Source organism: Suncus etruscus, chromosome X (assembly GCF_024139225.1).
Source record: "Suncus etruscus isolate mSunEtr1 chromosome X, mSunEtr1.pri.cur, whole genome shotgun sequence".
Taxonomy (NCBI): domain Eukaryota; kingdom Metazoa; phylum Chordata; class Mammalia; order Eulipotyphla; family Soricidae; genus Suncus; species Suncus etruscus.
In genome coordinates this window covers 71,576,345-71,644,116 of record NC_064868.1, presented here as the reverse complement: position 1 = coordinate 71,644,116, position 67,772 = coordinate 71,576,345, and the positions used below count along the sequence as shown (strand labels likewise).

Below are 67,772 nucleotides of genomic sequence, written 5' to 3'. Positions count from 1 at the left end.
GTATCCCCAAATCAAATTCTAATTAGTCTTTTGACTTCAAACTAGCCTTGAGATTCCCCAGAGGGCTCCTGAAAAATCTCAAAAGGCTTCTTTCTGTTGTAAAAGAGATATTATGCTACTTTGGTTTATTTTGTATGCAAAATTACTTGTAAAACACTGTAAAATAAGAGATAATTTGGACCTGGAGGAATAGTACAACGGTTAAAAGACTAATCTTGTATGCAGGCAACCCTGGGGTAATACCTAGTAACACATGTGATCCCCTGAGAACAAAGCCGGTGTAAACCCTGAGAACTTCTGGATATAGCCCGGACTCTTTCCCAAAGATGTGATATAATCTTCCTCAGGTATACATATTTATATTGCATGTATTATAGAATAGTTTAAAGTTTATAAAAATTGGTCGATAAAGAGATTGAAGAGATAGTACAGAGGGTAAAGCACTTGCAATATGGTTCCCAGAACCTCATAAGGAGTGATTTCTGAGCCCAGATTCAGGAGTACAAGATCAGAACATATCAAGGTGTGTCCCCATACAAAAAATTATTGAAATTTTATATTAATTTTCTATATTCAACAAAATACATTTCCTTTTTATTAATTTATTTTATGTTTTGGCCTACACCTAGTGCTTTTCAGAAGCTACTTCAAATTTGAATTTATTTTTGTTTAATTTTTTGTAAAATTGGGAATGAAGTTATCATATTAGGTACTTAAATATTATATTAGGTACTTAAATGCAAGCCAAGAAACCAATTCTCACAAATCTAAATAGAAAGGTTAGACTTGAGATAGGGATTCAGATAGAAAAGGCAGATAAGCTTAAAGATAAGTTCAAGGGGCCGGGCGGTGGCGCTGGAGGTAAGGTGCCTGCCTTGCCTGCGCTAACCTTGGACGGACCGCGGTTCGATCCCCCGGCATCCCATATGGTCCCCCAAGAAGCCAGGAGCAACTTCTGAGCGCATAGCCAGGAGTAACCCCTGAGCGTCACAGGGTGTGGCCCAAAAAACCAAAAAAAAAAAAAAAAAAGATAAGTTCAAGATTAAAGTTTCTTCAGTTAGGAATACATATTTCTCTCCTTTCTCTCTTTATATATATGTATATTTATACAGAGATGTTTAAGGCTTACTCCTTTCTTTGTGCTCAGGAATCACTCGTGAAAATTTTCAGAATACTGTACTTGGTCCCAAGAATTCAACCAGGTTTGGCTGTGTGCAAGGCAATCACGTTAAGCCCTTACTGTAAGCTTAAACTCTCCAAATTATACTTTTAGCCAATCTTATTTTGTGTTGTTGTTTTTGTTGTTGTTGTTGTTGTTGTTGTTGGTCCACACTCATCATTTCTTAAAGGCTACTCCTGGCTCATCACTCAGGAATTACTCCTGCTGGGTTTGGAGGACCACCTGAGATGCAGGATATTGAAACTTGGTTGGTTGTGTGCAAGGCAAATCCCCTACCTACTGTACTATCTCTCTGGTCCCACACCTTATTTTCTAAAATTATTTAATCTTATTCTGGTCAACTGACTACAAGGCAAACAAGCATCTTACTATCATTCTATCTCCTATTCATATTTTTTACACATACAGAGTTTCCTTTTTATTATGTTTTTGTATAGCTATACCTGCTTGTTTACACACTCACTATTTGGGCATACTTGCATGGTTTCCTGTTTCCTGGAGCAGTTACAAATAAAACTAAAATTTTGAAAGAATATTTATAGTTGAGAGTGCTAGGGACTGAATCCAGTGCCTCACACATGTAAGGCAGGCATACCACTGAGCTTACAGTTTTCAAGATAGTAAATTTTTAATTTACATTTACTGTTAAACTTCCTAGAAGTAGAATTACTGGGTCATATTCTAAGTATATTCTGATAAGATTTTTCCAATGGGGCCATTACATTTTTTATTATGACCAACTATGAGCATTTTATCTTTGCAAAAACTTATTTTCAGGAAGGCCACACCCAGTTATGTCTGAAACTAGTTCCTGCTTAGTGCTTTCTAAACAACTTTTGGCAATGTTCAGGAAACCATGAAGTGCTGGAAATTGAAGCTGAGGCTTTTACATGCAAAGCTTGTGCTGAGCCCATTGAGCAGATAACCTGACCCCGCAAAACCTTTTTATTAAGTATTTTTTTCCACTTTAACTACTCTAGAAAGTGGTACCTCATAATATTAGTTTTCTTTTCTCTGATAGTCAATACTTTTAAACATCTTTTCATGTGACTATTTGGCATGTTCGTTTCTCTGGTGAGATGTCTATTCAAATCTTTTGCTAATTTTAAAATTGTGTTGTCTTGTTATAATGCATTATGAGTTCTTTTCTGAAGACAGGTACTTTACCTAATACCTTACTTAAGGTTAAATGTTATTAATATTTTGATTTTGGACCACACTTGCTATGCTTATGGGTTACACTTGACAGGGATCCTTACTAGCAGCGCTATGAGAACAATATGCAGTGCAGGAGAATATTGTACAAGGCAAGTGACTTACCTCCTATACTATTTCTGGTTCTAGATGAATGTCTTTTAAACAGTGTCTTTGAAGAGCATCTTAAAAATAATTTGAGATTATTTATCCCAATTCACCTTTTTTGAAGTTTGGGGCCACACGTAGTCATGCTCAAGAGTTACTCCTTGTTCTGCATTCAGAAATACCTCCTGCAGGATTGGTGAAATATATGGGATGCTGAGGATCAGTCTTGGGTTGGCCATATGCAAGGCAAGCACTCTAGGTCCTGTTCTACCTCTACGGTCCTCCAGTATATCATTTTTTTTATTTTTTCTTCTTTTTTTCAGTGTATCATTTTATGGTAAGACTTTTATAAACTCAAATCAAATGTTTGCCTAAACCAAGAATATTATTTCTTTCCTATCTTCTACCACTATATCTTATTGTTTACATTTGTTTGTTTATTGGCATTTATTTTCCCATTTTTAATAGGAGAAATATCTGTAACCTATTAACAGTAGTAGAAAAATTAAATTATCTAAAAATTAACAGGAAACAATATTTTACTGTGCAACCATAAGTGCTCTTTACCTTATTTTTAAATTAAAAACTAATTTAAGCTTTATATATATATATTGGTTTTTCAGGCCACACCCATTTGATGCTCAGGGGTTACTCCTGGCTAAGCACTCAGAAATTGCCCCTGGCTTGGGGGGACCATATGGGACGCCGGGGAATCAAACTGTGGTCCTTCCTTGGCTAGCGCTTGCAAGGCAGACACCTTACCTCTAGCGCCACCTCGCGGGCCCCTAAGCTTTATATTTTGATCTAGGAACACTTGAATTTCTGCTTGGTATAAAGTGTGAAATAAGGGTACTTTTTAGTTTATAGATATGATATGTATACAGAAAATTTGTAGAACTCCCAAATTCCTTTAAATAGTATTTTAGATATCCCTAGGAGATGAATAGGTTGATGTGGTATAAATTTTACCTATCATTTTACATTCTGACAACAGGAGTTTTGGTGTCTTCAGTGCCTTAATAATTTCACTGAGTATTTAAATTTTTATTATATACTGTTTTCTGGGTTTATATTTACTATAATAAACATCTATGTTCTTTAGGAAAAAGTAGAAATGAGTAAGCAAAGCAAAGAAAAATCACTCAAGACACGAGTTAAGAGTTTGGTAGAGAACCTTAGGGGAAGACAAAGGGTTAGACATATCATATTACAGAGGAATGAAAGGATAGTTCCTAATCATCCGGTGATTTTTGTACTTCTAGAATTTTCTCTGTGAACAAATACATTGTACACAATATTTCAACAAAAATAGGCTGATGCCATAGTGCAATTCTCAAAGCTTAATATTCTTTATTGTTATTTAACAATGTACAATAATATCTCTTCCATGCACCTGGGTGAATATGCCCTACCGATTGAGGACTCCAGTTTGGCCAAAACGTTGCTGGTAACAAGAGTGACACCTAAAGCAAAGTATTGGGATAAGTTTAAAGCACAGGGCCTGGCAAATGACTGTCAGGAAAAGCAGGGTCTGCAATATTCTCATCAGAGAAAACAGAATTCAAGGCCAAAGGCATTAAAGATAAGGAATATCATGTAACCCTCTTTGTCCCCTACCTCCACCTCTCACTCCTCTAATACCTCTTTGGCCTCTAGGGGCAAGGTGGTCATGCACATCTCGCTGTGTCCAATGAAAACCACTCACTTTCTGCTTTTTCCTTAGCTCTTCTTGGGGCCTTGACAAATCTCCACATTCTTTCATCTCTTCCCCCAAATGCTTTTCCTCTAAGTTCTCCTGACAGTCTCTAGAGGAATCCTCTGCTCCCTTGTCTGATTTTCTTTTAGCTTTCCGGGGCACATGATCTTCTGCCGAGCGCTTCTCAGCAGCCCATGGCTCACTCCCTGGCTTTCCCTGCAAGTCTGGCTCATCCTCACTCAGTGGGTTTCCCTCATCCTTGGAATTGCCCTGTATTTCCTGCTTGCCCTCTTCTGATTGTCCCTCCTGGTCTGCCCGTTCCTCAACCTGGCGCTTTCTGTGCTCTGGATTCCTCTTGATGTGTGGCATTTCATTGTCCTCTGACTTTTCCTCATCTCCTGGCTTTGCCCCACTTTTCAACTTTCCTTCATTTTCATTGTAGAAATTTTCCATGTTGAGATGTCTCCTTGTTTTCCTGTCCTGGAGGATGGGATGGGGAAAGAGAATTATATGAAATAAGAAAGACTGAAAGCTGGGAGAAGGGTGATGGAACACAATTTAACACAGTACTTCTATCTCTCCTCTTGTCAGTGTTCCCCTGACCAGGCCCTGGGCTCCAAGTGTGCCTTTTGCCCACCACTAACCCCATGGTTCCTCTCACACAGGTGAGCCAACCATTTCCCTGAAATTTTCTGCAACGTTCTGTAGCATTCTTCATTGCGGCCAACTGTGTCTGTTTATGTAGCTGGAGGATAAGCTGTGGGGCCCTCAAATTCTGCACAAGCCTTGTTTCCTTCCCCCTCATCCTCCTGCTTTCCTTCCAACACATCCCTTTTCACTGACCTGCAAGGATTCTGGGCAGTTCTTCCTCTTTCTCTAGTCTTCTAGAGCTCTGGAAAATGCTGCACAGACCTATAGGAGACAGAGGCAGGGAACTTCACATGGTGGCCTGGGGTATTTTTCCAGAGACCAGATCCTCCTCACTCTTTGCCGCCCCCCCCACCCCAGTTCTAGTCGCCATTGCTTCTCAGATCTCTGGTGCCAGACTAGGATGCTTTCCAAACTGTTCAGTCCCTGCATCCTCCTTTTTCCTCCCTGGCAGGCACCCCACTCCCCACCCCTTCTGTGGAGGTTAAATTTCCTCCTGGCAAAGCCTGAAAGAAAGAGCTTCTTTCAGGAATCTATCTACATTTCCTTGTCGCACTGCCACCATGGGGTGCTTTTCCCCATCACTTCAAGCTGGAAAACGGAGGGGGTGCAAAAGGGGGATTGAAGAGGCGGCAGGACTGTGACGGAGACCGCTGTCCCCATCAGCCTGCACCCAACCCCGGACCCCCTCTCACCAATGTCCTGATTCCCCCTACACCATCCCCCAAGCTCCTGCGTTCCCAAATCATCTAGCTCCAGCCCCGCAGGGGGCCGCTGTCAGCACATCCTTTGCACTGACCTGAGCTGGGCAGGGTAGAACTGCGCCTCCTTGGGCTCAACTCACCAATGCCCTTTCGACCCTGGACCACCGTTCAGGCAGCTCTGAGAGCCAGGTAGGTCCACGCCAACTCCACCAGGGACCAGACCCCAGGGCAGGCGCTGGGGCTGCTACCTACGTAGGCTCCTGGCCAGCCACGTGACCGTGGCGTCACCATAGCTTGGCCAGTGTACCGCCTCCCTCCCCGCTCCCTGAGGGTCTGGGCAACTGAGGACTGGAGGCAACCGGCGGTGGCACAACAGGGAACACCCAGGAGGGGGCAGACAGCTTCCTGATCACTGGGGCAGGTGCTTTTAGTATATCCTAGCCCCTCACTGTATCCTACTGAGATGCGCTTGAGCTCCTGGTGTGACAGTGATCTCAAGGCAGTACCTGCATTGGCCCAGAAAGCCCAGCACTGAGCCCCATGCCCTTCAGAAAGATAAGCTTTGGTTCATTCCAGAGCATTTGCGATGGTGCCTGCTGGGATACTGAGTTGCCTCCTTGAACAGTGGTACTCCTAGGATATTTCTCCTCTTGTTACATAAGGCCTCTCTTGCTGGGTAACTCTTCATTTTCCTTCATGTACAGATGATTGATTCCAAAATCTACATCTCTAAGTTGTTTCTTCTGAACTTCAGGCCTAGTTTTTTCCCTTTATATTCACCAGCAATAATGGAGAATAAATTGTGATATACTATTTTCTTAACTAATGTATAGACGAAAAAGAAGTAGTATCTCAATTGGCATTTTATTTTAAAATTTGTTTTAGTGAGCAATTTAAATATCTTTGTGAATTGCTCTTCCCACATTTTCTTTTGTGTTATTAGTTTTTCTCTTTTCATTTTCCAATGATTTAATTTTTTTTATTTGAACCATTGTGATTTACAAAGCTATTTAGAGTTGGGTTTTAGGTAGGACCAATCCTACCACCAGTGTCAACCTTCCTCCATAAATGTTCCTAGAGTACATCTCATGCCACCAATCCCTGCCCCATCCCGTTGGTATAACAACCTTATTTTTATTTTTGTTGTTAAAGTTTGAGTCTCATGATTTCATTGTTTTTCACTCTGGATTAGATATTTCGTTCTGTCCTTTCTTAACACTATCAATGATTTTTGTACCCATTGTCTCTTCGTTCCCGGTCCTTTCATATTTGTTTTTCTCCTCCTCTACTCATTTTTTTCCTTTTCCTTACTATACTCTGGAACCTAGAGTGTTCTTGATAATCAGCATTTAAACCATTGCATTTTTTCATGCAGTTATTATAAATACTACATATAAGTGATATAAACCTGTATTTATCTTTCTACATCTGGCTTACTTCCTTTAATATAATATCTTTTAGTTCCATCTGTGTTGCAGAAAATTGCATTATTGCATCATTCTTTACTGCTATATAGTGTTACATTGTATATATGTACCACAGCTTCATTACTCATTCATCTATTGGAATCTATGATCATTCTAACTCTTACCTATTGTACAGAGTGTTGCAATGAATAGCAATGTGCATTCATTCTTTTGGATAAGTGTTTTTCCTGTCCTGGGGTAGATAAATTTGGGAATAGGACATAAACAAACACTTTTCAGAGGAAGACAGGTGGATCAATTGTAGGCACATGAAAAAATTCTTAGCATCACTTATCATAAGGAAAATTCAAATCAAGAAAACAATGATCTATCTCACTCCAGTGAGAATGGCATAGATAACAAAATAGTAGGAACAATTTATGTTGGTGAGGATGTAGTTAAAAAGGAACTGTTATCCACATCTGGGGAGAACGTTGTCTGGTTCAACCCCTGTGGAAAACAGTATGAAAAGTCTTCAGTAAATTCAGAATTGAGCTGCCATATGCCCCAAAAATCTTGGTCCTGTTTTATATTCTAAATTTTGTAGTCCCAGGATTGGATCTATGACATTATAAACATTCAAGAGATGCACTTTATTACTGAGTCACATCCCTGACTCCTTCAAATTGAGGAGGGAGTCAGAGAGAATGTACAGGATGTAAAGCACTTGCTTTGCCTGCAGCCAACACTGGTACAAATTCCTAGTATTGCATGTGGTTTCCTGACTACTACTAGAAATGACTCCTGAGCACAGAGACTGAGTATGCTCTGAGAAACCACTGGGTATGACCCAAACCACCACCATCCAATAAAATAAAATGAAATAAAATATAATAAAATAATAACTCAAAAACAAAAACAAAAAACACCACAGAACAGAATTTAAAAATTAGGCCACACTTAGCAGTGTTCAGGGTCTACTTCTGGCTCAGTTTTCAGGAGACCATGCAGTGCTGCATATCAAACATAGATGTCCAATATGTATATTCTGTAATTAGGTGCTTGTGCTATCTGTGTGGTCCCAATTATTATTTGCATATTACCTGTAGTGACCTAAGATATAGTTCAGTGGTAGGGTCCATGCTTCAAATACATAAGGCCCTGTTAGAATTTCTCACAACCTCCAAATGCAAATATGCATTGCTGTATTAGACATTTGTTAATATATTGCAGATATTTTAGTTGCTTTGCTACTTTATCAAAAAATGTATCATAAAGTTTTAAATGGTAGACGATTTTTATCAAGTATTAATACTTTTATTTTCTCTCTTTTTTTTCAGTGCTGACTTTAATCTAAGGCTATCCAATGTGCATAGCTACTGAGTCATATCCCTGGATCTGGATCTCCAATTCAGGCTTTTGTTTTGCTTTGTTTTGTTTCTGTTTTTGGACACACCCAGTGGTGCTCAGGGGTTACTCCTGGCTCTGCACTCAGAAATCAATCCTGGCAGGCTCAGGGGACCTTATGGGATGCCAGGAATCGAACCCAGGTTCGTCCTGGTTCGGCTGCATGCAAAGCAAACACCCTTCCGCTGTGCTATCACTCCAGTCCCCAATTCAAGCTTTCTTACATTTACTCTAGATGTGTGTGTCTGGTTTGTGTGTGTGTGTGTGTGTGTGTGTGTGTGTGTGTGTGTGTGTGTGTGTGCGCGCGCGCGTTTTTGTTTTCAGGGCCACACCCACCTTTGCTCAGGGCTTATTCCTGGCTCTGTGCCAAGGAATCAATCCTGGTGGGACTTGGGAGCCTTATGTTGTGCCAGGTAATTAAGCCTGGATCCACTTTGAGCATAGAAAATTCTTTAACCCCTGTGCTATCTCTATGATCATGAATCTAGATTTTTTTGAACTTAAAAAAATAAACCTCATGAATTACAAATTTAACAAAATAATTCATGTTTAGTTTCAGGAATACAATATTCCAACATGATTTCCTTCATAGTGTTCACTTTCATTCATGAATTTCTCGTTTCTCTCCTGACCCCTAGCCTGTCTCTGCGGGGCACTTTTCCCTCCTTTCAGACCTCTGTCCTCTTCCATAGTAACTTCTTTCTTGCATCATTGTTGTAGTCTTCCCTTTCTTGTCCTATCTCTACTCTTTCTCCTCCACTCCCGAAGTAAGCTTCCTACTGAAGATCTTTGTTTCTATAGCCTTTGGGCAGTTATTATTTCCTGACAGTTTCTTTATTTCGCTCATACAAGAAAGATTATGTTTTTGTCCCTTTCCCTCTACCTACACTCAGCATGACACTCTCCAAATCTTCCTACATAGCGGCAAATTGCTTGACTTATCTTTTTTTTTTTTTACAGCCAAGTAGTATTCTATTGTGTATATGTACTACAGCTTTTTTATCCAGTCATCTGTTCTTGAGAACTTCGGTAGTTTCCAGATTTGGACTATTGTACTTCAATGAACATAGAAGTGCAGATGTTTTTTCTGCATTGTGTTTTGGGCTCTTGAGATTTATTCAAAGGAGTGGAATTACCGGGCTGTATGGAAGCTAAATTCCTAGTTTTTGAGGAATACCCATATTGTTTTCAAAAGAGACTAGACTACATTTTCAACAGCAAAAATGAATGATTGTTCTTTTTTGTCCTCATTAACACTAACACTGTTTACCAGTCATATGCATATTTATATATATTTCCAGAAGTCTGTCTATTTATTCTAGATTCTATAGCTCAACAGAGTTCAGTTGTTCATAGAAAGCTCTCATAAAGTCTTGGATTTCTTGGGGTTCAGTTATCATTACTCCCCTTTCATTTCTGATCTGACTGAGCATTTTCTCCTTTTTTCCCTTGTGAATCTTGTCAATGGTTTGCCTATATTGTTTATTCTTTTTTTTTTTTTTAAAAAGTTCCTGGTTTCATTGATTCTTTGTATTGTTTGCTTGGTTTCTATATCATTGATTTCTGCTCTGGTTTTTATTATTTCTTTTTTTTTCTACTAGTGTTTTGTTTCCTTTTTGTTGGTTTCCAAATATTTAAGGTGTGATTTTAGGTAGTTGATTTCACCCCTTTCTTCCTTCCTTTTGTATGCCTGTATTGCTATACTGTTTTAGATGAGTCCTATAGATTTTGGTAACTTATTTATTATTGTTAGTATCAAGAAACCAATTTATTTTGTTCTTGATTTCCTCATTGATCCAGCTGTTTTAAGTAGCCATTCAGTCTCCAGGCATTGGAATTTCTCTACATCTTCTTTTTTATAATCAGTCTCTATCTCTGTGGCACTGTGCTCCCATAGGATGCTTAACATATGTTTGTGGAATTTTGTGAGTTATATTTATCTCCTAATATGTTATCTATTTTAGAGAATGTTTCATGGATATTAGAGAAAAAAGTATATTCATAAATTTGAGAATGGAAGGCTTTGTATAAATCCATTATTCCTGGTTTCTCATTTCAGGGTATTATGTCCTTACTTTTGTTCTGTTTAGTGAATCTACCCACCGGTGAGAGTGGCATTTTGAAATTTCCCACTGCTATTATGCTTCCATCAATGTGTTTCTCTGTGAACAAAGCTTTACATACTTTAATGACCCAACATTTGGTGAGTATATGTCATCAGGCTTGTTATTTCTTTGTCTATCATTCCTTTGAGCAATAAGTAGTGTTCATATGTGTCTATAGTTGCTTTCTTGAGGATGAAGGCAATTTGGTTTCACATAGATTTGTCTGTACCAGTATTTTTCATTTTCTAGTGGCTTGCATAATTGTTTTCTACTTTCTTGAGACTATTTATGACTAACCTGAAATTTTAGATGCATTTCCTGTAAGCAGCAAGTGGATGAGTTTTGTTTCCTGATAAGCCTCTGCTCTGTGCCTTTTGATGGGAGAATTTAGTGAAACTACTAAAAGAAAAGGATGTTGTATTATGATATTGTGTAGGGCTGTTGCTTCTACAATTGGTTTTTTTGATTTATATGAGTGACCTTTCAATAGCTCGTTTAGAGTTGGTTTGGTTATTGTGAATGTTACCAGTTTTTTGTTTGGGAATATTTTTATCTCTACCTCCCATATAAATGAGATGTTTTCTGGGTGTAGGCTCTAGGATAAAATTTTCTTTCAGTCAGTAAATTGAATATGCTATTTCCATCTTTTCTTGCCTGGACAATTTTTATGTGAGATTATTATTTGGTGTTAAGTTTATTATGTTCTTTTTTTAAATAAGAGTTTTTCCATCTCGTTCTCTTTTTTGCCATTTTGTTTGCTATGTGTCTTGGCGTTTTTGTTTGTTTGTTTGTTTTATTCTATTTTGTTTGCTATTTTTTTATCCTTGAATTTCCAGAGCTGGTTCTTTTCAGATAATGGGGAATTTTTCTGCTATTATTTATCACACTACTTGTTCTTCCCCTTTCCATTTTCTTACCTTCTTTTATTTTAGTTTAGTTTTTATATTGAATTAGAGTTCTTTTATAAATTTAAATACACTCTAAAGATACCCATGACATTTTTCAAGGAAGTAGATCAAGCACTTCTGAAATTCATTTAGAACAAAAAACAACCATGAATAGCTTGGGAAAAGGAATATGGGAGATATTACTTACCCTAACTTTAAACTGTATTACAAAGCAATAGTTATTAAAAACAGCATGGTATTGGAATAAAGACAGACCCTCAAATCAATGGAACAGGCTTGAGTACTCAGAGAATGTTCCCCAGATATACCATCACATAATTTTTGATAAAGGTGCAAGAAATCCTAAATGGAACAGGGAAGGCCTCTTCAATAAGTGGTGTTAGCCACTTGTAAAAAAAGCAAATTTGGACCTCCAGTTAACATCAAGTACAAAGGTAAAATCCAAATGAATTAAAGACCTAGATATAAGGCCTGAAACCATAAAGTATATAGAACAACATGTAGGTCAAACACTCCATGACACTGAGACTAAAGGCATCTGCAAGGAGGAAACCGTACTTTCCAAAAAAGTGAAAGCAGAAATAAATAAATGGGACTATATTAAGCTGAGAAGCTTCTGCACCTCAAGGGAAATAGTGCCCAGAATACGAGAACCACCCACTGAGTGGGAGAAACTATTCACCCAATACCCATCAGATAAGGAGTTAATATCCAAAATATACAAGGCACTGACAGAACTTTACAAGAAAAAAATATCTAACCCCATCAAAAAATGGGGAGAAGTAATGAACAGACACTTTGACAAAAAAGAAATACAAATAGCTAAAAGGCACATGAAAAAATGCTCCACATCACTAATCATCAGGGAGATGCAAATCAAAACAACTATGAGGTACCATCTCACGCCACAGAGATTGGCACACATCAAGAAGAATGAGAACAAGCAGTGCTGGCAGGGATGTGGAGAGAAAGGAATTCTTATTCACTGTTGATGGGAATGCCATCTGGTCCAATCTTTGTGGAAAGCAATATGGAGATTTCTCTAAAAGCTGAAAATTGAGCTCCTATATGATCCAGCTATACCACTCCTAGGGATATATCCTAGGAACACAAAAATGCAAACCAAAAATCCCTTTCTCACACCTATATTCATAGCAGCGTTATTTATAATAGTCAGACTCTGAAAACAGCCTAGATGTCCCTCAATAGATGAATGGTTAAAGAAACTATGGTACATATACACAATGGAATATTATGCAGCCATCAGAAGAGATGAAGTAATGAAATTTTCCTATACATGGATGTATATGGAATCTATTATGCTGAGTGAAATAAGTCAGAGGGAGAGAGATAAACACAGAATGGTCTCCCTCATCTATGGGTTTTGAGGAAAATGAAAAACATTTGTGTAATGATTCTCAGAGACAAAATAGGGGAGTACTGGAGGGTCCAGCTCCCGACATGAAGCTCACCACAGGGATCGTTTAGTGCAGTCACAGAAATAATTACACTGAGAACTATCATAACAAAATGTAACTGAATGAGGGAAGTAGAAAGCCTGTCTAGAGTACAGGCCAGTGTGGGGTGGGGAGGAAGGACACTTGGGATACTGGTTATGGGAATGTTGCACTGGTGAAGAATTATATATATATGTATATATAATATATATTTTATATATGTATGTTAAAAATCAAAAAAAAGAAAAGATAAGGCCTCCCAATTCTTACGACAGGCTGTGTTCTTTACACTGACTGTATAGAAAGAGGAGGTACAGTAAATGCACCCCATATACACCTCAACACAGACCCTTTGCCTGGTCTGTATTGTGAATTGGGGACAAAAATAAATAAGTAAATAAATAAATAAATAAATAAATACCATGGTTACAAGGTTGATCGTAATACTTTTTTTTCACGGATAAAGTGTTCATGATTGAGTTACAGTTATACAATATATAACAACCTCATCAGTGCATATTTCCCACCACCAATGTCAACAGGTTTCCTCTAACTCTACCTGCTGCCCTCTTCCTTTCCACTCACCCTCTCCCAACTGCCTCTGATGTGGCAGGCATTTTACTTCACTCACTCACTCACTCCTTTTTTTAAATACCTTTATTTAAACAACTTGATTACAAATATGATTATAGTTGGGATTCAGTCATGTAAAAACATCCCCCTTTCCCAGTGCAACATTTCCATCATCAATGTCCCAAATCTCCCTCCTCCCCACCCCACACCTGCCTGTACTCTAGACAGGCTTTTTACTTCCCTCATTCATTCACATTGTTATGATAGTTCTTAATGTAGTTATTTCTCTAACTGCACTCATCCCTCTTTGTGGTGAGCTTCATGTCAGGAGCTGGACCTTCCAGCCTTCCTCTCTTTTGTCTTTGAGAATTATTGCAAAAATATCTTTTCTCTTAAAACCCATAGATGAGTGAGATTATTGTCTCTCTCTCTGACTTATTTCACTCAGTATAATAGATTCCATGTGCATTCATGTATAGGAAAATTTCATGACTTTATCTCTCCTGACGGCTACATAATATTCCATTGTGTATATGTACCACAGTTTCTATAGCCATTCATCTGTTGAAAGGCATCTTGGCTGTCTCCAAAGTCTGGCTATTGTAAAAGGTGCTGCAATGAATATAGCTGTGAGGAAGGGATTTTTGTATTGTAATTTTGTGTTCCTAGGGTATATCCCTAGTAGCACTCACTCACTCTTGCTTGCTGTCCCCCTCTCGCTTTTCTTTTGTGAGAGTGTTGTTTGTGCTACTGCAAATGAAGGGGTGTCATAAATGTCCTTTCCATATTAGACCTTATCTAATATAACTTCACTCTACACTCATTGTAGCAAACTACCTACTATGGAAAGATCCTTCTGATTTTCATCTCTATTGTCTCTGGATATTATCCCCACACTGTCTCTTATTTTGCTTATTCCCACATATGAGTGAGATTATTTTATGTTTATCACTGTCCCTCTGATTCATCTTGCTGAGCATAATACTGTCCATGTCCATCCATGTATATCAAAATTCAGAAATTCATTTTAACAGCTGCATAGTATTCCGTTGTACAAATGTACCAGTTTCTTTAGCCACTAATCTCTTGTCCAGCTCCTTTTTGTTTTGTAAATAGTTCTGCAATGAACATAGGAGTTCAGAGGTAATTTTTATATTGTGTTTTTGTGTTCCTTGGGTATATCCTTAGCAGTGGTATTGCTAGATCTTAAGGAAGCTCAATTTCCAGTTTTTTTAAGGAATATTCATATGGTTTTCCAGATAGGTTGGATTACATGGCATTTTCACCAGCAGTGATGAGAGCCCATTTCTCCCCCAAATCCAGGCTAGCATTGGTTGTTCTTATTCTTTGTGATGTGTGCCATTCTATCAAGCTTATCCCAGAGTTCTATTGTCATCTGTTCACTTTCTTTGAGGAATTTTTCCCAGCATCATTTTTTGTATGAAGGTTTATGATGCTGATCTTCTATATCACTGATTCTGTTCTCAGAGGCTTTTGCTCTACTGGTGAGACTTTCCAGTGAGGTTTTCATTTATCCTACCATGTTTTTCACCCCGATATTTCTGTTTGAATTTTTCTCATTTATACTCTCACATCCTCTTGAGTTTTCTCAACTGTCTGTTCCATCATTTCTTCAAGCTCGTTGAACATTTGTAACATTTCCTCTCTAAAGTCCTTATCATAAATATTATGTAGGTAGTAGGAGTTGGTTGGGTCTCTAGAAATAGCTTCTTTATTCACAAAGAGTGGAGTTCTGTCTAGTTATACCATTGTGAACTTTGATGTATGGTACTTTTATTAAGTGTTGTGGTACAGTTCCTTGACTGGAAGAAATGCATAGCCACGTAGCAAAGCAGAATAGTGGCGTTCTTGCTGATCTCACTCTATTGAGCTCCAGCTGGGGATTTTTTCCCTATTAAGTCTCATGATGCTGTCCTGGCCACTTCCTAGCAAACTCCCCTCTCTGCCTCAGTCCTTGCTGGTGGGGTCCTTTACCTCTTGACACTGTCCTGGGCTCCACCAAAGATTTTAGAACCCCTTCTGCCTCTTCAGTACTTGGTGGTGGGGGTTGATTAACTCTCCATGCTGTCCTGGACTCTGCCAAATTGATGCCCCCTTTTGCCTCAGTCCTGGTGGTGTGTATCGCTTATCTCGAGATGCTGTTCGGGGCACTGCCTAACATAAAGCCCATCTGCCTTAGTCCTTGACCTTCTTGTATTCTTATTGTTTTTGTTTACTTTTTTGTTTTGGGGCCACATCTGTTGGTGCTCACGTGTTACTCCTCAGAAATCATTACTTAAGTACAAACATGTTTGTAACCATGGGGCTTAAATAAAGATACTAATAAAAAATAAAACTGCAAAAAATTCACTACTGGCAGGCTCAGGTAACCATATGGGATGCTGGGGATCAAAACAGGTCAGCCACATGCTAAGCAAATGCCCTATCTGTTTTGCTTATCATTCATGCCCACCTTCTTGTATTCTTATAATTTTTTTCTTTTTCTTTTCTTCTAATAGTCTTATAATTATTTCTTTTAACTTTGTTATTTAGGGACCTTTCATTTTATTCCATTCTTTTTTCTCTCTCTTTTCTTTTTATACTTCTTTGTAAATGCTGTCTTGTATTTTGTCTTCAAGTTTGTCTACATGTTTATCTCTCTGTGCAATTCTGCTACTATGGTTTGCTAATGTGTTCTTTAGCTCCTTCTATTCTATTTGTATGAATCTCATATTCTGAAAGATGAGAGAACTCTTTGAGTTTGAATTTCTCATCTATAGATTTCTTAATTTCATTGTCTATTCCTTGATTTCTGTTGTCAGGACATTAACTATTTAAGTCCTCATCAACTAGGCTCGAGTGTTTTGAAGTGCTTGGAGAGTTGCCTCGGTTTGTCTTCCTATCTGCAAATGCAGTACACCCCCTTAGTTTCCCCTTTGTTCTTTGCATTATGTGGCTTTTAATGGTGGAGTTTTAGGTTCTCCATTACTTTTGAAGTGATCTCTTTAATTGTTTCTATCAACACATTATGTCTACCAACTAGTGTATACTTCTGCCTTTCAGGTTATTTTTCTAATTATGCATGTTATTTGAGGATGCCAATATTACTCTGTTGGGCCAATGGCGTTTTGAGGCTGTATATTGTCTGAGAGAAAGAAGTTATATAGTCTACCTGCCTGGAAATAGAAGATAGTTATTGGAAAGTATTCTCCAGGACTCACTAGTATTTGAAAGATGTTCAAACTGGTAACTTTTGGGCCCAGGTCTTGGAAGGAGGGCAAAGTAGGCACAACTATGGGATCGGAGTTTCTGGTCTGGATTGCTAGAGCATGCAGATTCAGCTCCAGGAAGGCAAGACCAATCCTTAGCATGATTCAAGTGGAAGAAAGATATCAAAACTGGTGACTTTCTGGCCCAGTGGCCCAAGATGAGGGGGTAGTTGGCATAGCTAAGGGGTCTGTGGCCCTATGTTTGTAGGCTAATGCATGCAGATCTGAATTGCATTTTTAATCAGAATAAAATGGTTTCCGTGCAGAATTTTACATTCCATCATTATAATATCAATGATATTATACATCTATCTATACAATCTATACAACTAACTCAAATAGTTTTAAGATATATTTTTCAAAATAAATAATTGATGTAATAATACTCAGATGTTATGCATCCAACAGTTCTGCATTACTAAACATCCTAAAATACCAGCTTGTCAACTATAGACCTTGGGTCTCACTTCCTTGCCTCCTTAATCACAATAGTGAGAGAGTTCTTCATTTTTTGTCTAACTTATTTGTATATAATCTACAGGTTCTGATAAATTATAGATATAGTTTCTAGAAAATAATTTATATTTCTATGACTACATGGTGGTTAGAAATGAGAGTTGTAGCTTGGGCAATTCAGAGGCAGGTTTGGGCCCTGTTGAGATTGCCACTCTAGCAGGGTAGACTTCCATGCCCACTGAACAAAGACCCTGAAAGGAGAACCTTGAACACTGAGGCAGTCCCACCCAGCTGGGGGAGAGAGAGATGTTCACCTGTTAGAGCAAACATCTGGCATGTTACAATAGAGCCCAAATTCCTGGGATTTCCCCTAGTGACATAGACCATGTTCACCTAATCTTATAGGTCATTTTCCCCCTAGTCACACAGATCACATCCACAGACCCAATACACTGCCTGACCAGTGTATCTTAAAGGACTTTAAGTTTCCTATGTTCAATCTTCCTATGCGCAGGTAATCCTATTGACTGTATAACTGTTTAGATACTCCTTCTTCCTTAATAATAGAGTCATTTCACTGCAGTCATTCCCAAATGCCTTAATCATCCACCTCCAATTCTGTTCTGCAAAAGCAGAACCTTGGACTGGTGAGTCCTTGCAGAGAAAAATAAATGTCTTAAAGGTATTTAATTAATAACATAGTTTTAGTTATACAATATAACTATTGATATATTATTATATTGATATAATATTGATATAACTTGATATAACTAAATACAATATTGTCTTACTAAGAGCAACTTGTTTTTAAATTTACAGAGGACAATTCCAAGAGTGTGGAATATATATATATATATATATATATATATATATATATATATATATATATATATATATATATATATATTCCAAGAGTGTGGAACCACTGTGGAAGTGGTTTCTTAACTGCTGACTTGGAAAGTTAGCATGTCTTGGGGGAAGTTAGTTAAAAAAAGGTGTGATATGTGTGTTCTATGCAAGAAAATGAAACCAGTTCGTTGTGAATTGCATTGTTATCTCGCTAGCCTGTCCTGCAGGTAGTGAGAGCATGGGCTTCTGCGACTCAACTCAAAAGAAAAGAAAGAGGAGGTCAGTCTCTGAATATCCACGTGTTTATTGTTCTAAGCTCATCTTTTAAGGCAGAGATTACATAACATGGTTATGTAAGGATCACATGTTAGGATTACATAAACTATGATGGTTTACATTTTTTCATCTCATCTTCAGTCCATATAAGACCATCATGTAAGCCTACTTCCTGGAATATTCTGCTCTTCAACAAATAAGGGCAGGAACAGAGAGAGAACTATGACTTGCACTAAGAGTTATGTCCTGTGCCATTTGGCAGCCTGGACTCCTATAGTTTTAGGGCAGCTCCTTCTGTATGCCCCTGGCTAGCCAGGAAACTCCCAACATTGTTATAAGTATACCTTTAAATTCTATCTGCAGAAATGTTCTAATGCAAGGTCTCAAACTCACGGCCAACGGGCCGTTTGTGACCCTCCGTACAACATTTTGTGGCCCTACCCTAGAGGAATTTGTTTTGTTTTGTTTTGTTTTGTTTTGTTTTAGTTGTTTGGGTCACACCCCCCAATATTCAAGGCTTACTTGGATCACCCCGACTTTGCCTCCTGCGTCCCCCAGGTAAATTGAGTTTGAGACCTCTGTAAAATGTTTTTGTTTAGAGAAGTCTATGAGTTGAAGTAATTGGTTTTCACTGTATTTGGGATAATTCTTTGCTCATGCTTGTCACTTATAGACTGGAAGTATCTCTGAATTGGTACTTTATCCCCTACCTGTTCTTCACACAAGGGGGTGGTTGTGGTCTTTCTCTTGCCAATAGAGACCTCGGGTCTCAGGGAGAAACTTTTAACACGTTTGGTTTCCACAACTAGTCTATCTACCTGTGGCTATCTTTTGATAGTGATAAGAAAGAAAGCTTGTGGCAAGTTTCCTGCACCTGTTTATTGGCTTCTATCTTGTGTTGACATTTGGTTTCAGACCCCCACATTGCTTCTCTGGCAACTGAAACAGAAACATTGTCTACAACAGGTGAGATGTTCTCTGGGGTGATTTTGTGGTTACTCAAGTGGATAATTCTACCTTGGATATAGATGCTAGTTCCTATTTGGTTTAAAGATATGAGAATGGCTTGGTTTTTGGTCAAGAGACCCTGGCCTTCCTTCATATATATTTCTACTTTCTTTATTCCAACAATCAATATTAAAATACCGAAATACTAACATATTGGTCATTCTGGTATCAATCCTAAATGACATTATAATTTATATGTACTGTACAATTCAGGATGCACAGGCCAAGATTTCTGAAACAACTTCGGAAAACAAAACCACTTTTCCAGTAGTGACAGGTACTCAAGCCAAAAGCCCTGAGGCCACCCTGTGTTTACATTGATGGATCATCATCAGGAAAAGTCAGTATCACTGGACCCTCACTGACCACAACAGTGTCTACAAATTACAAGTCCACTCAACAAGTGGAACTTACCACTTTGATTCTCTTATTATTGAGGCCAGAGAGATAGCACACTGGTATGGTGTTTGCCTTGCATGTAGTGGACCCAGGACGATCCTGGATTTGATTTTCGGCATTCCTTATGGTCCCCCAAGCCCGGAGCGATTTCTGAGTTCAGAGCCAGGAGTAATTACTGAGCACCACTGGCCCAAAAACCAAAAAATAATTCTCCTACTCTTCCATGAAAATTGAGTCCCGTGTAACATGGTGACTCAGCATAAATGGTAGGCCTTTTCCCTGGGATTGTCTTTGCCTCTTTAAATGCTCATAACAAGGTTGTTCAAAATTTGCTTCAGCAATGAAAAGCCCTTTTTCAAAAACATTTCAAAACAATTTTCATTACTCAGATAAGATCTCGTTCTTGCCTGCCAGGAACATGCAACACTTTATATAAATGCCTTTCATTTTCACGTGAACTATCATATTCCATGGAGGCAAGCCAAATATATTGTTGATAAATATAACTTTTGCATTCCTTTGCATAAAAGAACATATATAGCTAAGGCCAACCTCTGTGGTTTTCAGACAAATGATTTATGGAAAATGGATATTACACATGTTAACTTCTTTTCTTTTTTTTTTTTTTTTTTTTTTTTGGTTTTTGGGCCACACCCGTTTGATGCTCAGGGGTTACTCCTGGCTATGTGCTCAGAAATCGCCCCTGGCTTGGGGGGACCATATGGGACGCCGGGGGATCGAACCGCGGTCCTTCCTTGGCTAGCGCTTGCAAGGCAGACACCTTACCTCCAGCGCCACCTACCCGGCCCCATGTTAACTTCTTTTCAAAGAAACCCAATCTCCATGTGGTTATGGACAAGTTTCTCATTTTATATGGACAATACTGTTGACTTCTGAAAGAACTAAAGTTTTTTGTACCTTTTTGCTTCAATTTTTTCTGTCATGGGCATTACCCAATCTATAAAAACAGACAATGTCCTTGCCTACACCAGTAAAACTTTTCAATAATTTTGCAAAGTATGGCAAGTCAAACATCTCATTGGTATCCCCTATAATCTGCAAGAACATGGCATAATTGAATGAGCTCACAGAAAGCTTCAAAATTCAATTACTAAAATACAGGAAAAGGGGCATGCACTGATGGACCTTATATCTTTAACAGTATTTTCATTAGACTTCTCAAATTTACCCCCAAGGAGAGCTACACACAGCTGTAGAAAGACACTTTAAAGAGGATACTCAAGTACAAAAAAATAATTAATTCACCTATTTTGCTAAAATTGATAATGAATGGATTGTTAGTAATTTCTTCATTCAATGAAAAGGATATGCTTATGTTTCCACAAATGGCAATCCTACCAAGAAACTCTGAGTCCCACTATGCCTTGTCAGAATCAGGATTCTCCAAAACAATGAAATTCAATCACTGGTCCATGATAAGGAACTGTTTAAAGTTTAAAGCAAAGAATTCTTGCCTCTTTCCACTATAGACTACTTGAGAGGACAAGAGTAGGAAACCAACTGTGACCATAATAGTTAACCAGACAATATGGTAACACTTCACATTGAGGCAGAGACTACTGGGATTGGAAATGATCAGTTCCATAATCTTGATTCTGTAGATGAGGGAACTGGTCCAGTTCTCACCAGACTTTTTAATTGAGGAAACACATGAAATCAATATGACAATGCCTATGTAATATTCCAAGTTTTATTGATTATTTTACCAAAACCATTACAAGGAGGATATTAACTGGTCAGAATCATTGGGACTTAAAGAATGTGACAGAAAATTTGGTAAAATTATGAGCCTATGTGCAGGACACACAGGTATATAAACCCAATAGTTAACCATTGGGAAGGTAAATGACTAGTTTGCAGGAGACAGTCAATAAGATGCATATGAACTACTTATATTTCTCATGAGAAGTCTCTATGAAGATATGAACAATGATGATGGGCAGGAAAGGAAAAAAGAGGAAGATAATGATCATGTCATTGACTTAAAAGCTACAGATCAAGCTTGGCAGAGAGACCAGCTGATTAATGAGTCTATTATTTCTACACTTTTCCAGGCCAGTTCAAGTCCATAGTCCAATGCCTCACCTTTCACAAAGAATCTTAGACATTTGAGATTTTTCTGCATTTATATTTGCCTTTGACATCTACAGATAAATACACATTTCAAGATTGCCTTAAGTTAGTTTTCAAAGAACTGAGAGATAATAATATGTTTTACTGCAGTCACTGCAACACAGAGGGATTATTATTTTTCTTTCTTTTCTTTTCTTTTTTTTTTTTTGGCTTGTCCCCTGTGTGTATTCTCTGGTGTTTTGTGAGATCTGACTAGTAAATGAAGCCTCTCCCACAGCCTCACCTACAAATATGGGGCTTTTCCCCTGTATGCGTCATCTGGTGTCAGATGAGAGACCACTTCACACTGAAGCCTTGTCCACAATCCCCGCAAATATGGGGCTTCTCCCCTGAGTGTGTCCTCTGGTTTCTGATGAGATGTGACCTCTGAATGAAGCCTCTCCCACACACACACTGCAAACATGGGGCTTCTCTCCTGAGTGTGTCCTCTGATGTCTGATGAGATGTGATCTCTGAATGAAGCCTCTCCCACACACACACTGCAAACATGGGGCTTCTCTCCTGAGTGTGTCCTCTGGTGTCTGATGAGATGTGACCTCTGAATGAAGCCTCGTCCACAATCCCCGCATATATGGGGCTTCTCCCATGAGTGTGTCCTCTGGTGTTTTCTGAAATATGAACTGTCACTGAAGGCTTGCCCACACACCCTGCAAACATGGGGATTGTCCCCTGTGTGTGTCCTGTGGTGTCTGATGAGCTGTGACCTCCAACTGAAACCTTGCCCACACTCCCTGCAAACATAGGGTTTCTCCCCTGTAAGCATCCACACAGAGGGATTATTTTAAAAAGAACAAAATATTGGAAACTGCCACCTATGCTTCTGATACATCTGAAGTGGTTTTTCCTATGATAATAACAGATGAAAAATCTACAGACCTAAGTGTATTTCCCTTTAGAAAACCTTAACTTGTAACAGTACACTATGGATTCTAAAAACAACCTTGAAGAACACACCTTACTCTGTTTTGAACCATTATGGTGTATGGCCTATTGTAGACTGCAGCAAGACAACGTTCATTAAACTTTGATAATCAAGAACAGAAATCAACACCTCGTCTGTGAAATCTTCAGTTCTTCATTTTTGGTGGTGGGGGGGCACACCTGATGATGCTAAGTGGTTACTTTTGGCTATGCTCAGAAATTGCTCCTGGCTTGGGGGACCAAATGGGATATGAGGGATGGAATCGAGGTCTGTCCTGGGTCAGCCACGTGCAAGGCAAATGCCCCACTGCTGCGGTACTGTTCCAGCCCAAGTTCTTCTGTATAATTCAAAGCAAACTGCAACAACTGCTACATCTACTTAGATGAAGTAGGTGTTCTACTAACTGTCTTTTATATATGTCTATAACAGTGGTGGGCAACCTTTTTTTTCAACTGAGCCAAATCTCACCAAAACCACATTGAAACTTATTTTGAAAGCCACAGAGGGCGGGCACTGACAGAGGCTAGGAGCAGTGTCCTGACTCCTGGAGCGGCCACCTGGCACACAGAAGAGCCGCATTAAAAAGTGTAAAGAAGGCAAAAGCCGGCTCCCTGTGTGTGACACCAGGCGGGGAAAATCCGCGAAAGTACACCGGCCCAGGGGGCCCAACTGTGAAAAACTGTGAGTGTGACCTGTCTATGTCTGTCTACTGTCCTCTTGCGTGAAACTCTTGTGAGTGGGGCAAAAAGAGGCTCCAGAAACCTCGCTCGCCCAGACGCCATTTTCAGGGAAGGACTACAGAGCATGAAAACCGGCAAAGCTTTGCAAAAGCCGGCTCCCTGTGTGTGACACCAGGCGGGGAAAATCCGCGAAAGTACACCGGCCCAGTGGGGCCCAACTGTGAAAAACTGCGAGAGTGACCTGTCTATGTCTGTCTACTGTCCTCTTGCGTGAAACTCTTGCGAGTGGGGCAAAAAGAGGCTCCAGCGGAGCACGGCCGCTCTGCTTTGCTACGTGGCCGTGCACTCTTTCTAAGGAAAGAACTCCATTGCAACAAGAAGGAAAAATCACACTAAGGACGGCGCTATATCACAGAAGCAAACATTTCTCTCCAGACTGTCTTCTCTGTTGCATGCTCGGGCCTAAGATTTGACCCAGTGTGAGGCTTCATCCACGGAGGACTCCCCTCCCTTAGAGGCAAGTCAGCCCATCCAGAAAGGGAGGAGCCAGAGGAGTGTGCTGCCTGCATCATATAGACAATGAATACCACCACAACACGTAGAAAAACCCACAATACAAGTGTGACAATGGGGAAACAACGCAGGCCAGCATCAGACATAGAGAATGAAGATGACAATTCTGAGGACCAGATAATGACCAACCAACTAATCAACCTCTCAGATAAGGACTTTAGACTAGCAATATGGAAGATGCTCAACGGACTCCAAGAAACCATGGATCGAGTTGAACAGAACACTAATAAGAACCAAGAAAATATGAAGACAGAAATCACAAAACTCCAAACTGAAATAACATGTCAACTAACAGGACTGAAAAAGTCAGTAAACGAAGTGAATGACAAAATGGATAAGCTCTGGGACAGGGTATCAGAAGCTGAGAATACACTTGGTGCTGTGGAAGATGAGATACATAACAATTCCATACAGCAGGAGAGATTGGACAAAAACTTAAAGCAAATGAGCAGACAATGGAAAAATTAGTCAAAGAATGGGAACAGATGAAAATAGAAGTCTATGATAAGATCAACAGAAACAACTTAAGAATCATTGGAGTCCCAGAGACCCAGGAAGAAAACTTCCAGGAAGAATCAACGGTCAAGAACATCATTAAAGAGAAACTTCCAGAGCTAAAGAATATATGTGATCAAATCCTGCATGCCCGAAGAGTACCAACCAAAAGAGACCCCAGAAAAACCACCCTAAGAAACATCCTAGTCACAATGACAAATCCCACAGATAGAGACAGAATTCTGAAAACAGCAAGATCAAAAGGGGAAATCACTTTCAAGCAAGCTTCCCTGAGATTTACAGCAGACCTGTCACCAGAAACACTCAATGCCAGAAAGCAGTGGTGGGATATTGTGACAAGACTGAATGAAATGAATGCTTCACCCAGAATACTATACCCAGCAAAACTCACTTTCCGGTTTGACGGAAGAATACATGGCTTCACAGACAAAAAACAGCTCAGAAACTTCACAGACACAAAACCAGTCTTAAGAGAAAAACTGAAAGACCTAATCTAAGACAAGACTACCCCAAAGACACACCAAATTTCGAAAAAAAGATGGCGTTAAATCTCAGGACAATTCTTTCTCTCAACGTCAATGGACTAAATGCACCAGTTAAGAGACACAGAGTGGCTAAATGGATCAAAAAACTCAATCCAACCTTCTGCTGCCTACAAGAAACGCACCTGAATAGTCAGAACAAACATAGACTCAAAATAAAAGGCTGGAGAAAAATTATCCAAGCAAACAACACCCATAAAAAAACTGGAGTGGCCATACTAATATCAGATAATGCAAACTTTATACTCATGAAGGTTGTAAGGGACAAAGATGGACATTTTATATTAATCAAGGTGTACGTAGAGCAGGAAGAATTCACTCTCCTAAACATATATGCACCGAATGAGGGGCCAGCAAAATATTTAATACAACTGTTGACAAATCTGAAAAATAATATCAACAACAACACAATAATTGTGGGGGACCTTAACACGGCTTTGTCAACACTGGATAGGTCAACCAGACTGAAACCCAACAAGAATATACTAGACCTGAGGAGAGAAATGGAAGAAAGAGGCCTAGTGGATATATATAGGACACTCCATCCCCAGAAACCTGGATACACATTCTTCTCCAATGTACATGGGACATTCTACAGGATAGACTACATGCTGGCACATAAAACATACCTCCATAAGATCAAGAGGATAGAAATTTTGCAGACTACCTTCGCTGACCACAAGGCTCTGAAATTGTTTGTGAACTCCAAAGGGACTCAGAAGAAACACTTTAACACCTGGAAGTTAAACAGCCTCATACTCAATCACCATTGGGTCCGAGATGAAATCAAGGAGGAAATAAAAAGGTTCCTGGAAACAAATGACAATAAAGACACAAACTATCAGAACTTATGGGACACAGCAAAAGCATTACTGAGAGGAAAATTTATAGCTTTGCAAGCACACATCAGGAAGGAAGAAGGAGCTTACCTGAGTAGCTTAATGACACAGCTAATAGAACTAGAAAATGCTCAACAAAAGGACCCAAGAATAGGAAGACAGAAGGAAATAACAAAGCTGAGAGCAGAAATCAACGAAGTGGAAACTCAAAAAACAATCCGAAAGATCAACGAAAGCAGAAGTTGGTTCTTTGAAAACATAAACAAGATTGATAGACCACTGGCAAACCTAACAAAGAAAGAGAGAGAGAGAGAAACTTGATAACTCGTATCAGGAATGAAAAAGGAGAGATCACTACTGATATGACAGAGATTCAAAGGGTAATCAGAAACTACTTTGAAAAACTCTACGCCACTAAAAATGAGAACCTGGAAGAAATGGATAAATTCTTGGACTCTTATAATCTTCCACGGTTGAAGGAAGAGGATGTAGCATATCTAAACACACCCATCACCACTGATGAAATTAAAACAGTAATCAAATGTCTGCCCAAAAACAAAAGCCCAGGTCTAGATGGATTCACTAATGAATTCTATCAAACTTTCCAAGAGGAACTACTGCCAATCTTGGCAAGACTCTTTCATGAAATTGAACAAACAGAAACACTTCCAAATAGCTTTTATGAAGCCAACATCACCTTGATACCTAAACCAGACAGAGACGCTACCAAAAAAGAAAATTACAGACCAATATCACTGATGAATGCAGATGCAAAGATCCTCAACAAAATCCTGGCAAATAGGATTCAATGCCTCGTTAAGAAGATCATCCACTACGATCAAGTAGGTTTCATCCCAGGAATGCAAGGCTGGTTTAACATCCATAAATCTATCAACATAATACACAACATCAATAACAAGAAAAATAAAAACCACATGATCATATCAATAGATGCAGAGAAAGCATTTGATAAGGTCCAGCACCCATTCTTGATCAAAACTCTCAGCAAGATGGGAATGGAGGGAACCTTTCTCAATATAGTGAAGGCCATCTACCACAAGCCAGTGGCAAATATTATCCTCAATGGAGAAAAACTGAAAGCCTTCCTCTAAATTCTGGCACAAGACAAGGTTGTCCTCTCTCACCACTCCTATTCAACATAGCACTGGAAGTACTTGCTATAGCGATTAGGCAAGAAAAGGATATCAAGGGAATCCAGATAGGAAAGGAAGAAGTCAAGCTCTCACTGTTTGCAGATGACATGATACTCTACTTAGAAAACCCTAAAGACTCTATCAAAAAGCTTCTAGAAACAATAGACTCATATAGCAAGGTGGCAGGCTACAAAATTAACACACAAAAATCAATGGCCTTTCTATACACCAATAGTACTAAGGATGAAATGGACATTAAGAAAACAACCCCATTCACAATAGTGCCACACAAACTCAAATATCTTGGAATCAACTTGACTAAATATGTGAAGGACCTATACAAAGAAAACTATAAAACTCTGCTCCAAGAAATAAGAGAGGACACACGGAAATGGAAACGCATACCCTGCTCATGGATTGGCAGGATTAACATCATCAAAATGGCAATACTCCCCAAGGCATTATACAGATTTAATGCCATCCCTCTAAAGATACCCATGACATTCTTCAAAGAAGTGGACCAGACACTTTTGAAATTCATTTGGAACAATAAACACCCTCGAATAGCTAAAGCAATCATTGGGAAAAAGAATATGGGAGGAATTACTTTCCCCAACTTTAAACTGTACTACAAAGCAACAGTTATCAAAACAGCATGGTATTGGAATAAGGATAGGTCCTCAGATCAGTGGAATAGGCTTGAATACTCAGAAAATGTTCCCCAGACATACAACCACCTAATTTTTGATAAAGGAGCAGGAAATCCTAAATGGAGCAGGGAAAGCCTCTTCAACAAGTGGTGTTGGCACAATTGGATAGCCACTTGCAAAAAAATTGAACTTAGACCCCCAGCTAACATCATGTACAAAGGTAAAATCCAAATGGATTAAAGACCTCGATATCAGCCCCAAAACCATAAGATATATAGAACAGCACATAGGCAAAACACTCCAGGACATTACAGGCATCTTCAAGGAGGAAACTGCACTCTCCAAGCAAGTGAAAGCAGAGATTAACAGATGGGAATATATTAAGCTGAGAAGCTTCTGCACCTCAAAGGAAATAGTGCCCAGGATACAAGAGCCACCCACTGAGTCGGAGAAACTATTCACCCAATACCTATCAGATAAGGGGCTAATCTCCAAAATATACAAGGCACTGACAGAACTTTACAAGAAAAAAACATCTAACCCCATCAAAAAATGGGGAGAAGAAATGAACAGACACTTTGACAAAGAAGAAATACACATGGCCAAAAGACACATGAAAAAATGTTCCACATCACTAATCATCAGGGAGATGCAAATCAAAACAACGATGAGATACCACCTCACACCCCAGAGAATGGCACATATCACAAAGAATGAGAATAAACAGTGTTGGCGGGGATGTGGAGAGAAAGGAACTCTTATCCACTGCTGGTGGGAATGCCGTCTAGTTCAACCTTTATGGAAAGCGATATGGAGATTCCTCCAAAAACTGGAAATCGAGCTCCCATACGATCCAGCTATACCACTCCTAGGAATATACCCTAGGAACACAAAAATACAATACAAAAACCCCTTCCTTACACCTATATTCATTGCAGCACTATTTACCATAGCAAGACTCTGGAAACAACCAAGATGCCCTTCAACAGACGAATGGCTAAAGAAACTGTGGTACATATACACAATGGAATATTATGCAGCTGTCAGGAAAGATGAAGTCATGAAATTTTCCTATACATGGATGTACATGGAATCTATTATGCTGAGTGAAATAAGTCAGAGAGAGAGAGAGAAAAACGCAGAATGGTCTCACTCATCTATGGGTTTTAAGAAAAATGAAAGACACCCTTGTAATAATAATTTTCAGACACAAAAGAGAAAAGAGCTGGAAGTTCCAGCTCACCTCAGGAAGCTCACCACAAAGAGTGATGAGTTTAGTTAAAGAAATAACTACATTTTGAACTGTCCTAATAATGAGAATGTATGAGGAAAATGAGAGCCTGTCTAGAGTACAGGCGGGGGTCGGGTGGGGCGAAGGGAGACTTGGGACATTGGTGATGGGAATGTTGCACTGGTGATGGGTGGTGTTCTTTACATGAATGAAACCCAAACACAATCATGTACGTAATTAAGGTGTTTAAATAAATTTAAAAAAATAAAAAAATTAAAAAATTAAAAAAAAGTGTAAAGAAAAAAATAATAAAAAAAGTGTAAAGAGCCGCATGTGGCTCACGAGCCTCGGCTTGCCAACCAATGGTCTATAATAATGTTTTAATGCCTTTATCCACAGAAACAGCTGCAGAATTTATTCAGAAGCTATGGACTCCACTGCAGTGCTCATGATAAGAATATTTTAGTGTTTTAATTTTTAAACCAATATATGTTTAATAACTTTTAGTTGTTCCTGTTCACAGTAGTCCTTAAAAAATAGGTTGAACACCCTAGTTTTGATCACAGTGCTCTATTCTGTTAGATTCTTAATACAGTGTTCATAAAAATAATGTCATAAATATTCTAAACTATTCATTTTCTATTTGAGTATGCCTGCTAATATGATCTAATGTGTCTGTCCACAGATATCTTTGGAAAAGGCATCTGCATGCCATAGACTCTTGCTACAGTGCTCATTTATTGAGTATTTCTTTGCAACTTATTTTCAATTCAAGTTAGTTTAATATCATATCATAAGCCTTTGTTCTCAGTTTCACTTCAGGAAATGAATCTGGATGCTCAAGACCCATTACATGATACTCCATTGTGAAGACTCCTTTTACAGTGCTCATTACCATATTATAGTATTCTAGGCTTGGAAAATATGAATGTTTTAAGAATGTTCATGCACATTCTAACCTATGATTTTTTTCAGCCAAGTTTACCTTCACCAATTGTGATTATCCTAGGAATTGAAAAACTTTTCCATATAACATCTTGCTTCATATTTTTGAAGTGCTTTGTCCCATTTCATGATTGATCTATGTCTCTGTGTGTTTGTATGTGGTGTTGCCACCTCAATATCTGTTTAATGCTCATCTGTATTGTACATAAGGTCCGTCTATGTTGAATATAGTCCTTCCTCTGTTTATATTGCCCTCCCCCCTGCTTACCACATTACATATCCTTTGATATTGTTTCCTTTCATTCTTTTACTCCTGATTTGTTATTACATTCTATTTAACCCCTTTTTACCCTCAGTTCTTCACTTCTTAGGAACTTGAAACTCTCTTCACATCCTTCCCTCCCACATCCTTTCGTTGTGGACTGCTGCTAGCTACCAGATTCAGCTTTTGAGAGAGCCTATGCTCTAGGACATACTGATCCATGACTGCAATGAGTTATTTTTCGTGTCATCCTTGCACAGGGGCCATGCCAATCTTCTCTGTATCGTTCTAATTTTAGTATATGTGCTGCCGAAGCAAGCACTGCAATGAGTTGTTTTTTAGACTGCCACAGCCCATGCCACTGTCTGAAGCTCTGGATTCTATCTCCCTTGAACTATTTCAAAAGTCTTAAAGGAAATATTTATATCTCTTGTTTATTTCTTTAGTGTATTTCCTTAATGTGTATAATTATTTATTGGGCATTTCCTTATGTAGATATAGTTTCCCCTTTTTTGGATTGCTTAGTAGAAAATTCCAGTAGATATGCATCTTTTGGGTTCTGTGTTTCTGCTGGAACCACGTTATAGGACTTGTGTAGCTTGTTGTTACCCCCAAATGTACCAATAATATAAAATTGGATTATTTCTTTTTTGCATGGGTGCTATAAAATGGGGGAAATCTTTGCACTGCTTATCAGTACAGTCTGATCAATATTTATTAATGCAGCCTCACCAGTCCACATCATTTTAACCTCAACAGTGCTCATATTGGTGGAACTCCACTTTTACCTCAGGCTCACACTGGTGCCATTTGGGAACCAGCACAGTACAGAGCCTGTTCTTCCACCACCTTTCAAGTTCACACCATCCTATGCAAACTGCACTGTGATCTGTGAACTCGCACAGAAATCTAATTGCATGGGTGAGAAGACAGTGTTAACTGGGGCTTACATAGCATACAATATACAACATAATATACAACTGAATAGCAATCAGAATACAAATACACTGTTATTAAATTGAGTTTCCCACTCGGCTAACTGCAGAGCCAGAATAAGTTCCCATGGGCCCTAGACAAGTTACCAGTTTGATCTCCCTGTGCAATAAAAACACTGAGAACTGATCATTTATTTTTATAACACTGAGCACTTAAAATTAGCATTACCACTGAGTACTGACTATTTGTATTACCTCTGAATGCTGACCATTTTCATTACCTCGAAACATTGACAATTTGCATTATCATTGTGATAACTATCCCCCATCACCACCACCAAATAACCAGCTACAAAAAAAACTCTCCTAAATAAAAAAGACAGTATGGTAATAATATCCAGAGACAATAAAAATTAGAGCCAGAAGGATCAGTTCATGATATGAAGCTTACCAAAAAGAGTAGTGAGTGCAATTAGAGCACTAATTACACTGACAAATACCATGAAAATGTTACTGAGGACAGGCAGTGGGTGGGAAAGGAGGGAAATGGGGAATATTGATGACTGAAAAGTAATACTGGTGAAGGGTGATGTACATTTGATGACTGAAACCCAAACATGAACTTTTCTGTAACCAAGGTGCTTAAATAAAAAATTATTTAAAAAAATAATAAAACTAAAAGCTCACCTAACTTTAAAAAAAGACATCCCCATCTGCAAAACAAAGACCTTCTAACTTCAGAAACAAAGGTCACCCTGAGGGGCCACAAAGGTAGGTAGGGCATTTGCCTTGCAAGCAGCAGACCCAGGACCAAAGGTGGTTAGAATCCCGACATCCCATATGGCCCTCATGCCTGCCAGGAGCGATCTCTGAGCACAGAGCCAGAAGTATCCCCTGAGTGCCACCGGGTGTGGCCCAAAAACCAAAAACCAAAACAAACAAACAAACAAAACCCCACAATAAAACAAAGGCCACCTTAACTGCAAAAAAGGTCTACTAACTGCAAAATTAAAAACAAAAAGACTTCATATTTTCAAAAAGTAAATCCTAACCCGTTCCTTTTTCTATTTTAGTTTTTGGACCACACTCGGAAGTGCTCAGGAGTTATTCCTGACTCTGTTCTCAGAAAACACTCCTGGCAGGCTCGCGGGACCAAATGGGATTCCAGGGATTGAACCCGGGTCAGATGCTGGCAAGGCACAAGCACTACCAGCTCTGCTGTTGATCTTGCTCCAATAACTTGTTATTTGGTCCTTTGGTAGCAGCAGGCTCTGCACAGGCAAGCGGTGACTCATACAATCACAGCTAAGACTGAGGAGTGGAGGAGGGGAGTTGAAGAGTGCAGTATGCACATTCCACACAAGCGCACCATGGGACCAGGACAAGTTGGCTGCTAAGTAGAAAAGGCAGTGGCAACAAAAACACCCGGTGAGCTAGATAAATTTCCTGAGCAGGACACATGTGTCCCAGGGGCTGTAGTTTGGAGCCCCGTGGTCTAGACTCATGTTACAGTGCTCTTAGAAAATTAAAGTTTTGGAAATTACAGAAAATAAAGATTTTCCAAATGAAACTAAAAGAATCAAGCAAAAATAATATTGTCTAAAAAATATATATGGCTAAAAAACACCAGGAAATGCTAGTGATAAAATCCAGATTAATCAACAACGTATTTGATTTTTTTTTTTAAAAAAAAAAAAGAGGGGCCGGAGAGATAGCATGGAGGTAAGGCATTTGCTTTGCATACAGAGGGATGGTGGTTCGAATCCTGGCACTCCATATGGTTCCCCAAGCCTGCCAGGAGTGATTTCTGATCGTAGAGCCAGGAGTAACCCCTGAGCGCTGCCAGGTGTTATCCAAAAACAAAAACAAAAAAAGTAAATAAATAAAAGAAAAAGAAATAAAGGAGAATGGAGATAGGAGATGAATGAAGGTTTGTGGAAGAGGTATGCTTGTATTTTTACAGGAAAATGTGTCCAACCATAACCTTAAGATCCAACAAAGTGCTGAAAAAAATCTAAAATCTTTAACTGGGGCTACTGTTGCAAAGAGTCTTAAACCCTTATATTTGGTAGGGAAACCACTTAGGCCATCTGAGTGACATAATGGCCCTTGAATTACTAAAATTGTGTGAGTTAAAAAAGCTTATAAAATAATTTTCTAAATAAGAAACTTTTCCACAGTCTTCAGGACTCCTTAGTTTTTAGATTCTAGGAATTTGGCAGTAATTCCTGGAAATTGGAAATTATAGTAAATTAAAGTTTCTTTATGATTCTTTTTTATCATAGGCCTCTAGGGCAGCTTCTCCCTGTGTCTAAGAGAATATTAATTCACTCATTCGGAGCAGGAGAACTGAAAATGGTGACATCTCACTTAGATTTACATATTAGACCATAATTGCTGGCTTTATACCAATGAACCACTTTGACCCATTCATATGTAAAACAAGCTGAAGTCAGAGTCCAATGTGTGAGATTGGAAAGTGTGGGACAAAGTTTTAATTAGCCAACAGAGTTAATTTTGCCCTGGGAATTGTTCTTTCCATTCTCAGCCCCACATCAGTTCTATCCCTAGATGGGTCAGAATAACAGTTGGAGCAAATTGTTTGGTCAACTATGTATATGTGTGTAAATGTGTATATATGTGCTGGCCACCTTTATATTTGTATTCAATTTATATGTCTGTCTATGTTGCAGTGGAACATTAAAACCAGGTATACAGGTCCTAGCTTCCAGGCACTACAGATGGGACAAAGTCGATAAGACAGAATGTCCCATCTTAATAAGACCATAGATAGATAAGACAAATTGTAACACCATATTAAGGAGGCTGAGCGTAGACCTAGGCAAAGCTTTCTCCACCCCCTTACACTTCCCTTGTTGGCTAAAGTACTTGAAGTTTGCACTTCAACCCCTTAAAGGCTACCAAGGTCTCAGAAACTCAGGATTAATTTCTCTGTGTATCTTTATCACTGTCCATGTCAATTTCACAGATAACCTGACTCCATAGGTACCATGCCAGGGCCAAGACAACAAACTTAAACCACATTTCAAGGGTTCCCTACTATGGGAAGAACTCCAAAAGCCAATAACTTTTGTGCCCTGGAGCACTGCCCCCTCCTGGTCTCTACCTCTGGTATAGTTTTACTCTCTACAACTCCTTGTCTCAAGTCTCAGATAAGTGCTGCTTCCTATTGGCAGAGGAATGTAGGTTCACCCTCTAAGGACCTGATGAAATGTTCTGGTCACTGACACAGATAGAGTGAAACGAGCTTCTTCCTTCCCTCGCTGATAGCAGCAGGACTGATCACCTCTGTGGGACTTTAGAGTGAGACACTAACCCAAGGATTGATCTTGGCCTAAGACTGCCTAGCAGCTTCAGGAGATCATCGATACCCCCACCACCTCATTGCCTAACCTCCAATGACAGATCACTTCCTTGGAAGAGATGGTCCTGCAAGTCAGGCAGCCCTGTGGACAAAAGGGGGATATGAGTGTTTGTAAAGGAGCAATGCTGATATGATACTATATCAATGATTTTGGGGCTATAGAATATAGCAAATACCAAATAAATATTTGAGATGAACTTAGAAATCTATTTCCAGTCAGGGACTTCTCTCATGTTTCCTGAGTAAGTTACCCCCCTGGACTTTATTCATTTACGAATTGTTCTGATTGGTTTTCTGTTACTTATTGCTTTCTGCCTCGTGAGAGTCTCCAAGACCTGCTTAAGGGGAATAATCCATGTGATGGTACATCAGTTTACTGTTCAGAGATATGAGGCCGTCATTCCTTAAATGCCTGAGCATTTTATGACCTCTGAAATAAAATACAAGAGGGGGAGATGTAGCTAGAGCCTTTCAAAGACAGGTTTGGATCTTGTTGAGATTACCATTCTAACAGGGCAGACTCTAATGTCTGTTGAACAGAGGCCTTGAAAGGAGGCAGGCCCACCCCAGCTGGGAAAGAGCAGGATGAGTGCCTGTTAGAGAAAACATCTGGGATGTCGCAATGGAGCCCACCTCCTGTGCTTCCTCCTAGTCACATAGGTCACGTCTGCAGACCGAACTTATACACCTGGCCAGTATGGACCTTAAGTTCCCTTTGTTCAATCTTCCCATGTGCAGGTAAATCCTGTTGGCTGTATAACTGTTTAAATAAAACTCCCTTGATAATAGGGTCCCCTCACTGCAATCGCTCCCAAAGGCCTTACCCTAACCATCTCCAGTTCTCTACTTTTCACCTCATCACAAGTGAAAATTATCCAGGGTAAGACATCATCAGCATTGTCTTCTACAGAATATGAGGCTGTTGAAGCCATCGCCAGTGGTATGTGGAGCTACTTTCAGCAATACTCAGAGGACCATAAGTTATCAGGGATAAAATGAGTAGTCCTGCATGAAATACAGGAAAGTTCTCACCCAACCCCAGAAATACTTTACAAACAGGACCATGAAGACACTAGTCATGAAGTAAAAGTAGATAACTAACTTTAGTGAAATAAAAGTAGCCTGCTTATCAAGTTTATTATAACCATAAGAAAGTTCAAAAGGATGTTTCAAAAGGAGCACACTGTTTGTAAAGTATTTCATTGACAGTGGGCTCAGATGTTGACTATACTAAAACCTCCAAGGCAAAATGAAAAATACATATAAGCCAAGAGTAAAATAGCAAAATAACTGTTTTATAAATTAAGATATAAAATTTCAAAATAAAAGGAAACAGGCACAGTCAGCGAAGTGCAAGCAAGAACTACAATAGTCTATACTCAATAAAATTACTAAAACAAGATAGATAGTCATAGTGAGCATATAGTTCAAAGGGAAGTATCATAGTTATGGGTGGACATCTATATTGCTCCAACTACTTAGGAAAATTGTGGCACTATCTATTGAAGCTGAACATGCAACTCTAGCTACCTAACAGAAATATGCACACCAAATGACAATTATGTTCATAATAATATTATTTATAATACTCAAAACTAGAAATAACCAAAATGTCCATAAGGAAGAAATTCCTTAAATCAGTTAAATAGTAATATGTTCAATATTACTCTTTTACTCAAGGAATAGATTAAGATTAAGTAAACATGGTGAAGGATGTGGTGCTAAAATTAATGCATGAACATTCACTCATTAACATTATAAATACTGTAAATCACTAATAAAATGGTAAGGTATTTTTAAAACATGGTTTAATATTATGAATATGATATTTAATAATATATAAACCTTGTATTTAATAAAATGTGCCAGTCATTAAAAATGATGAGAAACTCCTTTTATATAAGGTTCAAAAATCAGACAACTGTTGGATATATAACTCAATAGTTTGAAACAAATGTTTTACATGCTTTCATTCATGCATTATCTATCCCTCAAGCATCACCAGTGAACCCAAAGTCAAGAGAAGCCCTTGAGCATTACAAAGTATTTCTCTTTTCCAACAAAGGCGAAGCCTTTCTGCTTAAGTGTAAAATATAAAGGAAAAACAAGAACATTATTACTATAAAATTCAGGAATGTGATTATTCTAGTGAGAAGGAAGGATGTAATTGTTTTAATTTTTATTGAATTTCTGTGATGTACACTATTGTTAATGATAGTTCTTCATGCATGTCATTTCAATTCCCTCATCATGTACCTATGTTGGGATGGTGTAATTATTGGCAGAGTATATCGATATAATTTCCTTAGAGCTAAATATATTGTTTCTTGACATGAGTTTAATAAGGTTTTTAGTTTGTTATATAAATAATTTATAGCAAAATGTTAGTACAAGGTTAGAGTGTATGCTTTAAATGCATCCCACTTGATTTGATACCTAGTATCACAGGGTCCCCTAAATCACACTCAGGTATGGCCTATAAATATCAGGACTCAGGCACCAACAAACCCTTAGTCTTGTTGGACCTAGAATTGCTCAAAGGGGCCTCCACAATCTGAACACTTCTTTGGATACAATAAACAAACATGTTTATTCTATGTTATGTTAATAAATAATAATAAATAAACAAACATGTTAGTTCTATGTTATGTGTGTTTGTGTGAATGTATGATTCTGTATATGTGCAGCATTTCATGCAAACATGTAAAATGACAGAACTACAAGGAGAAACTAATTCACAACTACATAAAAAACTGACACATTTCTATCTACAGTTGACAAAATAGTTAAAAATATAAAATGTGGAAATATTGGAACATTTTGACTAAAAAATCTTCCCGAGGGACATAAATACAAAAATTCACCAATAAATGTGTGAATGAAATATTTTACTAAAACATATTCGGTCTATAAAGAGGCATCAATATATTAAGAGACTGAAATTATATTCTCTGCTCATGTTGTGCAAATACAGAACTTAATAATCAATAGCAATTTAACTATATAATATAAATATTGGAGACATAGTATACAGATTACAAAGTTAATTTAAAGTATATATTTGAAAGTTAATTAAAATTAAATTTGCATATTCTTTTTTCATACTTTTTGTACTTTTTTTAAAGAACCATGATTACAAACATGTTTATATTTGGGTTTCAGTTATATAAATAAAAAAGAACACCCCCTTCATTAGTGCAACATTCCCACCATCAATGCCCTCCATCTCCCTCCTCCTCCACCTGCATTCAAGAAAGCATTCTATTTCTCTCACTCACTACCATTGTCATGGTAGTTGTCAGTGTATTCATTTCTCCAGCTGAACTCAACACTCTTTGTGGCAAATTTCATATCGTGGACTAGACCTTCTAAAATCACCTGAACAATGGATACCATCTATGGAAACAACCACAATTGTCTATAACATTACCAGGATCCAAGCCTCTACCAGGGAAGACCTACCACTGTTTTGGCATTGACTTACTCCAAAGAGTGCTCCCAACACCCAGACGACTCAGCAACCGTCTGCATGCAGGGCAGATTGCTCTGCATTTAATGGTATGCTGAAACTAGAGGATGCTCCACATCAGTCTGACATCGATGAAAGAAATGCACAGAATCCAGAGTCTTTAAATATAAGAATCTGATACCTACAATAACTAAAGTGTAAAAAAGTTTCACCGGGACCTTGAGAATGACTGGAGTTGGACGAACTAGTATGCCTGGAACCCAGAGTCTGTCTATGCCAATAAACTTCTAGGGTGAGGCCTTTTTGTAATCAGGTCAAGAAGTTTTTCTCCATTTTCCCATTTTTCTGGACCTATGCAAACAATGGCGATTCCCACTATCACACCTTTACTATATTTTTTTACTCTTATCCTTTAAGGGAAAAAAATACAACTTACTGAACTTAAAAACAAATAACTGTAGTAGAATGCCTTTCTCGAATACAGGCAGGGGATGGGAAGGGGGAGGGGGTAATGTTACACTGGTGAAGGGGGGTGTTCTGGTTATGACTGTAACCCAAATATAATCATGTTACTTAAATAAAAATATATTTAAAAAATAAAAATTCAATGGAGCTGTGAAAAAAATAAATAAAATTTACCTCTATTGCCTCTGTGTATTATTACAATAATGTTTTTACATTTTTAAAAAATTTACATTTTTCTTAAAATAAATAGATGAAAGAGAATATTCTGTGTCTATCTCTCTCCTTTTGAATTATTTCACTCAGCATAATAGATTGCCTGTTCATCCATGTATAGGAAAATTTCATGACATCATCTCTTCTGAGGGCTTCATAGTATTCCATTGTGTATATGTACCACAGTTTCTTTAGCCACTCATCTGTTGTCGAGCATCTGGGTTGTTTCCAGACTATGGCTATAGTAAATAGTGCTACAATGAATATAGGTGTGCAGAAGGCATTTTTGTGTTGTGTGTTTTGTGTTCCTAGGGTATATCCCTAGGAGTGGGATAGATGAATCATATGGAAGCTCAATTTCCAGTTTTTTGAGGAATCTCCATATTGTTTTCCATAAAGGCTGAAAAAAAAGGGCATTTCCACCAGCAGTGAATGGGAGTCCCCCATATCCTTGCCAGCACTGACCATTCTTGTTCTTTGTGATTTGTGACAGTCTCTGTGGCATAAGATGGTACCTCATTGTTGTTTTGATTTGCATCTCCCTGATGATTAGTTATGTGGAGCATTTTTTTCATGTGTCTTTTGGCCATTTGTATTTCTTCTTTGAGGAATTGTCTGTTCATTTATTCTCCCCATTTCTGATGGGGTTAGATTTTTCTCTTGTTAAGATCTGTTACTACCTTGTTTATCTTAGATATTAGCCCTTATATGATGGGTATTGGGTAAATAGTTTCTCCCAGTCTGTCTTTTGTATCCAAGGCACTATTTTCTTTGAGATGCAGAAGCCTCTTAGCATAATATAGTCCTGTCTGTTTATCTCCACTTCCACTTGTTTGAACAGTGCTGTTTCCACCTTGAAGATGCCTTTAGTTTAAATGTCATGGAGTGTTTTACCTATCTGTTGTTCTAATACACCTTATGGTTTCAGGCCTGATATAGATGTATTTTATTCATTTGGATTTGATCTTTGTGCATGGTGTTAGATGAAGGTTTGAGTTCCCTTTTTTGCATGTGGCTGACCAGTTGTGCCAATACTACTTGTTGAAGTGGCTTTCCTTGCTCCATTTTGCATGTCTTGCCCCTTTATTAAAGATTAATTGATTATATATTTGATTATATATTATTGAGTATTCTCTAAATACTATTCCACTGATGTCAGGGACTGTATTCCAGTACCATGTTGTTTTAATGACTATAGCTTTGTAATACAATTTAAAGTTTGGGAAAGTGATGCCACTCATATTGCTTTTCCCAAGTGTTGCTCTAGCTATTTGTAGGTGTTTATTTTTCCAAATGAATTTTAGGAGTGTTTGATCCACTTCTTTGAATAATGCAATGGGTATCTTTAGAGGAATTGCATTAAATGTGTAAATGCTTTGGGGAGTATTGCCATTTTAATTATGTTAATGCTCCCAATCCATGAGCAGAATATGTGTCTCCATTTCCATGTGACCTCTTTTATTTCTTGAAATCGGGTTTTATAGTTTTCTTTGTATAAGCCCTTCACCTTTTTAAGTTATTTGACTCTAAGTTATTTGAGTTTGTGTGACAGTAATGTTAATGGGATTGGTTTTAATGTCAGTTTTCATTTCTATCATAATTTGTGTACAAGAGGCCCATTGACTTTTGAGTGTTAATTTTTTAGCATGCCACTTTTCTATATGAATCTATTGTTTGTAGAAGCTTTTTGGTAGAGTCTTTGAGGTTTTCTAAATATAATATCATGTCATCTGCAAACAGTGAGAGCTTGGATTTTTTCTTTCTTATCTGGATGTCCTTAATATATATTCCTTGCCTGATTGCTATGGCAAGAAGTTACAGCTCTATGTTGAATAAGAGTGGTGAGAGAGGGCAGCCTTGTCTTGTACCAGATTTAAGAGGAAGGGCTTTTAATTTATCTCCATTGAGAATAACATTTGCCATTTGTTTTTGGTAGATGGCCTTGACTATATTGAGAAAAGTTCCTTCCAGTTCCATTTTGATGAGAATTTTCTTTTATCAAAAATGGGCGTTTGGCCTTATCAAATGCTGTATCTGCATCTTTTGATATTAACATGTGTTTTTTATTTTTTGTGGATATTGTTTATTATGTTCATTGATATATGTATGTTAAACCATACTTGTATTCCTGAAATAAAACCTATTTGGTCAAGGTATATGACCTTCTTGATGAGGTGTTGGATCTTATTTGGTAGGATTTTGTTGTGTATCTTTGCATCCATGTTCATCAAGTATATTGGTCTGTAGTTGTCTTCTTTTCCAGCATCTCTTTCTGCTTAAAGGTGATGTTAACTTCATTAAAATCATTTGGGAGTGTTCCTGATTTTTTAATGTCATGAAACAGCCTGAAAAGTATTGGCAGTAGCTCCTCTTGAAAGGTTTAAAATAGTTCTTTATTAAATCCATCTGGGCCTGGGCTTTCGTTTTGAGGAAGATTTTGATTACCATTTTAATTTCGTCAGTAGTGATGGGTCTATTTAGATATACTAGATCATTCTAGTTTAACTATGGAAGATTATTAGAGTCAAAGAATTTATCTATTTCTTTCAGATTATCATGTTTTGTGGCATAGAGTTTCTCAAAGTAGTCTCTAATTACCTTTTGGATCTGTGTATTATCTGTAGAGATCTCTCCCCTTTCATTTCCATTTGGTTTTTTAAGTTTCTCTGTTTCTTTGTGAGTTTTGATAATGGTTTATCAATCTTGTTTATTTTTTCAAAGAACCAAATTTTGCTTTCATTGATCTTTCAGATTGGTTTTTTGGTCTTCATTTCATTAACTCATGCTCTAAGTTTTGTTATTTCCTTAAGCCTACTTATTTTGAGTTCATATTGTTTATCATTTTCTAAGCTGTGCCATTAAGTTTTTTATGTAGGCTCCTTCCTTCCTAATGTATGCTTGCAAAGCTATAAATCTTCCTTGTATTACCATTTTCTCTGTGTCCCACAAATTCTGATAATTTGTGCCTTCATTGGAATTTGTTCCCAGGAATGTTTTGATTTCCTCTTTAATTTCATCCCTGACCAATTCGTTGTTCCCTACCGAATTGTTTAATTTTCCGGTTTAAACTTTTTTATTCTGTGTCCCTTTGCAGTTCACTTTTTTTTGGTTTTGTTTTGGTTTTGGGGCCACATCCGGCAGCACTCAGAGGTTACTGCTAGCTCTACATTCAGAAGTCGCTCCTGGCAGGCTCGGGGGACCATATGGGATGCCGGGATTCGAATCACCATCCTTATGCATGCAAAGCAAATGCCATACCTCCATGCTATCTCTTCGGCCCCTACAGTTCACTTCTAATTTCAGTGCATTGTGATCTGAGAAGGTAGTATGTACAATTTCTATCATCTTGACTTTATGGACATATTGTTTATGGACCAGCATGTGGTCTATCCTGGGGAATGACACATGTGCAGCAGATAAGAATGTGTATCCAGTTTTCTGGGGATGGAGTGCCCAATATATATCTACTAGTTCACTTTCTTCTATTTCTATTTTCAGAGCTGGTATATTTTTTTCTTGAAAAAGTATTTAGGACCATTTATTTGTGGCCTGAAAAAGTTTCCAGTGGAGTTTCAGGTTGGTGTATTGGGTGCACGGTAACTATCGGTGGGTCTTAAAAGACCCTTGTAGACTATGGGACAGGATTCTTATAGACAATTAGAGGTAAATTTCTCTACCTCGGATCATTGACTTCATTGAATATTTAGGAGGATGTATCTTTCATACATATCAGATATGTCTCATGCTGACATTTTGGCAAGGTTTTCACTGTATTTTTCCAAGATATAACCTACTTAGTATTCTATTCAAACTCTGAGGATAACTACTCTCATTGCTTTGAGTAGAACTGACCTGGCACAAAATGACCAAGATTATAGAAATTAGTCCACCACTCTGAAGTTTAAACTATGCTGCTGATAGTATCTGAGTACAGGGATACTAAAAATGAGAAAGAAAACATGATTATTGGTGATTTAAGTTATCAGCACCTGAAAGACTAAATCTCTTCCAAGCTCAGTCACAGAGTAATTCAGAAGCTGTGACCATGTGGTAGGTCTTTGGCACTAATTATAGTCAGGTGTTGTCACAGAAGCAGATTAACACCACTGGTTTGTCCCATTATGCTGTTCAACTTCACCTCTTGTGGCATCCCTATGACCCAAAACCAAAACCAATCAAACGCTCATTTCAATTGCTCTTCTATTTTCAATTTTACCTGAATTTTTTTTATTTGATTGTTTTTGTTTTTAGATCACACCTGGTGGTACTCAGGGTTTACTCCTGGCTCTGCACTCAGAAATCACTCCTGGCAGGCTCAGGGGACCATATGGGAAGCCAGGAATCGAACAAGGTCCATCTAGGGTGGACCACGTGCAAGGCAAATGCCCTATCACAGTGCTATTGCTCTGATCCCCTATATCTGAATCAACTTATAAAGTACATTGAGGAAAATATAAAGAGAAAGCTCTTTGAAGACTCAAAGGAGTCTTCAATGATATGCCATTGGCAAAGTTATATAGAAGTAGACCAAAAACTAGGACTATATCAAACTAAAAAGTTTCTGTGTGGCAAAAGATATGAGGCTAAAACAAAGAGATATGAGTGGATAAAAATTTGCACTCGATATATCAGCCAAAAGATTGTTATACAAGACATACAAACTACTCACAAAGATCAACAAAAATATAAAAACTGCACCCAAAAAGGCAGAGTAAATTCTGTGGAATATCAAGTGATGAACAACATATACATGAAAAAATGCTAATCATTACATATTATTAGGGAAATCTAGATCAAGAGGACAATGAGACATCATTTTACACAAGAGAGAATGATACATATTAAAATACTAGGAAAATCTGTTTTGCAGGGTATATAGTGAAAATGTAAACTGCATCCTCTGATGTTGGGAATGTTGTCTACTTCAATCCTTATAGAAAACAATATGGAGGGTTCTCAGTAAACTCATAATTGAGCTGCCAGAAATTACATTTTGGGATATCTACCTCAGAACAGAAAAATATTCATTCAAAGGACACGTGCACACCATTACTTACTGTATTACTTAGTGAAATAGTTAATATTTGGAATCAACCTGTATGTTCAACAGAAGAAAAGTGGATCATGAAGATGTATTGTATAGACACAACTGAATAATTACAGTTTTAATTATTGTATAGCTTGATGATGCAATTATATAGCTTGTTGCAACATTGATGGAACTGCATGATATCACTTTAATAGAAGTAAGCCAGAACAAGGATAAACACAGGGTGACATTACTTATTTATGGTATTTAGATAATTTGATGATGGAATATAGTGGCTTGATGGAGGGAATCTTAAATCATCTTTGGCACCACTGTATAGGGAGAAGGACAGAAATTGTGTGGAGGGGAAAGAAAGAAAGGCAGTTAAAAAATAGTGGTGTTTAGGTATTAAAGAGGCACAAGTACATCAGTGGTGTTAAAGAATGCAAGAGCTAATTATCCAAACCACAGAGTAACAGCACTGAAATTATGAGATCCAAATCTTAACAGCATAACTTAAAAGATGTCTGTCAAGATAGTTTCCCAACACTAAAGTTATAGTGCACCAGCATGGAAAAAATAAGCTGACCCAGATGCATAAGGAAAAACAATAGTAAAATTGAGCAGATAACCATTACAAAAATTAAAGAAATCTCTCGTTTAAAATAACCAGTATTTTGGAGTTGCAGTGGTAGCACAGTGGTAGGGTGTTTGCCTTGCATGAGACTGACCCAGGATTGATGTGGGTTCGATTCCCAGTATCCCATATACTCCCCCTATCTAGGAGTGATTTCTGAGTTCAGAGCCAGAAGTGAAACTCCTGAGCACCACTGGGTGTACCCCCCCTCCAAAAAAGGAAAAAAATAACCAGTCTTTTAAAGTCAAACTTTGAGACACAAAATTGAAAATGGTAACAGAGAAAACTTGGAGGAGTACCATAATGATCAAACTTTAAAAAGTTACAGAGTCACAAATAAACAGAAAAATTTATTCTTGGACATTCTATAAAATAGCTATGTGAGCATAAATTGTCCATCACCAAAAGGACCAAGACATTAAAACTTTCCAAATAGTAGTGTTGGCTCTGAAGAGGACATTGAAGGAAATTAAATTTAATTTGGAACTAATAATAAATTTACTTGATCTTTTATTGGGGAAGAGAAGGTATCCAAGTTGTGTCCAGGATATCCAGCCTATTTGGTAATTCTAGGCCAATCCACTTATTAGTTCAGTGCAATAACCACATGATGTAATGCGTCTCTGGTCTTGTAGTGCTGTCAATACATGGCCTCCCATATCAGTGTTGGAGTTTTCCACAGCTCCATATAGTGATACCAGATACCAGGGAGGACCATATATTGCAGGGAACCAAATTCATCGGTTTGTACCCTAACTACATTATTATTTCTTGGCCACATGATTCCAATTTAAGGAAGAATGTCAGAATTGAAGGCTGTAAATGCAGATTAGGATTAGAGCATTTAATTACATTGCATGTTTGAGGTCTAGGATCAAACTTTTACTGCAAAAGCACTCTTTTTTTTTTTTTTTTTTTTTTTTTTTGGTTTTTGGGCCACACCCTGTGACGCTCAGGGGTTACTCCTGGCTATGCTCTCAGAAGTTGCTCCTGGCTTCTTGGGGGACCATATGGGACGCCGGGGGATCGAACCGCGGTCCGTCCTAGGCTAGCGCAGGCAAGGCAGGCACCTTACCTCCAGCGCCACCGCCTGGCCCCAGCACTCTTTTTCTTGACTGGCACTGGAGATGAAGTTTAATCATCAAAAATCTATGAGGGGCCAGAGCGATAGCACAGAGGTAGGACATTTGTCTTGCATGTGGCCAATTGAGGACCAACCTTGGTTTGATCCCCGGCATCCCATATGGTTCCCTGAGCCAGGAACAATTAATGATTCCCATAGCCAGGATTAACCCTTGAGCATCACAGGGTGTTGCCTCCAAAAAAATAACCCTATGAGTTATTCATTAATGTATTGTAACAAATATTCTATAAATGCTTATGTAGAGGGCTGAGCAGATAGTTAAAAGAGCTAGGGAACATGATTTTTTTTGATGGAGGCATGTTTTGATCCCTGGCATCTCATGTTTTTTGTAAGCACTTCCAAGAGCAATCAATAAGCCAGAGTACACCATGAACTAACTCTGAGTTAGTCCACCCAAAGTGGACCAGCCAAGGAGGGAGTTCAAACGTTTACAGTCACTGCTTCATATTCAGGAAACTTAAGTTAACCTTCCTATAATGGTCCATTGACTACTAGGAGTCAACTGACAGTCTTCTCTAAAAACTCTAGGTGTGGCCCCAAATTCAAATATCTATTGACACTATTCAGTGTATAAACAAATGTAAACTTGTGAAATGGTATACCCAGGCAGGACATTAAAATGCCACACACTTCTTCTAGTCATTGGACTACTTGTCTATTCTCTCTTGATTTATATTTACTCTTCATTGTTAATAAATCTACACACCGTTTTTCTACCTGGATGAGCAGGTTAGAAGCAGGGTTGCCACTGAATAAATAAATAAATAAATAATAATAATAATAATAATAATAATAAGCAAAGATAGTCATGAGTGAAAGAATAATGAAGTCGGGTGGCTTCTCACCTTGTGGTTTCTGGGCCCACCAAATGGAACCTCTCTTTATTTTATTTATTTATTTATTTATTTATTTATTTATTTATTTATTTATTTATTTATTTTTGGTTTTTGGGTCACACCCGGTGGTGCTCAGGGGTTACTCCTGGCTGTCTGCTCAGAAATAGTTCCTGGCAGGCATGGGGGACCATATGGGACACCGGGATTCGAACCAACCACCTTTGGTCCTGGATCGGCTGCTTGCAAGGCAAACACCGCTGTGCTATCTCTCCGGGCCCGGAACCTCTATTTACCAGTTCAAATACCAATTGGGTGAAGGAGCAACAAGTGAGAGACAAAAGTTAATCTAGTCTAGGTGGACTTTTACATGTCAAGGCAATTGGTGAAAAGGATAGAGAAAGCTGGGGAATGCCTTTGTTTTGGGTAAAAGCAGGGTGTTCTAGCAATTCACTCTTTACTGTTCAAAAATAGAGAAGGGCTACATAAGTTTAGTATAGTTGTTCTTCACAAAAGTCAGGGACCCTCAGAAAGAGTTAGAAATGTGGCTGCTAATTTAAATAGGCACAGTAGAAGTTGAGGAAATAAAAAGAAAAAAAGCCTTTAGCGGAAAGTAAGGTGATGAGGAAATTTTCTAATTCCTAGAAATCAGTACTGGTAAGGTTAGACGTGGCTGTAAAAGTCATATAGGTTAGTTTTGTGCATATATTATTCTCAAAACACTCAGTTTTCTTCATATCTTTATCATAGATATTACAAATTTTCATAGACTTTTCTGAATATAAAATAAAACCTTTTTGTACATAATTAATTTTAAAACAATTGCTAAACATCCTTACAGCAATCTAATATTAGCCTAGAGGATCCAAGTTTCTTTCCCATAAACTTCTCTAAACAAAATCATAAGAATATTTCTGCATATATACATAGTTTGAAAATAAGTTCACTAAAACAATCTTATAATGAGCACTGTCATAAGAGTATAAATTCCAAGATCCTGTTCCATAAACTTCTGTGGAAAAAATTAGAACATTTTTGCAGACATACTTGATTTGAGAATAAGTTGCTAAATTATGTACAAAATCAAGCATCACAGTAATTGGGAAACATTCACTAGGCTAACCAAGAAGCATTAAAAATCTAACAACTTTATAACAGTTATGCAATTTCCCTAGAACTCTGCTAACTAATATTGAATGACTAGAGTTGGATACATAATTATCTGTTTGCAGTGTGGCGTAGAACAAAAGAGATCTATAGAACAAAAAAGATCTATAGAAGTTGAACACACAGTTTAACCAGCAATATAGTGACTGATGCATGTAGGATCAAGAGAGGAATCTAGAGGAAAGTTAACTTTTGGAGGTAACCCAGGTGCAGGAGGTTCTGAAAGTACCTCAGATTGGCTTGGTTTTTTCCTCATGTCTACTTTCTGTGATAAGCTTCTGAGTTCCCCTGGAATGGGAAGGCCTTCAGTACCTGGGCCAGAATCTGGGTGGGGGATCAGCTCATCACCCTGCGGATGGTTCCTTGTAATGGGGATGTCTCTTTGGTTTCAGGGGGTCAAGGTCCTAGCACAAATAACCTTTGATAGAAAAAGTCAATGGGTCTCTGCATTTGGAACACTGCCCAGAGTCGTAAGCTCTCTCCCTTCCCTTTATCTGCCTGTTTCTGTCCCACCTATAGGGCCTCCTACCTCCATTGGTGGCGGGGCAGCTGAGATATGCCAGGGGATGAATTGGCAGAAAATATGTCAACTGGGAGCATAGTGACCAACTTTCAATGGCATCATCTCCAGGACCTGATACATTAGCAGCTTCTGTACACCTCTCCATTCACAACATCAAACTCCACAATTTCCCCCATCTCCAACACTACACAGAAACTTTTGGATTCTTTCTATTAATAGCTGTCCAGTGAACAAAGACATCTTCTATTAATAGCTGTGCAGTGAACAAAGACAACTTCTTTTGGTGTAATTTCTATTGATAAGTCCATAACCATTGTGGACAGGACTTGGATTGCCAGCATCAGCTTGTCCACCTGACTCAGGGCTTGGGGTGTAGGGATATCTCTGGTTGAACTCTTTTCAGAGTCTGAGTCTAAGGAGGTTATAGCTGGCCCATTATCCTTAGGATATGAGGGTATCTCTGGTCTATTGCCAATAGAGAACAATAAATTATCAGCCCTGGGAAGGCCTTTAGATCAAGAACTCATGAACACTGGGAAGACACCCCTCCCCTCCTGGGGTTTATGCATGGGATAATCTCTAGGGACCTTGGCAAATACATTCCAGAGTGAGAAATGCGGATAGATGTACCAGAGTAACATGAAGCTGTTTACAAGTGGGGTCATGTATATCAATGTTCTTGTGAAGGACATGGCACATTCAGTACAGCTTGATGGGGCTTATCATGACATTCACCATATTTGAGGTCTTTGATCTCAAGTCCTAGTTCTAGATGGCAGGTATAAATAAATCCATATTTATTTTATCTATTTTTTCAATTTCAGGTGAGTGAGTCTGATTCAGGGTCTCTGTGCGAATTAATAACTAAGACAGTTTATTATAGCTTATAGCTATAGCTACATAAAGCTATAAGGTAATTTGTATATAATTTGAAACATTAATGTTATCAAAAAGATCTTTGAATCTAGATATTACAGAGTTTACTTTGGGATAGTAAATTTACAGCCTAAGACTTAGACTGTTAAACATTCAACTTGAGGTGGCAGTATTTGCAGGTATATGGGGACAGTGATAAATAACAAGGGAAATACAAAGAAAAAATGGTGGCCCTTATTCATATATTTAGTGAAGATGGGTCTGAGGAAGCAGCCATGTGAGGGTAAATTACTATGAGACCCTGAGCCACAAGATCTCCATTTGTGGTAGAAGTTTTATAGAAAAATAAAAACAAAATAATCAGGCTGCATTAACTACTGTGGCTAATTCATTGAAATGAGTATCAGAGCTAATATATTTTTCCATCTGAATTTCTCTGGTCTCTCCTCTATCTTTGTGTATGTTTCTCTCAGAATGTAAAATAAACATCAATAGGAAAATATTTACAAAAATATATCTGCAGAATTATCATAGTGTCCACACATGGTTATTGGATCAGTGCACAAATGGATGGACATAGTGTCCTTTTCTAACTTATTCTCCTCATTTGCACTGCCTATTATCTGGTCTGAAAAGTTTCAATTTCCCAGAAATGCCCACTTTGAAGTAAAAGAAAATTATAACTCCATTAAAGCATAAATTCTTTCATACTTTCCCCTTCACCTGAGTAGTTTGTACAGTTGATCAGTGAGGCAGAAGGAAGACAAATTCTTCTCTTCAAGGTTGGCCAGCTGAGAAAAGTTTTGAAGTTTCTCACCATACAAGAACTACATTCAGGCAGAGGCTTTTCAGCAGTATTAACTGAGGTAAATGAGTGGTGACATGCCCTTGGGTGAGTCTTCTACAACTCTAAGCACTCAATACATGCCAGATCCAGAATCTGCCAGCTATTTTTACTTTCATATTTTCTAATTTCTGCAGCAGAGGTGTAAAGACCCAAAGCTATCCTCAATCTTAATAGTAAGGAAATAAATAGTTTTGTTCTCAAGACACAATTGAAGGGAAGTTCCACTAATAAGTCGATGGGTTTCCAGTCTGACAGACTTAGGCTCTGTTGTACCTTTCCAAGGTACTTAGAATTAAACTGCACATATTGTACATTGAGGATGGAGTGTTCAAAATAATGAAGAGACAGGAAACGTGAAAGGTATTTATGTATGAGCATGTTCTTCAATATTCTGGGCCTTACTTTAAATCAAGGATCCTTTGGTAAAGAAAAGGGAAACCAAACATTTGAGAAGCAGCCTGGTTTATAAAACACCAGCAAGACCAATGACATGAAGTTTGAGCAGAACCTTTCATCTCTGGTATTAATTCCATTAATTCCAGATAAAAGTCATTTCCAAACAAATTTAAGCATATTTCACTATTTTCTCCATGCTTTCTTTTCTTCACTTTTCTCCCAAGTCAATGCCCATGCCACCAAATCATGCAGTCACGTTTAGGAAATAAAGTTGGTCACAGAATCTTCAATCAGCTATTTTCTATAATTTTTATTTTGACCAAAGTGGATTAGATATCTTTCACAGTAATATTTTAGGTACATGTTAACATTGAATCAGGGAAATTCCCATCACCAAAATTGTCCTTCCTCCACCCCAGTTCCCAGCTTGCATCCTATATCCCCCTCCCTTTCCCACAGGGCTGCTAGTATAAGTGGTCCCCTCTGTGTCTAGCTTGTTGTAGATTGAGTATCGATTCTTTTGTCCTTGGCTTTGGATTTGTTGTTTAAGTCGAATCATTTTTGTTACTACTTAGTGCTCATACAACTGTTCGATCTTGGTACTCTTCATTCTTTCCCCCTCAATTTGAGAGGCTGAACAAGATGGTTCAAGTTATGTGGTTTTGTTTGAAGAAAAGAAAAGCAATAAAATGGGGTAAAAATCAAACAAGCCAAAAATGGGTGGATTCCTTAGAGGCTCTCAACATCAGTTTGAGAGAAGAAAGAGAAAAAGAAAGAGAAACACCATGCCAATACAAAAAGAAAAATCAAACAAAAAATCCAATGAGCACTGCAGGAATAAAGACTAGCACCACATAATAACCACGGTCCTGAAATAAAAACAGAGTGCAAAAAAGAGAAAACAACAACAATAACAAAACCAATAAATAAATAAATAAATAAAAGATTGTTTTGTTCTGCTTCTTTTTTTTCCCTGCATAGGCACAGTAATTATTGGGAAAATTAGAAAGGGAATTCCCTTGGCCTAATAGATACAGGGTTTCTTCATCTTTGAAGTATACTGTCACGGGAATAACTACAGATTCCTTGCATGTTTATATACTCTCCCCTAGGTCCTTTCGTGGTGTATGGAAGACTTCTGTTCTGTCATGGGTGATAAAATCAGACCTCTGTATCTAGAGATCTTGGTATCTGCACAGGTCAAGAAATGGAGCTTATGATGAAGTCTTTACCGTTCTAAAAGTTCTGTTCCTTCACTGTCATTTTAATCAGTCTTCTGTAATTGGTGGTCTTGGTCATTGCGCTGATCCTAGAATGAAGCCTGGGATAGAGTATTTTGTTATGTTTCCAAGAATACCCATTCAGTTGCAGTTGTCTCAGTCAGACCTCTGGAATTAGAGATCTTGGTTGTTGTACAGATCGCAGGCAATTGGTCCCTAGATACGTTCTGCCCAGTCATTGTTGTCACAATCAGTTATCTGTAGATAGAGATCTTGGCTTTTTCACAGATCAAAGGGTGACAAGTCTTCTGATTTTGTCTTATCTTTAGATGCTGAGGTAAGACAATCTGCTCTTACATCAAGTTGTTACCATTTCCTCATTGTCAGAATATTATATCAAAACTGGCACATGTTGGTGCAGTATTAAGGATGTTCCAGAGGGGGTTTAGCTCCTGGAGCTTCAACCAGCTATTTTATATAATAGGTGCTGGTAAGACTCTGAAATATTTAAGTTCACTCCAATTTGTTGGATTAGTAGTCTCACATATATTCTAAATACACCACTGGTTACTTTGAATAGACTATTTTAGACCAAAACACAGCACAGCTGCCTACTGTATCATTATTTAATTATATACTGAGTTTAACTTATCCGGAAGAAGGTTTAGATGCTGTCAGAATCTACTTGTTAAAAAATCAGTAATGGAAAAAAAAACCCAAACCATTAGAGGTCAGGGATTCCGAGAAAAGTTTCAGATAATAAACTGATGGGCTCTTAACACAAGTTATTGGAATGCCCACACCACTCAGGGAATGTCCGGGGGTGGGAGCCCTTGTATACATTGCCCTATATGTTACCTTTCCCTGGAGGAAGACAATTTCCAGAATTTATACCTAAAATCTCTTTATTCCTCACATTACTTTATTAAATTGTAAACCCCCTTAGGTTTATTTAGTACTACACAATCTACTCTTCTTTCCATGACGAATTATTGCTGAACAATAAATATCCAATGAAGAGGACAATTAGGGCTCTCTGTCCACGAGGCAGTTAGGCCTCGACCCCCTTGCTTTCTTTATAGTGTTTGTCTGTGTTTTCTTTTTTCTTTTTATTATTTTATTTAAACACCTTGATTACAAATATGATTGTAGTTGGGTTTCAATTATGCCTTGTTTTCTTAATCGTTGCAGCAATTCTGCTTCAGACCCATTCACACTCAGGTACTGGAGCCTGGTTGGGGGACCTGGGGCAGTAGAAATAGTATGTGCATGAATCAGATCAGTGAAACTGAAGAATCTGTGAGGACCCAGAACTGAAAATAGAGGTACTCTCAAGAGATCAGTGACTCTCAAGGGTGAGTGTTCTGGGAATTGGTTAATCAGGGTTATAATGGGAATAGTACTTCTAGAGGAGTAAATCCATATCATAAGTTTGCTAATGGGCAATACAGAAGAAAATATTAAAGAAGGAAGCCTAGCAACAACTATTTATGACTATTAAGCAGCATTGTAATTCACTGTCTTTATAAGGGAACTAGGTTTGAAGCAATGGAAAAAAGTTATCTTAGAATTTTAAAAAAGCCCTCAAACAACTAGTATCTAAATTAACTACCATGTTTTTCCTTTAAAAAATAATTTACTTAGTTTTAAATTCATTAGAGTCAAGAGAAGGTGGACTTCAAAAAGGGAGGAAAGAAACAGTAGTGACAGTAGTGATAGGGGAGGAGAGTAAGTCCCTTCCCATAATTTCTAATAACAACCAGTATTCTCACAGAGATCAGAGATACGAACAAATAAAGAATACTCATAGTGAGTGTATAATTAAAGAAGAGGTAGGCCAGATGTACAGGAAAAATATGCCATCAACATTGAGGGGGTGCTATGAGAGAAGGCCAATGACATGACTGTCCACGTGGGCATTCACCTCAGTAAGGTGTCACCAGGATAAAACTGGACAAGGATCAGAAAAATATTCTTGAACCCAAAGCCAAATCTCAATATGTTGGAAAAGCAAAAGGCAAATACAAGGAAGAACTGATCCAGAAAATGCAGGAATGAGCACGGCTGTTGTGTGGCTATCTATTTTTACCTAGGTCTTCAGTAGAATCCTGTGTATTTGAACCTTTTTGTGATAACTTCAAAACAATTCTACTTCCTTGTTTTGTTCTTGGTATGTGGCTCTGTAAATTTATCTTTTTTTTTTTCATGAATTTGATGAAGAAAAGTGATGTTCCCTGATTTCAAAAAACGGAAGGCCTATATAGTAGGAAGTTACATGTTTTTTTAATATCTTTATTTAAACATCTTGATTACAAATATAATTGTGATTAGGGTTCAGTCATGTAAAGAACACCCGCCCTTCACCAGTGAAACATTCCCACCACCAATGTCCCGAATCTCCCTCCATCCCACTCCACCCCCACCTGTACTCTAGACAGGCTTTCCAGTTCCCTCATTCATTCACATGGTTATGGTAGTTCTCAGTGTAGTTATTTCAATAACTGCACTCACCACTCTTTGTGGTGAGCTTCTTGAAGTGAGCTGGAAGTTCCAGCCCTCCTCTCACTGTCTCTGAGGATTGATGCAAAAGTGACTGTTATTTTTCTTAAAACCCATAGATGAGTGAGACTATTCTGCGTCTATCTCTCTCCCTCTGACTTATTTCACTCAGCATAATAGATTCCATGTACATCCATGTATAGGAAAATTTCATGACTTCATCTCCTGATGGCTGCATAATATTCCATTGTGTATATGTATCACAGTTTCCTTAATGCAATCCCTCTAAAGACACCCATAACATTCTTCAAAGAAGTGCATCAAACACTTATGAAGTTCATCTGAAACAATAAACACCCTTGAATAGCTAAAGCACTCCTAGGGAAGAGGAATATGGGAGGCATTACTTTCCCCAACTTCAAACTGTACTACAAAGCAATAGTTATCAAAACAGCATGGTATTGGAATAAAGAGAGACCTTCAGACCCTCTTGAGTTCTCAGAGAATGTTCCCCAGACATACATGCACCTAATTTTTGACAAAGGAGCAAGAAATCCTAACTGAAGCAGGGAAAACCTCTTCAACAAATGGTGCTGGCAGAACTGGTTATCCACTTGCAAAAAAGCGAACATAGACCCCCAGTTAAGATCATGTACGAAGGTAAAATCCAAATGGTTTAAAGACCTTGATATCAGACCTGATATCATAAGGTATATAGAACAACACGTAGGCAAAACACTCCATGACATTGAGACTAAAGGCATCTTCAGGGAGGAATCTGCACTTTCCAAACAAGTGGAAGTAGAGATAAACAGATGGGAATACATTAAGCTGAGAAGCTTCTGCACCTCAAAAGAAATAGTGCCCAGAATACGAGAGCCACCCACCGCGAGGGAGAAATTGTTCACCCAATACACATCAGATAAAGGGCTAATATCCAAAATATACATGGCACTGACAGAACTTTACAAGAAAAAAATATCTAATCCCATCAAAAAATGGGGAGAAGAAATGAACAGACACTTGGATAAAAAATACAAATGGCCCAAAGGCAAGGAAGTTACATATTAAAAAAAATAGTAGGAGAAAAACCCCAAATCTTTAGAGATCAGGGATTCTGACAAAATGAACAGATAATAAACTGAAGAGCTCTTAACACAAGTTTGCATATATAGAATCTCATTTGTTATAAAGGTGAAACCAGATTGAACTCTCTCACTGAGATTCTGATATTGTCCTGTTCATCCCATCCCACAGTTTTAAAGCTGTGGCTGATCTCCATAGTTCTAAATGCTGAGGCCTACCTGGAATACTGGACATTGGAAGAGAAAACTCTCTTATTGTCCACTGTACTGTATAATTAGAGTAAACTGTAAGAGCTTCATTCTGGCCATCCAATGTCCTTACCCATTTAAGGGAATTTCCATTGGCGATAGCTGAGTCGAAAGGGCTCTAATCTATACCTTTTCCTTTAGGAGTATCTAGTAAGATGTGACCAACACTGCTTACACAGTTTTCCCATTAAATCCAAAATCCAGAGCTATCAGAAGTTTAAAGTCACATACCCTTAAATCTGGCCTGAGGGTTTTGGTTTTTTGATGTGTGTGTGTGTGTGTGTGTGTGTGTGTGTGTGTGTGTGTGTGTTTGTGTGTTTGGTTTTGGGCCACACCCAGTGATGCTCAGGGGTTCCTTCTGGCTATGCGCTCAGACATTGCTCCTGGCTTGGGGGACCATATGGGACTCCAGGGGATGGAACCCAGGTCCTAATAGATTAGTGCGTGTAAGGCAAGCGCCCTACAGCTTGTGCCACTGCTTCGGCCCCATCATAAGAGTTCTATTGCCCTTTCCAGGCCATTTTAATGTGTAGTTAGATAACAGAAAAAATTCTAGATTTCCTTCTGAAGTTTGAATGGCTTGCAGCCAAACTTGAATCCCTAGTTTGGGACAAGTTCTCCTCCCCCAAATAGAAAGGGAAGGCAGAGAAGCCAAGAGTATTCCCTAATTATTAAGAAATGTCCCTTCTTCTGAGGGTTTTTCTGGGCCTCTGTGCTCCCAGAGGCTGGGCATCGAAACAGTTTAATTAATGAATGCTAGAAGTGATATATTCCATTACTTGCATTAGCTCACCTGCATAACTTATCAATATGTTCTAAATGGTAATCAATCATAAGTAAAAACATAGTGGTTGGTGTTTTACCAGTATTAGTTTGGATCAATACTTTTTCTGACTCCTAGACAAATTTCATTCATGCCCTGGTAAGCATTGATGCTGTATGGGTCTTTTCTATGACATTCTTGGATTTTAAGATTGGGCATAAATTTTCCTGTAAAACTTTCAATTTTCCTGTAAAAATTCAAGCATACCTCTTCCTCCAAATTTTCACCCATCCTATTTCTATTCCACTTTTACTTCAATCTTAAACCAAATATGTTGATTAATCTCGATTTTATTACTACCTTTTGCCCATATTTTTCCCTTGCAGAGATTTTGGTCCTCAAAAAAACAAAAAAATAAATTCAAAGTTAAAAAGAATTTATATATTTTTTCCTGTTCTCCCTTTTTTGTTACTAGATCAGGGTTCTGAGAACTATGATATACAAGGTTGCATTCATTCCAAAATTTGTTTTTTAAATATAATTTTATTAAAAAAAACATTACTGATCATTAACTAATCTCAAGGTATGCTTTTGTACTACCTAAGTAAAATTGAGTGATTGCAACAGAGAAACTGTGGTCTAGAAATGTGAAATGTTTACTGTATGAATCTTTACATTTTATTTACCAAGTTCTCTTTAAAATGTGAATGGAGTTCTTTATATCTTAGCTATTGTACTAAGTGCAAAATTTAATATTGTGAGTATATGCCATTTTGAATGAATTTTTACATCTTGAGGGTAGATGCTGAAAGTGAAGTTTCTGGATCATATTTCTGGCATCTCAATTCTGAGTATACTGAGTATACCATACCATTTTCCACAGGGTCTCCAGAAAACATTCCCACCAGTAGTAGATTAGAATTCTTTTTTCACCACATACCCTTTAATACAGATTATCCCTACTATTTTTGATAGGAAATTTTTACTGGTGTAATATAACTTACTGTCCAATTGATTTTGATTTCCCTAATTATAAGTCATACTGTGCACTTTTCATTTGCTACTAGACATCTGACTTTCTTCTCTTTCAATTATTTTTATATGGTTTTTGTGCTTCTTTGTTGATCTTTGTGAGTAATTTATATAACTTAGATATGAACCCTTTTTCTTATGTGTTGAATACAAATATTTTTCCCATTCAGTTTGTCGTCATTTAATTTTAGTCTGTTTCCTTCACCACACAGAAACTTTAATTTCACGTGTTCTCATTTATTTTATTTTCAGCTGTACCACTGAAAATCCTTCAGCCTCAGAATTCAGGAGCCTGATTGTGCTCACAGACACCATCATCATGTCAAACCTCCCTCGAAAGACTCAGGGTTCCAGGCCAAGGTCTGATGCCTCCTTAGGGTGGTGGCTCAGTCACAGCACAGCAAAGGCTCTTGCACACACAGGCTTTCCTCCTGCCTCTTGCTCCCTGTGTCCTGAGATACTGCACCCAGGTACCCCAGCCCGGCTCCAATGATCTCCCTCCCTGAGTCCATTACAGGTGGCTCATCGAGAAGAGGCTCAGTCCACCAGCTGCCATTGATGGATTATTAGTGAACCTGGAGTATGTTTACTGGTGTAATAAAAAAGCAGTCATTTCCTGAAAAATGACATGTTTGGAAAATTTGTTTGCCACTGTATGTATCTAAAATATGGACTCAATCTATGTGTTCAATGATAGATGAATAGATTATGAAGATGTGGTAGCTATATTTACAAAATTGAATAGTATTTAGCTGCAAGCAATAAAGAAATCATTCAATTTTCTTCAACCTGCTAGAACCTGAAGATATATTATGTGAAGTAAGCCAGAAGAAAAAAGATAGCAGCACAGGATAATCTTACATATATGTAGTAAACAGAATAACTATGAGGAAATATAGTGCAGAAATGGGGGAGGGTGTTTAGATGACTACTGATCCCAGAACATAGGGAGAAGGACAGAGAATAAAAGTGATGTGATTATATATCCATAGCACGAATTTGACACTGAAAACATGAGATCTAAACTGAAGCCTACAAAGGAGCTCTGTGATGTGCCTGTTGAGGTTTGTGTGAGAGTACAGAATTGAGGGGAGATGGACTATGAAAACACTGGTGGAGGAAGCTGATACAAGTGGTGGATTGATTTTGAAATATTATTGGCTGAAAACTCAGTAATTTTGCAATTCACAATTATTTAATAAAATAAAAATTATATTTAATTAAACATAATTGCTATTTTTATTTTAGTATGGCAGGAAAATTTTAAGTACATCCCTGATAGTGAGCATTTTAAATGCTACAAAACTTACAAGTCTGTTTTTGTAAATAATACATAAATACGGTTTCTCACCTTAAATGTTAAAAATATTTGTAAAAAGTCAGGAATATATTTTCTTGGTAAGGCTGTATAAAAACAGTCACCTACCTACAAAACACTTAGAAATCTTCTTGAGAGATAAATGGAAACAAAGCTAAATGAGCACCTTAATTTTTGCAACTAAATTCACAACTTTAAACTTCAATAGATGTTTATATCAATACAAGAGTACATTTAACTAAGATTTGTAATTGCAAACTAAGAGCACTTAAAATTCATATGCTGTGGAGCAGTTGAATATGAGTAATTCAATTAGACAATGATATCCAACAGAGCAATGGAAAATATTCTTCACAGAAGGAAAAGAGGGATGTCCTAAAGTGCTGTGAGCAAAGAAGAAGAAGAAGAAGAAGAAGAAGAAGAAGAAGAAGAAGAAGAAGAAGAAGAAGAAGAAGAAGAAGAAGAAGAAGAAGAAGAAGAAGAAGAAAGAAGAAAGAAGAAAGAAGAAAGAAGAAAGGAGAAAGAAGAATGAAGAAGAAAGAAAGAACAAGAAGAAGAAAGAAGAACGAAGAAGGAAGAAGAAGAAAGAAGGAGAAAGAAGGAAGAAGAAAGAAAGAAGAACAAGAAGAAGAAAGAACGAAGAAGGAAGAAGGAGAAGAAGAAGAAGAAAGAAGAAGAAAGAAGGAGAAAGAAGAAGGAAGAAGAAGAACAAGAAGAAGAAAGAAGAACGAAGAAGGAAGAAGAAGAAAGAAAGAAAAGAAGAAAGAAGGAGAAAGAAGAAGGAAGAAGAAAGAAAGAAGAACAAGAAGAAGAAAGAACGAAGAAGGGAGAAGAAGAAGATGAAGAAGAAGAAGGAGAAGAAGAAGGAGAAGAAGAAGAAGGAGGAGGAGGAGAAGGAGGAGAAGGAGGAGGAGGAGGAGAAGAAGAAGAAGAAGAAGAAGAAGAAGAAAGAAGAAGGAAGAAGAAAGAAGAACAAGAAGAAGAAAGAAGAACGAAGAAGGAAGAAGAAGAAAGAAGGAGAAAGAAGGAAGAAGAAAGAAAGAAGAACAAGAAGAAGAAAGAACGAAGAAGGAAGAAGAAGGAGAAGAAGAAGAAAGAAGAAGAAAGAAGGAGAAAGAAGAAGGAAGAAGAAGAACAAGAAGAAGAAAGAAGAACGAAGAAGGAAGAAGAAGAAAGAAAAGAAGAAAGAAGGAGAAAGAAGAAGGAAGAAGAAAGAAAGAAGAACAAGAAGAAGAAAGAACGAAGAAGGGAGGAGGAGAAGAAGAAGAAGAAGATGAAGAAGAAGGAGAAGAAGAAGGAGAAGAAGAAGAAGAAGAAGAAGGAGAAGGAGAAGAAGAAGAAGGAGAAGAAGAAGGAGAAGAAGAAGAAGAAGAAGGAGGAGGAGGAGGAGGAGAAAGAGGAGGAGGAGGAGGAGAAGAAGAAGAAGAAGAAGAAGAAGAAGAAGAAGAAGAAGAAGAAGAAGAAGAAGAAGAAGAAGAAGAAGAAGGAGAAGGAGAAGGAGGAGGAAGAGAAGAAGAAGAAGAAGAAGAAGAAGAAGAAGAAGAAGAAGAAGAAGAAGAAGAAGAAGAAGAAGAAGAAGAAGAAGAAGAAGAAGAAGAAGAAGAAGAAGAAGAAGAAGAAGAAGAAGAAGAAGAAGAAATGCAAGAGGTTTTGTATATAATTCAGTTTTATTTCTGGTTTTTTATTTTTTTGAGGGCATACCTGGTTGTCCTTAGAACTGAGTCCTGTCTCTGTGCTCAGGAATTACTCCTGGTGAGGCTCAGAGGAACATACACGATGCGGGGTAATAAAACCTTATTGCCTCAGCAAGCAAGTGTCCTAATTTTTATTTATCAAACAAGAGAATGAATGAAATTATATGCATATTGTTAGGTTTGTGATATCAGCTAAGTGATAAGACAAAGAGACCACCCAGCAATGCCAGTCACCAAGTGGGTTTTTATATGCTTAGCTAGCTGAGGGACCAAGACTTTCAGCTGGAAACAGGCTTCCAGTCAAAGACCCAGAGTCTAGGGCAGAGAGGATATATATAAGGCATGGCAAAGCGTGCCTGTACATCAGAGCTGAATGTACAGTCCCAAGAAGCAGATAAAAGGGATACACCATCCAAATGCCACAAGATACATAATTCAGATGTTACAAGGCTGATCTGGTAAGGCCTATCCCAAGTGCAGGAATGGGGGTGCCATGTTCCTTTGTTTTCAACTCTTATCTGAAGGCCACATTCCCACAAGCTAACAAGCTAACAAGGGGTTCTACAGAAGCAGTTTAGCAAAAGCAGAAACTTTCATGAGGAAAAAGAGAACCTCAGAAGCCTACAATATCTGCTCATTTAAAAAATGTAGGAGGATTTAAAGTAAAATTGTAATGCTTGGTTATCTTCATAAAGAGAGCGAGTAAAGGGCATGAAAAGAAGTGAGGAATTAGGGAAGACTGGCACTTCTCAAAGTTGAATTTTTAAATTGGGAGGTGGTTATTTCTGACATTTTGAATCATAGAGATAACTCACACATCCAAAATTTATTTTATTTTATTTAAGAAAATTTGTTTACAGTGATACTGACATTGATTGTGTTCATGGACAGTTACGACCCATCACCATCATAAAAGGCCAAGATAACCCATTTTAATAAGCCAATTCACTAAAATGAAAGAAAAATAGACTAAATACAAAAATGCAAACTAATCTGAATTATAAGCGAGTCATGTAATTACAGTGAAGCAGTGAAAAGAATAGAAGAATGTGAATATCTCAGGGTGCTAGTAAGGGACGGAGTGTACCAAAAATAAACCAATAAATAATTAGAGTCAGGTGAGAAAGATAGTGAAACAAAGAAAAGGAGCTTTCAATACCAAAGCTCGACCAATTATACAAACAAAATAATGATAACATTAGATTACAATACATAGAATGAAATAATTGCTCATGATGTGATACTGATATAGATAAATTATTATTTTAATCAATATTAAATACATTTCATAAAGACATTCATAAGTAACTTGTAAAAGTACTAGATATTTAGGTGTGAAGAGACAGCTCTTCAGGATAATTACTATGAATATATGTAATAAGAAGTGAGGAAAACAAGGTTAACATCGGGCAATATTTATTGTGTGGCTTAACATCTGGGAAAAACCAGGAGTCCTAAAAATGGCCTAAGCAAAAATCTCCCTTTTGTGTTCCTATGAATATGATCCACTAGTCAAAGAATCTTGTTTACAAGGATAAGGTACAGTTCTTGCTTATACTTAAACTCTATCATTGAAGTATCCTATCAACCTTCACAATTACAGAGACAGTCAATTACTTGTGAGTATATTGACTTATTTATTGGCTTCTATTTTATGGTTTCTTTGAGTTCCTTGAATATTCTTAACATTTCCACTCTAAAGTTCATGTCAGAGAGGCTATATACTAGAGGCCTGATACTAATTGGATTTTTTTTTGTACTTTGGGCCACACCTGGCGATACTAAGGGGTTACTCTTCTCGCTTTGCGCTCAGAATGCTCCTGGCAGGTTTGGGGGATCAGATGGGATGGTGGAAATCAAATCCAGGTCTGTCCCAAGTCGGCCATATGCAAGGCAAACACCCTACTGCTGTGCGATCAATCCAGCCCCTAATTGGGCCTTTAGAACTAACATCTTCATGCACTAAGCTTGGTGGGATTTTGTGTTGCTTTCCCATTGTGACACTTGCAGTGCAGTGGTGTTTTTTCTGTATTACAGTGGGGCTCATTGACTATAAGAAATGCATGTCCACTGAGCAAAGAAGAGTGACCATGCTCTTCCAGGAGTTCATTCTTCGGTCAAATTAACAATTCTTTCTTTCTCTCTCTTCTCCCTACTTCTTTCTTTCTCCCCTTTCTTCTTCTTCCTCGTCTTCCTCATCCTCATCAATTCAATCTATGTCAAATAAAACCCACACTGATAGTTTCTCTTTAGAAAAGGAACTTCGATACATAAGATGAAGCAGACAGGGTAGCCACCTACAATTAACATATCGTTTAGTACTCGAGGCGCTAAACCTATGGTTTTCCTAAACTGCACCAGCCATTATCTATCCCTGAACTCTTCATTTAGCAAGGTCCAACCCCATCACTGACAAAATGCCTAGAAAATGGGACAACCTCCCATCTCCACAACACTGACCCAATCTCTTTGATTTATTAATTTTTAAAATTTATTTTTACTGTTTACCTATTTTTCTGTTCTCTCTCTTATCTTTTGCAGGATCTCCCTTCCTCTCATTCTTAAGCTATACCTAAGCTAATTATTTGTCTTAATTCAACCAGTCTTTAATAACTCAGACCCAGCCTATTAGGGTCAGACCTCTACCAACACCTTAAGAATAAATCACTAATGTATGTCTTTATGTGGGCATGAGTGCACAGAGAGAGAAATCCTCTATGAAAGCCAAACCTAAATTGTAAACAAACAATGCCTATAGTGTCTATAGCCCCTCCCACATACTATTCCTCTTCCCCCCTCAGAAATCCTACTATCCCTTCAACCCCCAATTCCAATCTGTTATCCTGCCTTATTAACACTGTTTACCCTCAGTTCTTAACTGATTAGTTATCAAGATCAACCTCCTGCCCCAATAAGCCATCACCCAGCTCCCAAGTGAAGGAACAGCCATTCAGCCCCACATCTCATCCCCGGCAAGAAATCACAGCCCAAACTCCTGCTGACTAATGCTCTGTGGCCCTCCTTCTCACCCCCCACAATGTGGACTGTTACTTTATACCAGATTCAGCTCCAGAAGGACTTCCAGTGCAAGAATTCTACCCAAGCCCTTTCAGCCGCAAATCATTTTTCAAACTCAACAAGACCAGGGTGTGTGATGAAAATGTGCCCTGGATTTCAACCCCCAGAAGAATATCTCAAAAGACAATTGGCTTCTATTCCTTTATAAATTGAAGACCTTTATAATACTACCTCTTAACCTGTTTATCCCCAAATGTAAGGTAATCTTCTGCATCACTTTGTTCCCTTAATTATTTTAACTAGTTTTTATTTTTTCCTTTATATATGTGAGTATATATAGTCTTGTTTTTGTTTTCTTATTTCTTATTTATTTATTTATTTATTATTTATTCTTTTCTTCTTCTTAATTTCACATGTTTTGGTTCTGCTTGATTCAAAAACCTCCAAGAGAAAGTCTTGCCTGGGAAAAAAAATCTCAGGTTAAAACCAAGGCACAGAGATGATGGATCCTGATACTCTGACCCCCAAATGTACCAGCAATATAATACAGCACCATTTCTTTTTAAAGAGGCATACTAAAAAGGGGAAATTTGACTTATAGAAACAAGCTCTTATCTACTAGGGATAAGAACTTATACATTTTATAATATAAGGGCACCTCCCACCTTGAACATATGTCATGTGGTCCTAACTTAGACTCCATGTGATTAGACAGAAACCTTTCAACCTTGAACCCTAGATCTCAAACACAGTTCTCTGCAACAGTGCCAGGAACCAAACTCTCTCTGGGACATCCTTAATACTGCTCTGACACCAACATGCTCCAGTTTTGATAAGACATGCTGACAATGAGGAAATGGCATCACCTTGGTCTAAGAGCAGGTTGTCTTACCACCTAACAATAAGATGAAATCAGAAGACACATCATTCTTTGATCTGTGCAAAAGCCAAGATCGCTAACTAGAGAAGACTGAATTGTGACAACCATGACTGGGCAGAACTTAAAAAAGATCCTTCTAGGCTTTGGCCTAAGATCTGTACAACAACCAAGATCTCCAATACCAGAGGTTGGCTGAGACAACTGCAACTGAGAAGAACTTCTGGAAACCTAATGAAAGACTCTACCCTAGGCTTCATACTAGAATCGGTGCAAAAATCAAGACCACCAACTACAGAATACTGATTAAAACTACTGTGATTGAATAGAACTTCTAGAAACGTAAAGAAGGACTTCATTATAGTCTTCATCCTATGACCTGTGCAAATACCAAAATCTCTAGTTATAGAGGCCTGATTTTATAATCCACGACTGAGCAGAAAGTTTCCAGACATCACAAAAGAACCTAGGGGAGACTAAAAGTGCATGTATGGAGCCTATAGTTATTCCCATGACAGTATGCTTCAAGGGTGGAGAAATCTGTATCTCTTCGGCCAGTGGTGGGCAACCTTTTTTTTTTAACTGAGTCAAATCTCGCCAAAACCACGATTAAAATTTATTTTGAGAGTCACATTTTTTTTGTTTTGTTTTTGTTTTTGGGTCACACCGGGCAGTGCTCAGGGGTTACTCCTGGCTCTATGCTCAGAAATCGCCCCTGGCAGGCACAGGAGACCACATGGGATGCTGGGTTCAACCACCGTCCTTCTGCATGAAAGGCAAACACCCCACCTCCATGCTATTTCTCCGGCCCTGAGAGTCACATTTTTAAACTGAAAGTACATAGGATGGCACACTGTTTTTAGTTTCAATAAGTTTTTATTGAGAATATTCTGCATGCAAGTATCCACATAGGTCGGGAGGGTACAAATAATACAACTAATAAAACAAAAACTTTAGAACAATATTGTTTATGGATAACATTAAATTCCACAAAATTTGCCTTACAATGTAGAAAAGATTACATCCTGACAATAACTGACAAAGTCACAAACACTAGTGTGAACATTGACCTTGCATTTCCTTGGATAGTTTGAGTAAGTCAGGTTTGTATGTTGTTGTTTTTAATTTTAGGCACGATTCCAGGTTCTCATCGATGAGATGATTTCTCAATTTACTCTTGATAAGATTCATGCTTGAAAATGATTGTTCACATAAATATGTAGACCCGAACAAGGAAAGAACAGCAAACGTTAGTTTGTTTCAGTTGATTATATGAGGGGGAATACTATTCCAGGTGTTAAAAATCAACATATCTTCCTTCTCCAGGTCTTTCAAATCAGACCACTTGTGCTGTGAACTAAGTTCACATTTGTGTTTCTCCAATCTTTCTAAATTAGCACAAAGACATTCAAATTTCTAGCTCCACAGTTCTTTGTTGTTGTTTTTTTAACCCAGCAATTGCATTTCAAAGTTGCCAATGTCGATTTTAAAGGGAGAAAAATTTAATTCCATTACAGTGGCATCCAAAGGCTTTTTAACAAAGGCCAACGTCACTTTGCTGTTTCTGAAATCCTGAAACCTCTTGAGAAAAGCTTTCCTAATATTTAAAAGTGCTGTTTTAAAATTGGTAATGCCAATATCAGAATTAATTTCTTGGCGATGTTTCAACAGGCTTGGAAAGTTTATTAAAATTTCTCTGTCAAAATCATGAGCAAAAACAGATAATTTGTTTTCAAAAGAAATAACTTCTAACATCAAAAAAATTGTGTTTCCTTTTCCCTGTAGTTTATGAGTAAGCTGATTTAGATGTGAAATAACATCCACCATGAAATACAGTTTTTTAATCCACTGATCGTTTGTTAATTCTGGATAGTGAACACCCTGCTCAAGAAAAAATGCTTTGATTTCTGATAATAAGGAATCAAAACGTTTCAAAATGTTTCCTCTTGATAAACAAAATGTGCTGAAAATTTGAAACCCTACAATATGGAGATGAAACAGGTAAAGGAGAGAAACCTTTTAACAATCTTTAAAAGCAAGAACAGTGTTCCAGAGAAAAGTAGTGATTTCACTGAAAGGAAAAAAATCCATTGACACTTTCAGGGGTCTCAAACTCGCGGCCCACAGGCCATTTGCGGCCCTCGTACAACATTTTGTGGCCCTGCCCTAGAGGAATCTTTTTTTGTTTTGTTTTGTTTTAGTTGTTTGACTCACACCCCCCAATGTTCAAGGCTTACTACTGACTTTGCACTCAAGGATCACCCTGACTTTGCCTCCTGCGGCCCCCAGGTAAGTTGAGTTTGAGACCCATGTTTTAGTGTGTGCTGCAAGAAACCAAACTAAAATACACACAAAAACAAAAACGGCACTTTGTTAAAGGCATATGATATCATATCATAAAGGAATTATGATAGAGTGCCTGAAACATTTTTAAAATAACTTTTTTATTTAAGCATATTTGTTACAAAATTATTCATAATTGCATTTCAATCATACAATGTACACCACCCTTCACCAGTGCACTTTCCCCACCACCAATGTCCCTTGTTTCCTTCCCCTTCACCCTCCTCTGCCTATGTCAGAGGCAGGTTTTTTGCTTTTTTCTCTCTATCTCTCTTTTCCTTTATGACACTGAAGTTTGCAAAATTTCTTTCCTGACACTGTGGTTTGCAATATTGTTAATTAAAGGGTACCATGTATGTCACTTATCCATTTTCAGCATCCAGTTCTTGTCCAGAGAGATACATTCCAACTATCAATGCAGAACAACCCTTGATGGGGTTGACTGATGGAGGGATGGAGGATGAGGTCTTTCTCCTCCAGCTTGGACCACGCGTCTGTTACCCCTTTCAGTCAGTGGTTCTGAGGTGAATGCAGCAGTTAGAAAGCTAACAGGCGGGGCCGGGTAGGTGGCGCTGGAGGTAAGGTGTCTGCCTTGCAAGCGCTAGCCAAGGAAGGACCGCGGTTCAATCCCCCGGCGTCCCATATGGTCCCCCCAAGCCAGGGGCGATTTCTGAGCACATAGCCAGGAGTAACCCCTGAGCGTCAAACGGGTGTGGCCCAAAAACCAAAAAAAAAAAAAAAAAAAAAAAAAGAAAGCTAACAGGCAGTCAAGCTTCTAAAGAAAACAGCTTTTGGGGCAGGAGGTCGGTCTTGGTGCCTAAAAAATTGAAGAACTGAGAGTAAAGAGGGTTAATTAAGGGGAAGATAACAAATCCCAATTGGGAGATGAGGGAGTAGAAGGGGCTCTGGTGTGGAGGAGGGGAAATATATCAGAGGGGCTATATACATTGTATAGATGAATTGTTTATGGATTAGGCGTGGCAGTCAGAGAGGACCACTGTATAGGAAGTCATGTCTACCTATTAACTGATTTTACAGACCTATTTGAATATTATCCTCCAAATCTAGGGAATTCCATTTTTTTCTAGAAACAGTCGAGAATTAAGAATATAATCTGCCCCAACAGATTCTGCCCTTTCGCCACCCCTACAAAGCTCATTATTACTCCTTAACTTTCTCATCCCCAACCACCTGTACCCCACATTTACCCTTTTTAACTTCAGTACTACACAGTTCTAATCACAGACCAAAGTCTTGCATTGGATTTAACAACCCCCAATTGTTTCAAAAGACATAAAATGGACACATAAGTCTTTTGAATATTTTATGTGTATTTTCTTTAACATATAACTCTTTCTAAATATTCTTCTACTGTGATGATTCTACACACTTTTTATCTTGTCTTCTCTTTGTGAGCTGTTCCATAAGGAATTTTGGTGGAAGAGTCCTTCAGTTTAATGATTATGATTGAACCATGTCATGGGGATTGTTGGCCTTGTTCTTATGGCCCCCATATGCGCCGATAACGCCATATGGCATTGTTCCTCGTTTGCATAGGCACATTAAAATGGGAAAATACTATACATATAAATAAGTTCTTATCTAATAGAGATTGGAACACACAAATCTCGTAGTGCAATGGGA

The 67,772-nt window shown here is 38.1% G+C and overlaps 1 protein-coding gene and 2 non-coding genes across 4 annotated transcripts; 1 reads left to right on the top strand and 2 right to left on the bottom strand.

Moving 5' to 3' along the window:
* Nucleotides 1-3,807: 3,807 nt before the first annotated feature.
* TCEAL3 (transcription elongation factor A like 3) lies at nucleotides 3,808-5,854 on the bottom strand. 2 transcript variants are annotated; one of them, XM_049766636.1, is made up of 3 exons: nucleotides 5,626-5,854; nucleotides 5,022-5,090; nucleotides 3,808-4,658 (listed from the first exon to the last, which is right to left on the bottom strand). In XM_049766636.1, the coding sequence occupies exon 3, from the start codon at nucleotides 4,629-4,631 to the stop codon at nucleotides 4,059-4,061; it is 573 nt and encodes a 190-aa protein (XP_049622593.1). In that variant the 5' UTR covers nucleotides 4,632-4,658; nucleotides 5,022-5,090; nucleotides 5,626-5,854; the 3' UTR covers nucleotides 3,808-4,058. The 2 variants fall into 2 exon arrangements, with proteins under 2 accessions (XP_049622593.1, XP_049622594.1); XM_049766637.1 differs by having other exon boundaries at nucleotides 5,671-5,854.
* Nucleotides 5,855-13,066: 7,212 nt separating this feature from the next.
* Nucleotides 13,067-13,200, top strand: LOC125999805 (small nucleolar RNA SNORA51). Its single transcript, XR_007492274.1, has one exon. It is a non-coding gene; the product is annotated as a small nucleolar RNA SNORA51 (small nucleolar RNA).
* Nucleotides 13,201-30,331: 17,131 nt separating this feature from the next.
* LOC126000343 (U6 spliceosomal RNA) lies at nucleotides 30,332-30,433 on the bottom strand. Its single transcript, XR_007492688.1, has one exon. It is a non-coding gene; the product is annotated as a U6 spliceosomal RNA (small nuclear RNA).
* Between the last annotated feature and the right edge of the window lie 37,339 nt (nucleotides 30,434-67,772).

Bases quoted from the DNA above. Each gene is read 5' to 3' on its own strand.
- TCEAL3 (XM_049766636.1), bottom strand. From the start codon at position 4,631: ATGGAAAATTTCTACAATGAAAATGAAGGAAAGTTGAAAAGTGGGGCA.